Source organism: Clarias gariepinus, chromosome 3, assembly GCF_024256425.1.
Source record: "Clarias gariepinus isolate MV-2021 ecotype Netherlands chromosome 3, CGAR_prim_01v2, whole genome shotgun sequence".
Classification (NCBI taxonomy): Eukaryota; Metazoa; Chordata; class Actinopteri; order Siluriformes; family Clariidae; genus Clarias; species Clarias gariepinus.
Genome location: NC_071102.1, coordinates 3,165,235 through 3,237,323, shown reverse-complemented (window position 1 = coordinate 3,237,323; position 72,089 = coordinate 3,165,235). Strand labels below are relative to the sequence as shown.

The window sequence follows — 72,089 nt, the reverse complement described above, 5'->3', positions numbered from 1 at the left end:
AGTTTGTGTAAATGATATAATATGCCTACGTAAACCAACAACATTAACAGTAATGCAGTATAAATGTGATGTAAATATATAAATTAATAACAATAATCATATAATATTTGTTATATAGTACAGTATAAATGAGGAAATAAGAATGTTCTAGTTCAAAAACTTAAACAAATTAACAAACAAATAAACAACCAGCAGCAACAATAGTCATAAAGTGTAAATACATATGTAAATTTATAGCAACCATTATTACTACTACAGTACTATTATTATTATTATTATTATATTATTATTATGAGAAGAATATAAACACAGATGCATTTCAGTAATGCAATAGTATAAAAGTAAATTTTATAAATTAACTAAATAGCTAATAATATTAGTAGTATTACTAAGTATTAATAAAAAAACCCGAAATACTACTAGTACTAGTATTAGAGTGTAAATGCATAAATAAAGTGATAAACTATAAGGATGTTCTGGTGTAAGCCGGTTGTGGTTTGTGTTGTCAGTACGGCGGTGCTGTGGCTGGGGCGTCTCAATCTCTCGTGTTCGGAGGATCAGCTTCAGGCCTTCGTCTCTCTGCTCAGCAGCAGTCATGGGTTCGGACCCATCAGCTCCTGGGGTCCGGAGGTGTTCCTCGAGATCGGAGCTTTCGCTGGCAAGATCTTTATCTTTAAATAATGCATGTGATAATGCAAAATTCTTAAGATCATCAATTAGAAATGTACATGATCTGGTTGTAGGTTTATTTATATTAGTTAATTTCCTTAGGTTTTTATATTTATGTGGAATTACACACATTAAGTCTGCCACACACACACTTGGCATAAAGAAATAAAATAGTTCTTATAATATATATTTCTTTTTGTTTGACCCACATTCTTGTATGTGTGTTTAAAGTTTGTTCATAATAGATTTTTAATAATAGTTTTTTCTTGTTTTTTAATAAATAGCTGGAATTCCTGACATGGCCATGTCCGCCCTGGTGAAGGAGCAGATAGAGGGAATCACGCCGCTCGCCATCTCTCTTATTACAGACAAAAAGTTTGCAGTGAGTACCTCCAGGCCTTTTAGATTTATACTTTTAAGCATACTTTTAAAATGATAGAGACTAAAGGACTGTGAAGGATTCAGAGCGATGGTGATGCTGACGATGAGCAAATAGAGCGCGTGAGTAAATCTGTTGTTCATACTGCAAGCTCCTACTGTCCAAGTCATGCAACTTTGGAAACACAGGTGCCCTTGAGCAAAGCCCTTAACAGTTAACAGCTCAAGGGGGGTTTAATGAGATACATGAAAGTGATTCTGTATATGTCAATCTCTTATCCTCACATGCAGGTGGTGTTTAATCAGGCTCAGATCAGCGTGTTCTCCTACGAGCAGGCCGTAGCCGTGACTGAAGCCCAGCGTTCAGCGCTCAGTCCCGTCCAGCAGACCGCCCTGTCCATGGTGCTCAACCTGCTCGAGGACAAACCCGTGGATTTCAGAGGTACGTGCTGTTTTAGTCTGTCTTATAACAGGAACGTATTGATGATTCTTACACTCGTGTATGTAAAGATTGAAGTGTTTCTCATGTCTGTGTCCACAGGCAGGTCGTTAGGAGTCACAGCTGAAGTCTGTCTTTCCTGCCATGTCTGCAGTCTGCTGGTGTTCGTCCTGACGCTCCTCCTCAACAGTCAACCATGATAAAAAAAAATAACATAAAAATGTACTTTCTTTTTATTTCTTAATGAAATCTGTGCAATATGCTCCCTATGACTTCATAACAGCACTTTAACTTTATCAGTGTATAATTCATTGTTTTATGTTAAACGTTTGCATCATAGATTGTGTATGTTTGTTCCGTTATTTATTTATGTATTTATTGCTGTGTATGTCCACACATTATTATTTTATTGTTTTGTCTTTATATAATTTATATTCTTCTTTATTAATCTCTTATTTAAATCTCAGATCCAAGTAAAGTCTGTAAAAAAAGACCTTGTTTTAATTGTATTTATTTTTTTATTGAAAAAAATCGTCTTTTGTTACAAATCTAAGCCACGTGATTGGACTCCAGGCCTTACATTGTCCGGGCCAGATGCCTGTGGCATAGAGCTGCGTTCACATTACAGGCCACATTATTCAACTTAATTCCAAGTGACTTTTATCTGCCTATAGCAATAATGTGGACGCGTCTGTCCTCTGAAATGAAACGTATGCGAACATCGATTCGTCTTTGCTCACACTGTTGTAGTTAAAACATGTGGAGTGACAAGGATGGAAAGGATCGAGAATAAGTTCATCAGAGGGACAACCCATGTGAGATGTTTTGGAGATAAAGTCAAAGAGGCCAGATTGAGGTGGTTTGGGCATGTTCAGAGGAGAGATGGTGAATATATCAGTAGAAGGATGCTGAGGTTGGACCTGCCAGGCAGGAGGTCTAGAGGAAGACCAAAGAGGAGATTTATGGATGTAGTGAGAGAGGACATGAAGTTAGTTGGTGTGAGGGAAGAGGATGCAGAGGATAGGGTTAGATGGAGGCAGATGATTCGCTGTGGCGACCCCTGAAAGGGAACGGTTGAAAGACAAAGAAGAAGAAGAAAGTTGTAGTTAAAACGTCATATTTGTGAAAGTGCTCTTTCATTTTAAACAATAAATGTGATTTTAGCAAAAATATACTTGGGGTTTCGCTTTGGACGAAGATCCAGAAGATGGAAGTAACTGGGGCCAAATTTCGAAACCCTTGTTCAATGCAAAAACGCATTCCACGAGTGTGGCGCATACTCAACCTTTGCACTTCTTCTTGTACGTTTTTATTCAATTCAATTCAATTTTATTTGTATAGTGCTTTTAACAATTGACATTGTCGCAAACCAAACAAAAGAATTATTGAAGTTTGTATGAAGTGTGAATGTGTGAATCAAAATGATAAGACTGTCCCTGATGAACAAGCCGAGGACGACTGCGACAGCGGGCCAATATGGTAATAGGAAGAAACCCTGAGAGGAACCAGACTCAACAGGGAACACATCCTCATCTGGGTATAACGGAAAGCAGGGATTGATCTGCAGTCATACTGTGTGACATTGGAAGTTCAGTATAACAGGAAATGTGTTAAAGTTAATATGGAGTTCATTATTGGAGGCTCAGGTGGACTGTAGAAAACGCTAGTTTTAAAAGCCCAAGTGTTCAGTTCACCTCCATCTCTGATGTTGCATTATCTTCTCCCCCAATCATTAAGTGACCTCTCTACTTCTATGCTGGTCTTTAGTGTTATGGTTTCTGGTGTTTAAATTTGCATGATCAAATCTGAGAGTTTGGTTCATCTCCTCGTTTGCGTTGCACTATTTACTGAGACAAAAGTCAACAAGCAACCCCAATTCTTGTCCTCTGGTGGGACAATGGTTAGTGTTACAGTATGTTCTCTGGCACTTGATATTGTGGGTTCAAATCTGGTTGGCAGCTTCGTTTCAGGGCTCAGCTAGCTTTAAGCATCAGTGCACCATTTAACAAGACAAAAGTCCAACGAGCAACATTCCTGCTTGTCCTCTGGTGGTATAGTGGTTATTGTTATAGTCTCTGATGTGTTAACATAGCTTTCAGGGATCAACTCCTCTTGTGTTTTTTATGCACACTTTGTACCATTTAATGTGACAAAAGTCCATAAAGCAAGCTGGCTGTCTGTCCTCTAGTTGTACATTTAGTGTCATGGTCTCTCAAACTTGTAGGTCCACTTCTGTGTGTTTGTTTTAGTTCAGGGATCAGCCCGTCTTTGGTGTTATTGTGTCCACTTTGAACCATTTATTAAGAGAATGGACCAGTGAGAAGCATCCAATTTATCCCCTGGGGGTCCAGAATTTGCTTTAGCTTCAGTTCAGAGTTCATCTCCTCTTCTGCATTGTTGCACCCCTTAGTGATATTTATTAAGACAAAAGTTAAAGGTCCAATCTACCTGTTTATACTGTGGTGGTGCATTGTTTGTCCCGGAGTGGCACAGTGGTTAGTGTTGTGGGTTCTGAAACTTGAATTTACAGGTTCAAATCCAGCCTTTTGCCTTAGCCCAGGGTTAAGTTGAAAAAAAAAAAGTAAAAAGTTGTATAAACCAAGCACCTAGTATGAGATCCTGTGGCTCAATTGGAAGAGCCTGCCCTCTGGGTTGAGAGGTTGCCGGTTCAAATCCTGGTCAGGGCTCAAGGAAATGAGTGTAAGTGGTTCTGGAGTTAATGGCAGGATATGGAAGGTGCATGAAGGCTGGAGGGTGTAACCTGAGGGGGGGTAATTCCGGGCAGCTGCCCCCCCCCAGGGTCCTAAAATGTAAAGTGAAGGGGTTATGCACCTTGAGGAGAGAGGTTTGACTTAGTTTTTGCATATTAAAAACAATGCTGGATTTAAAAAAACACCTATCACCCACACTTTTTGTGAGGTCTTCAAGAACCATTCTCATCCATCTCACACACCCATCACCTCACCAGGAGGAGTGAGACTCGAACCCAGGACCTCTAACTTGCAAGGCAAGGCTTTTACCACTAAGCCATGGAGGCTCACACAAATACCCTTGTGTATAGGACCTTTGTCTTTCAAAATGCCAACCACAAATAATAATAATAATAAATTAATAATAATATTATAAGTAGGCATGATGGGCCGTCTGCAGTCTTCACAAACAGAGCCAACAGTTGCCAGTCATATAAGACACTAAAGAGTCCATAGATCAGGCATCTTCAAGCTTATTGTATATGAGATCACATTAGGGGGGAAATCTAACTTTAACCAAATTTTTTTAAACACAACTATAGAAGCAAGAGTTAAATAAATAAAGATTTAGTTTTAAAATAAGCAAATAAATAAAAAAATCATCGTCGTCATTGTCTATACCACTTTATCCAGAATTCAGGGTCGCGTGGGGCCTGGAGCCTCTATCCCAGGAGACTTAGAGAACGAGGCGAGGCATTTTTTAGATAATTTTGGGTGAGAACATTCAACAGCAAAAACTCATATACTAATCTGGACAAACCATCGGTTTTAGGTAAAACTATACAATTGTTGACAGACAGGGCTCTAATCAATCATAAGTCTTCCTCATGGATATTCACACCAGGCCGATTGTTAAGCCTCTCTGTGACTAAAACACTCCTGATGGAAAGCCGGGCAACTACCATACAGCAAGCGGTCTAACTCATAGCAAGATGATACCTGACTTTTTTGTATTTTTTATTTTAATAATTTATTTCTTTAAAACTGACCAAAACTGAATTTGTGTTATAATGTCACTATAACATTTTGAAATTACCTTGTATTTCAGAAAAGAACCTCAGCTCTGAGCGGAACATTTTAACGAAAGGACTGAAACAAAGGCAACAACAACAACAAAGTGAAACCAAATGAAATGTTTAAAATCCTCTGTGTAATAAATTCAGAGCTGCACCCATGCAGTGAGGAGTTAACATCAAAAGTGCAGGGGAGAATTCCTCAGCCGGACAAAATATAACAGGGTGTGTTTTGGATATCTTATAAGAAAACGTACCGATAAACTCTGGACATAACATCTGGTTTCATATATAATCTCATACTACAGAGCGAATAACAGTAATAACGCCGAAGTCAGATTTAATCATTAGTTGATTTTAACTGGGGCTCTGGTGTGTCCTTGAGGTGGAGGACAGATGGACAGATGTTGTAGTTTCTAACACACCTCAGACTCAGGCCTTTTCTCCCTCCTTCCTCTCTGTCACTCCATCCTGATTCTTCTGAATGAATAAGCAGAGACCAGTGAGAAATACATTCATGTCTATCAAATAAACTGAGGTGTTTCAAGCCAACCAATTATGGAGAAATAAATGATTGCGGGATAAATATTAACACAGTGTTGGAGCAATTTTATTTTTTTGGTTATGCTGTACATATAATACAGAAAATGTGTGTGTTGAAGAAGCTCCTTCTGAAATTTATGTAACCTGTAAAAAAAATTTCATGCTAAATTAAGGATTTTTTTTTTTCAAAAAAAATTATAATAATTAGGCATGGATCAAGAGATAAGAAGCATTAAGTATTATACAAAATTGTGTTATATGATCCGATCTGAAAATAAACTTTTTTATCTACTGTAGATGGGACACTTTTTAGCACCGATACCATGTTCTGTATAAACTCTTGATGACACGCAGAGGCTTTCTGAAGAGTGGTTTTAAAGCATGAGCTGATTCCGCCCTTAACCCTGTTTAATCAGTAAATGGACAAATGGGTGGGATGAATGAAGTCTGGCTGTTGGCTAGAACACGCCTACTAGCTAGCTTTAGCATAGCTGAAATGCTAAGGTGGATAATGTTACTTTATATGATAACTTTACTTTGCATTTGATTGAACTCATCCGCACCTTACACGTTGTCCTGTGTCAAGTACCACGATTCCAGTTAGTTAAAGTGATGGATAGCCGACAGCTAGCGGTTTGACACCTGCACTCCAATGTGGTGGTTTTAAAAATCTACTATAAAATAATCTACTAATGCGCTACTGTCTCAATGTTAACTAACACCTGCACCAATAGATATTAGTAAAAAAAGATAAAGTGAATATTTTTACTGGGATTAGTTCATATTTTTACTTTGGCAGAAATAACAGCACTGAAGTGTACTGTATAAATAAACTTTAACATGCTGAAGTAGTTTTAAGACAAAACGTCACCTTTATCCGATCTGACCTGCTGTGAAAGAACTGTGCAATACGGACCTGCTTTCTAGGTGTCCAGAGAGCAGAGACAGTGTGCTCAGGGAATGTACGAGTGGTGAGGTTGAGACAGAGCTGCACTTTCTACTTCAGTCAAAAATGTAAAGGACACATTCACTGAAATCATCACACACAAAATCCCAGATTCACAGAATTGAATTCTCAAAAATTAAAATAATTTTAAAAGGCCTTACTGCTACGCTCGCTGCAAAATGTGTTAGAATGTAAGAGACTGATAGAGTGAGACACAGCGTGAGACACAGCGTGAGACATACAGTAGTGTGAGACACAGCGTACACACACCATGTTCACAACAGTTACCTGATTGTTTTATTTACCTATATTATTTTTCATATTGAATATGTTTACATATGTTTATAAATGTAAATAGATGTTATTTATAATTAATCAACCAGCTATAATTGCTTTGACAACAATGTGTTTTGGTTTTAACATTCATGCTAATAAGCTCTGAATCACTTTAGAGCCGCCTAGTGGTCGTTGGAGGAACTGCACGTTTTGACCCTCCCGCGTTGTTTAGACCCGAAAGTGGCTCCTTGATTGAAACACTTTAGTACATTAAGATAACATATAAAATGCTGCTTAAACTAATTAACCAACACGTAACTTAAATACACAAATAAACGCCAAACACTGCAAAACAGATGTTTTCGGCTCTTTTTTTTTAGATGCACTCAAATACAGTAATGAACGAGTTCAGTGCAACACCGGCGACGATCAGCAAATATTGTTATTTCAGTGTTGTTTTTGTAACACGTTTGTCTTATAAAGTATTTTCTCTGTGACTTTAGACTATTAGCACTAAACGCCTACTCGTATGCTGGACTTATAAACGCACGTGCGCAGTAGTAGCGTTTTCTTCTTCTCGTGCTCCAGTGTTACGCTTACTCTGAGTGCTGCCCCCTCCCGGCAGGGTGCAATAACAAAGGAGAAGATGGATATTAATTTATAATTACTGCAAATTTTAACAGACTTACCGTGAAAAATGTCGCTAATGTGTCTTCATAAAACGAATCTTTGTGTTAAGTCGTTCTAAACTCAGAACTGAGAAAATAGAGTAAGTAGAGACGAATCTGCCCAAACTGAGTAGAAGCGGTGAAGAAGAAGAAGAAGAAGAAGAAATATATTCGTGGCTCTATGTCGCCCTCAAGTGGAGGCAAAGTGTATAGTAGGCTAAAAAAAGCTTTACAGAACTGCTTTTCATTTCATGTCTTTGATGATAATTACTTCTAGGAAAATAAAGTAAATTTGAGAAAAAGATGGTAAAAAACGAGTAGAATAAAGAAAAACGTGAAGATTAAAAGCGAACAAGCTAAAAGATCAATGATAAGAAAGAAATCAAATAAAGAACAAGTAACTAATAACATTATAATATTTGCACAATCCAGTGTCTTCTTGTGCCAGTCCCAAGTCTGGATAAATGCAGAGGGTTGTGTCAGGAAGGGCATCTGACGTAAAAACAGTAGCCAAATCAATGATGCGAATCAAGAATATAATTCCCATACCGGATCGGTCGTGGCCCGGGTTAACAACGACCGCCACCAGTGCTGTTGACCTACAGGGTGCCGGTGGAAATTGGGCTACTGTTGGTCGAAAAAGGAGAGGAAATGAAGTTAGTTGGTGTGAAAGAAGATGATGCAGTGGATAGGGTTAGATGGGGGCAGATGATTCGCTTTGGCGACCCCTGAAAGCGAACAGCCGAAAGACATAGAAGAAGGAGGAAAGAAAGGAAGACATTAAAAAAGGAAAGAATGAACAAGTAAAAGCAAATAAAGGGAAAGGGAACAAGATATCAGTAAAGTTTGGAAAATAAAAAACACAAGCAATGCTTAAAAAAAAAAGAGCAAAGACAAATAAATAAAGGTAAAAAATGAGGAATGTATAGATATGCTGCAAAAGAAAAATAAATTAAAGAATATAAAAAGGGTAAGGGATAAAGAATGGGGCAGAGATAAATTTGAAAGAAAGAAAGAAAAAAATGTAAAAGGTAAAAGAAGGTAAAAGTGGTGGCACGGTGGTGGAGTGGTTAGCACTGTTGCCTTCCACCTCCAGGGTCCAGGTTTGATTCTTCCCGGCCTTTTCTTCCACATTCCAAAGACAGGTCGGTTAGGCGTTCCCGAATTGCCATAGTGTGTAAATGAGTGTGTGCCCTGCGATGGACTGGCACCCTGTCCAGGGTGTACCCCGCCTGGTGCCCTATGTCTCCTGGAACACACACTCAATCCAGCCCTCCGTGACCCTGAATACAGGATAAAGTGGTATACTGTAGAAGATGAGTGAGTGAGTGAGTGAGAAAGTAAAAGTAAATTTACGGGTTACGTTCTGAAATAATCTGCTGAAAGAAAAACATTTCATGAGGAAGTTTGGGGTGAAGGAAGGAATAAAGTGTGTATAATTGTGTTTTGGTGAATAAAAAAACAACAATAATTATTAAATGATTTTAGAGTTTATATTTCTACATGAACAGACTTATGAGCGCAGAAACGGGTTGTGTGATAGAATAAAAAAAATAATAAATAAACCACTGCAAATACACCACTGTGAGGAAAGTTCATCTATATTTTATGAGGTCAGTCATTTCATGCAGTATGAAGTATAAACTGAGACTAAGAGTAAACAGAGTGTGAACGCTGGGTTATTTCTGTAAGGGGAAATGTATTTGTGTATCCTGTGTGGAGGGAGTCTCCAGTGTCAGCGGATTGTAAAGCTACAGCTCCAACTTAGGAAACCTTAAAAAAGAGATATTTACACTTTCTAACAATATAAAAGATAAACTAAATAATAATAAACAGGAAGAAATGTGTTTCACAATTTTATTAAACTATTAAATATAGTTAAATAAATAATAACCATACTTATACTTTTACTGATAATAAAAAAGTATCAAAAGATATCAGTTTTATTTATGAGTATTTGCTGTAATTTAAAGTGGTGCAAGAAGAATAAATAAGAATAATAAGAATAAATCACTGACAGTCAGTCTCATTGATCACACAGTCACACAGATTCATCAGTCATGTTGATTGTTGAACAGTAAGTAATTATTATTTTTTTATTGTATTTAGGTAACATTCTTATAACATTGCTCCAACATTATTAGTCCTATTATTTTCACGATGCTAAATATCGTCAAGTATACCATTAGAACATGGCACAAACATTTGCTTCATAAAATTACATCCTAAGCTCTTTAGAAATGAAGGATGCTAATGATTAATCAAATAACTGTCGATGTTGTTTTTGCCCAGGATATCTCAGTGTAACTTGCATATACAGATGTGTATTATCTTTTGGTGATTACACTTCAGACAACACGTGATGACGGACGTATTTTAGCTTCTTTAGCATTTAAATGAATACAGAGAGACGAAAGCAGTATTTTAAATTATTACCATAAGTTCTGTTTTGAAAATACTTTTTCTTCAGTTGTTTGTCTCACTTTATTAATTATCATTAACTATAAATTATTATTCATCAATTTTTGATTGGTTGAGAAAAATGTGACAAATGTGCAACCTTAATAGAAATCGTTCTCTGTAGAGGAAGAAAACAAATAAAGAGTTTAAGTGCAGTTTTCCCAGAAATAGACACACACACACGCACATTCATGTCCAGAGGGAATTCTGGGTAATGGGACTACAATTCTGTCTCGCTGGATGGACGATATGTGATACGTGAGGGTGCAGGAGTCAGACTCGGCATCACTGGAGCCGTACGAAGTCACAGCTTTTGCTGAATAAGTGATTTTTGGTGTCACATGATGAAATGGGAGACGTGTGTGTTTTCTCATTCTTTCTCCTGTTCTTCCTTCTGATTTCTTTACTTTCATATTCATCTCAGTTTAAGTGACCTATATTTGGTAAAATGCTAAATTCACTTTACTCATATTTCACCATTATACATTCTACTTTACTGTATTATTAGACATTTTTTGCCTCCTTCCATTTTTTTCCCTCAGTTTTTCCCAATGCAGATCTATGTAGATTTATTACACTGTGTTAAACACGTCCTTCCTCCTGCGTATTTAATCTTCAGAAGCTGTTTTCATTGCACAGGGAAAAGTTTCAGCATTAACTTTAAACAATAACTTTTTAGAAACATTCAGTTAATTTCATACCGGCATCAGAAACTTTGTAGTTAAAAACATGTAATAATGACTGTTGGAGAAATGTTTCTGTACAGAACAAACATCAGTGATCTTGTTGCCGTACAGTTCGAGCTGCTACTGTATAAAAACGCTAGCGTGGCAAATGCCTTTATTACTTTTAGGAAAACAAATTAAAAAAAGGCATAAATATCCAAATCGCAATATGGACCCGTACTATTATTTAATCGCAATTTGTTACAGGGAATGTTTCCATAGTTGCTAATGAATGTAAATGTATGTAAAACATCCTCATAATGTGGAAATTTGTGCCATTATTTGCTGTTAGCCTAAGTAAATAAGTTTAAATACAAAATGGAAACGCAATTACAATTACAGGATGTGTCAAAATGATTGCAATGTGAACAAAATAAAGGTTAAACTAAACGAGAATGAACAGGAAGCAATGTGTTTCATGAATTATTTAAACCATTGTTATTGTTGATCTTTTAGCTGATCCCGGCAAGGGGTCGCCACAGCAGAATACGCAGTCGGCACAGGTTTTCACGCCGGATGCCCTTCCTGACGCAACCCTCCCATTTTATCCGGGCTTGGGACCGACACTGCATCCAGGGGCTTAATATCAATAAATAAATAATAACAATACAGTTTTAGCACCCGGCCTAATTTGGTTGATACTGAATAGCACGACCTTAAGTAACCCCCTTCTACAGTACAACTATGTGCTTTGGGGTGGAAAGTGCCAATGTATAACAGGAAACGTGTTTCAGATGATATTAGTTTCACTTATAAACTGTCCACTGATGGACATTTGGGTACTCTTTTAGTCCTTAAACTTTTCAAGAGATTGTTGTTACAAGCTATTATAGTAAAACTGTGTCAATAAAATCCCATCTTCTGTCGGTGTGATGTAAGTGAGATGATGAGTAGTTTTGAGTAGTTAAATGTGTCGTATTATTGGTGATACTGCTGTACCCTTTCAGTCGTACACTAGTTTGACTGTGCTATTGTCCAAGAGTGACAGGTTAATGCATTTTTTCCTGATTCTTACCTTAATTATGACCATGTATGGTCATTGTTGTGGGCCAGCTCCTGTCCACCAACACCAACTCATTGAGTCACTGGTAGACTCAAGGCACTGAGTTGCTCATCGGAAGCTGGGCGGTTCGAGCCCCAGCTCCACCAGGTTGCCATTGTTGGTCCCCTTGAGTGAGGCCCTTAACCTATCTGCTCCAGGGGTGCTGTATCATGGCTAACCCTGCACTCTGACCCCAGTTACACTGGGATATGTGAAAAAGAACTTCACCTAGCAGTGTGACGTATATGTAATGAAAATTGACACGGCATAACTAACTTAACTTCTCTCTGTGGTCGTCACCACTTCTGTGCTCAGTGAAGTCAGATCATCTATTGTTGTTTTTCCCAGAGCACATCAGTTGCCTGACTTCCACATAGTACACTGGGCTTTTAACTTTCCCCTTTTTTTTTTCGATCATCTTACACAGATTAGAGTTGAGGGTAATACGCCTGTCGTTAGTTGCTTTTGATGGGTCTTAAACTTTAGCCATTAGTAGAATCACCGCCTGTTTCCTCTGCTTGGGAATTTCCCCTGATGTCGTATTAAATAGTTTTAATATGATATTCATCATGGTATTTAAAAACATGTTTAAACATGATGTAGCTGATGCTTTTCACTCTGGAGCAGATTGTTTGCATTCATTTAGTGCTCGTGTTACCCCAGTCATAGAAAAATCAGCATCAACTTCCTTTTTATGTTTTTTTCCCTTTTTCTCTGTAATTTTGCAGCCTTTCTCTATACCTTCTTCTCCTTTCATCTGTTGGATGTCACATTAATGAACTTCTTTAAATGCCTTGCCAATTCATTTGCCTTTTTTTTTTATTTTTTTTTTTTTTAAGTTGCAACTACATTTTTTTTCTTTAGAACAGGGGTGCCTAATCATTTCCAGGAAGATCCTGTGTGTAGAAGATTGGACACCATTGCTTAAGAGGGAAGAGACAATCATTCTTCACCCTCCTCCACTTCTTCTGTGCAATTTAACAGTGGTTGTCATTCTGATATGGCATTACCACCATCTAACATCATTAACCCTTCACTAATTCATTATTTCATATAACACTCATTCATATCTCAGATACTCTATTACCCCAGTCCTCTATTCCCAAATTCTAAAATATGTTTTAAAATAATTTCCGACAGCCCTATTTCTTCAAAATAAGAGATAATTTCTTCCTTTTCTGCTGCATATTTCCTTCATGATATGATAACATGATGTATGGTCTCCTCTTGCTGACCTACATTAACCTTTTGGATATGATTCCTAGTGTGCTATTGAGATTGCTTTCACCGGTCCTTACTCTACTGATCATCATCTGTTCTCCTCCCTCTTTGCCTTAAATGGATGTTGGACCTACTTTACCTTGTAATCTGTTTACAGTGATGTCCATTTGATTCCCTCTTCCATCGCAGGGCACACACACACACACTCACACACTCACACACTCATTCACACACGATGGGCAATTTGGAAGCGCTAATTAGCCTAACCAGCATATCATTGGACTGTGGGAGGAAACCGGAGTACTCTGAGAAAACCCACCAAGCACGGGGAGAACATGCAAACTCCATGCAGAGACGGGAATCGAGCCTGACCGGGAATCGAACCCATCAATGATTAATGATTTGTCAAATAGCACTTGATTTTTTTACTTGATTTATTTTTTTACCCTACAACTGGGCACTATCACTGCTCCCCATTTAGTATCGGACTGAAGGATCTTTTGACCAGTCTGTGTAAATATGCTCTACCTTTCTGTATTTGTGCTTTTTGCAGCTGTGTTATTCGAAGGCCAATATCTTTACTCTGGTTACTTTGCTTACTCTTGTTCAGTTCTAGTTCTACTTCTAAATTAGACCTGCTAATGACCACCCTGGTACCGCAGGAATAGAGATTAGGGCAGAACTGGAGATCACTAGTTGCCAACTTGTCACCAACCCACACAAAGCTGTCCTTCTGAATCCCCTTTCTTTTCCAGGACAACTACAATACTTTTCTTGTTGAGTAATTATCCCCATGACCTTTCATATTTATCAAGAAATAACTGTTTACAGCAATTTCCCAACCCTTAATTTGGGGTGCACACACACTGCTGTGGTTTTACCCTGTCCCTTGTCCCTACAACCGCATCACAGCCGTGCCATATCCAGCAATACAGAACTCCCTCTCATGTGATGTTACTTAAATAGAATTTAAATATCATTGGAATAAATCACTATCACATCTACGTACCGCCACACATACCAACTGTAATATACGCGAAGTGCTACAAAACAGTACTAGCTTTTACCGTTTTTGTCCAGCACACATCAGTTACCCAAAATTTAAAATGTCAAGGTTTACAGAATTAAAAACATCTGGAAATAAACGAGTAAGGAAAAAAGTACCAGTTGATCTTTATGGTCATTAGGTGGACCCGTCCTCAGTTACCACATGCATCTCAGTCAACAAGAACTCCACCAAGAAGTGGGATAGCAGGATTAGTCAGACAGGTCCGAGTGGCAAAAGGGGTTGGATTGTTGACAGAAAAAGAGTGACCTATAGGGCACGAAACAGGTTACACCCTAGATGGGGTTCCAATTCATCACATTTACACATTATGGGCAATTTGGGAATGCCAGTTAGCCTAATCTGCATGTCTTTGGACTGTGGAAAGAAACCGGAGGAAACCCAAAAAGCACGGAGAGAACATGGAGAACAAACTCCACACAAACAAATCCAAGGCAGTAATAGCAAGCAGTACAAACCACTAAGCCAACATGCCTCCATAGGGATGATTATTTTCAAATATATATATTTAAAAACACTAAGACATCCAGTTATTTTGCATAGATTATTTGTTTAAGTCAACAAGTTTCCAAAAAGACATTAAATGACAGAGAAAGAGTCCTAGTTTGTATATATGGCATTAGGTAGTGGGTGATGTGAATCGGAGCGTGACAGTAGGAACATGGGAAACCTGAACAAAACATTTCATAGGTTTCCTTAATTCAGGGGAAAATATTGGTATCAAGTATAATAGATGGTTTGTTTTTTATGTGATAGATAGATCACATAAAAATCACATATGATGGCACACAGTACAGGGTGTACCCTGCCTTGTGCCCAAACTCTCCAGGCCCCAGTGGTATAGAAGATATATGGATATTCTTCTCTAAAGTTGCCAGTAGATGTATTTAACTTTATTCATATCTATATTTATTTTTAAACATTTAAATGTCTATAATTAATAACAGTTCTTCTCATTGCGTAATGCTTGTAATCCTGGGCAAATATGGTCACGCCAATAAGGCTTGTGTTGAATTGAATTGAATAGAATTGAGAGAAAGGAAAGCGGGAGTGCGCGTCCTCTCACACAGATCGGGAGCGCGCGTTGTACAGTTATTCCGTCATCAGCAGTGCACGTTAGAAGTCGTGAACGCGCACCGGAGTAGCTCAGTCGGGCGCACATGCGTTCCTTCAGCTAGAGCTGTGTTAGGAGTGTGGTATAAACTCGCACACATCACAAAATGGCGGATTCAGATTCGTGGGGTAAGATGTGGTGTCTTTTAATATACACAGGTGATGTATTTTTAATTTAAGTTCTGAAGGCGGTTTAACGTTTAAAGCGTGTGTGTGTGATGTAGACGCGGATAACTTCGAGCCGAATGAGCTGCTGAACAAGTCGGCGGTGCTGCAGGACCGTTGGGAGGGAGAAGACGAGGAAGACGATGTCAAGGTAAGAAAAAATACAGCGTATAATCTGACAACTAGGGTGTGTTAACCGTCAAATTATCATTCCAGATGTTTTAGCCGCTCCGGTAGTTGGCTAGCTAGCTAGCTAAATAACTATCAGGTTAGCACAGCGCTAAGGGCTAAGCTGGCTAGCTTTCATACAACTTTAGCTGTTAGCTGGAATAGGGGTATGTTCAGAGCTATTATTATCATCATCATCATCATTATCACGCCTAAATTAGCCTGGCTAGCTAACACAACTAGACAGACTTGTTACACGTACAGTCAACTGTTGTAAAATAGAATAAACATGAAAAAAAAAACATTCGTTTAACAACAGTGCACTAGTTGTGTGTAGCGCTGTCGTTAGCCGGGTCTCTGCTGCTAGCATTAGCAAAAGGTAGCAACAGCTGCTCGCGCGACGTTGCCTTTCATTCTCGCGCGCGCGCGACACCCGGATTTTATCTCCACTAAACTCACGTGCTCGCCCCTTAAGCACGTAGCTCGGGTGTTTCCGCCTTAGATACGATCCGTCAGACACGCAGTTCATTCAGTTCTCATTGTAAACAAACTGCTTTCCAAGCGTCATTCTGTAAACGTGTGACATTTTAGACATTTGACTGCGCCAGCTGGGAAAGTTCGCGTTTTGTGTGACGTCACACTGACGGAAGCTTGTCAACCCGAAGGCTCTGAGTCATGCTGCGGCGTGTAAACTCCCCAGTGTCACCGAGAAGTGTGCTCCTCGAGTCACAGAGAACTGATGGAACTCTCTGGAAGTGTTGTAGATTTACACGGGCCTCGTGGAGCTCTCTAGATTCTAATATGGTTCTGTTATTTTGAGTAGAAGTGTTTTGCATTCAATTAGAACAAATAGAAGTTTCTAGAAATCTAGGCAAAGAGAAAACCTGTTCATAGAACTGTTAGAACCCTGTCAAAGTGTTGTAGATTTACTAAGACTCAGTTAGACATATCTGTAAATCTGTCTAGATACAATTAAGACTGATGAAACTGACTAGAATCGGTGTAGACAAGCCTAAGCTTTCTAGAAGTCCTCTAGATCACTTTGAACTGATAAAACCATCTGAAAGAGTTTGAGTTTGTCAATATCTACAATCTTGCATCAGCTCTACAAGATTCTAGAGGTGTTTTACATCACATGGAATACTTCTAGAGATGTTCAAATTTCTGTATAATTGATGGAACCACATGGAAGTGTTCTAAATTCACTTAAACAAGGTTGGAAATAAGTGTAGATATGTCTAGATCAAATTAAAACGAACAAAACTCTCTGAATTGTTGTAGATTTGCTTAGAATTGAGACTTGTTCTAGTAATCTTTTGGATTTACTCCCAAACATGTAGAACCCTCCTTAGAAGTGTTGTAGATTCACTAAAACTTGATTGCTTTTTCTAGACTTATTCTAGATTAATGGTTATAGGTTCACTAAAGCTGATGTAACCTCGACTAGACGTGTTTAGATAAAACCCCGCCAACAGTGTTCTAGACTTTATTTTTTTAAATTCTAAATTACTACACAGTTAAAATTGCGCTAGAATCCATCAAATTTAATACTGAATTTCATAAAAATTCATATTCCAGAATATCCTGATAGTACGGGTGTAATGGTACACATGTTTGCATTCGGTACAGTGTGTTCAGTTTGGTGCGTGATGAACGATTGGCAGATTTTTTTCCCCCATTAATCTCTTAATATAAAAATGCCCTAACTGTTCTCCAGAATCGAGTAGGAATGATGTTTTGGAAATGATGGGGAAATTTTTAAAGGTGTCGCAACATGATCATAAATTAAGAAGTTATGCACAAACTCTTATCTATGTTCCAGAGTTTAAGCTTTTTGTTTTACACACCTTTCAGTGACGTGTGTGTGTATTTGTTTGACAAGTTTTCTGGAAAGGCCCATCTGTCATTATTCAGCAACTCATTACCAGCACAATGGTACAGTCCACTGGCATATGGGTGAACCTGAGGTTTATAAGTCTTTCACTACATGACCTCTAACCTTAAAAAAAAAAAAAAAAAAAGCTTTTGAAAGATTAGTGTCAGCGATGGTGGGCTGTGATACAAAGTTCTAACTGTTGTGGTCAAAAATTTGGTTCTTTAGGGTTATGTCTTACAAGAATATTACAGCTGTTATATAAGTTTTAATCATCCAGATGTCAATTGATAAAAAAAAAAAGGAAACCTTTTTTTTTTAATCCTTCTGGTTATTTGTAAAGAAATAAAAGAGCAGGGTTCACAGTTGGGGAGAATATAAAGCACAACTTTTCATTAAATGTGTGTCTAAGATAATACCAAACATCATAATGGTACATGTTTGTACATTTTTCTTTATCTTTTTTTTTTATTTGTATTTTAGTCTAAATTAAATTTATTTGGAGTATGATTGTTCTGTATTCTTATGTAGGATAACTGGGATGATGAGGAGGAGGAAGAACAGAAGGTGGAGGAGCAAAAAAAAGGTCAGTTTTCTGGTTTAAAGTCGTGTGCATGTGATACAATTCAGTCCGACTCTTTTGTGTGCCAATATTTTCAAAAGCATTTAACTTTATCTGTGATGAGTTGTGTGTAGTGATCCTGCATGTGTTCAATTCAACAGGGATGAACAGATGTGGACTCCAAATATACTCTTAAAATACAATCATGTACTGATAGTAAAAAGATTCCATTAATGACTGTGTTTTATATGATAAGTAAATAGTAATAATATTAAAGCTTCTAAGCAGTTTCTGTTCGTTCTTACTTAAAATGTTGTTTTTGCAGAACAGACAACCCTAGCTTAAATTCTTTTGGTAAACCTACAAACCTTAAAATCAAGGAGTTCCTAACACCACAGCTTTTGCAGAAAATACACTCCGCTTGCACCTTGTGCAAATACTCATTTTGTGAGAGTATCATGACTTCTTGAATCACTTTGTAAAGGACCTGTCTGTTAGTAAACTGTTTTAAAACCTATGCTTAAGAAAATCAGAAACGTTTTGAACTAAATCTAACGTCGCAGCTAAATGAACTGAACTGACTTCCTACAATACATGGCTCTAACAGTTAGACTATCGTTTCTAGTTTATTTTTTCCTAGTGTCAGTGGAATGTAACAGGATTCCTAACTTCCTAATAAAAATGTCAATGCGCCTTTCTTTCTATGTCTTTCTGCATAAAGAGTTTCTGATTGTAATCCGGGAGTAAATATAAATCATTTATTATTTGAATAGTCTATTGAGTGAGAGAAGCTGACGAAGAACATTATTTCCATCTCTAAAACTGTTAGCCAAATGTTTTGCTTGAATCCATGTTTGTCAGATTGTTTTCTGGTAAAATCAACATTTCCTTAAAGCTTCCTTATTGTCAGTTTATCTAAAGTGTAAACTGTGTATGAAATCAGATCCTAAAACACTTTCTATCTTTCATGTTTAAGGAGAATACCAGAGTGTGTAGTAAATAAGAGGAGTAGTGCAGTCAGGACCTGGGGTGATTCAAGAGATTCTGCACTAATGCACAATAAAACGGTGTTCTCTTGTGTCATGGATGAGCTAATGGAAGTTTATTTATTCCAACCACAGACAGATAATGGATGGGTTATTTTTGGCATGGAGTACATTTCCATTACAAGAATTATCACACTGTTCTTATTTAAATGCTTCCCACAGACTGGTTTAGTCTGGCTAATCAGACTAATTTAGTGCTTTAATGAATGATTCAAACTTCTTTAACCCGCATGAGGATTCAGTGTTGTAGCTGATTGCAATCACTCACTTAAAGAAAGTCAGAAGTCTGTTTGGCCACATCCAGCCTTATTTTGGTCTGTCGAACCTTAAGTTTTTTTTTTTCCTTTTGAAAATTTATTGTGAAGTGCATCATGACTCACAAATGCAGCAAACCCAAGGGCAAGAGGCAAAAGGAGACATAGAGATTTGGAAATGAAGTAAAATCTTCCTCTGTAGTATCCTAGTATAGCTTTCCTAAGGATATAACAAATCATTAGCATAATGTCACTGAATCTGTCCTGAATGTTTATGGCCATGTGTGTGGAGTCGTATATACGGTTGTAAAACATCACATAGTAGTTCATGTTCAACATTTCTTTCCTTGTTTTCTCTTTCTTTTTTAGAGGTCAAAGTTCCAGAGAAGAAAAAAGTGAGCAAAATCAAAGAGAAAGAAATTGAAAAGGAGAAAAAACAGGAGGAGCTGAGGAAAAGGGTAAGGCTGTTATTCTTTTTATTTATTTTTTTAAGGTGATATGGAATACATACGATTTATTGAGCCCTTGAAAGGTTTTTAAATCAGGAGTTGCTGTAAAGAGAGATTTTCTTGCGGCGCTGATTAATGGAGTTAAAAACTAGCCGTAGTTCAGTTTATAAAATTTTCTGATACACAGGTTTTATCCGATCACATGAGCTTACGTAAATGATTTTCGATGTAGGAAGCTAATTAAACCACAAACTAGATGCAAGGCTTGAGCTCTGAAAGAGGTAAGTTTTTAAAGGCCTTCATGGTTTAATATTCTGGTTTACCTTCTCCGGTTTGGTAAGTGAGCCGACATCATGGCTTGTTCATTAGGTCTGAAGCCGACACTCCAAAGCACCAATAGGAACAAAAGCCACTTCAAATACATAAGTCTTTTAGTAGCTACAAAGGAAATGTTAATGTCGCACCACTAATTTCTTATCAGAACAGTAAGAAGTGTTTAGCTTTGTTTTATAACTGCTTAGCTAACAACATTGCGCTTACCATTGATTATTTGAACAGTTACAGGAGACAGAGGCCAGTTCCCAGCTTACAGCTGAAGAGGAGGCAGCTGAGAAACTGCGCTTACAGAAGCTGCAGGAGGAGTCGGACCTGGCGCTCGCACAGGAAGCGTTCGGTAAGTTCTGCGTGGTGTTGACTGTCTACCGTGATTGTTTCTTGTACACTTTGTCTGTGTATGTTTTATCCAAAGAATTTTGGATTTAGAAAACACAAAGATATAAATTTAGCTTTTAATAACATTTATCTAAAACATTCATTATTATATGTATAGAAATGCTCACTATTAAACATAGCTCAAATTTTTACTACAATATAATATTAAAATATCAAAAGTTCTGTTTGTACTAGTAAACAATAATTCAATGCAAGTTAATATAAATTTTTATGGCAGGTATTAAATTTGTACTAGTGTAAATAAAATTTCACAAGTGGAACTAGAAGTCTTGACAACAAGCAAGCTGTGACTAAAATCTGAAACGCTATTGTAGCTATCTGATTATATATATTTTAATATACTTGTAACTATTAAGAATTTGGGTAACTGTGCATGACTATTCCCCCAAGTTGCTTCCATAAAAGGAAGCACATTAAGGACCTTTTGAAAAATGAACTTATTTAAAAGATAACACTTAAACTTTTCTAATTTGCAGGTATAGATGCATCTACCACAAATAGTGCCTCGGGAATTGAAGCCATGTGTCCCTCGACTAAGGAAGACTTCGTAGTTTTTGAGAAATTACTGAAAGACAAGATTACACCGTTTGAGAAGTCAGTGCATTATTCCAGCTTTTTGGAGTCGCTGTTTCGGGAGCTTTGTATTTCACGTGAGTAGGACACGTTCTAAGACTTTGTGTGTCTGTATTCAGCATTGTAGTTTATTTATTATTATTATTATTATAATTATTTTAAATAAAATAAATGCACACATTTGCTAAAACTTTATGCAGAAGTACTTACGGTTTGCTTATTATCGATTGTCCTAGTGGAACTAGACGACTTAAAGAAAATCAACAATTCCCTGACAGTTCTTTTGAGTGAAAAGCAAAAGCAGGAAAAGGTAAGTTGTGAAGATTTACTCTTCTCCGTAAAAGTTTGCACACCCTTCCCCCTTAGGCATAAATGCCATCTGGTCATCGAAGGTAAACTGTAATGTAATATTGGATTTCAAATCTTTGTTTAATTTTTTCTATTGCAGATTTTGTACAAAATTTTTCCCCGGTTTTTCCTTTTTTCCCTATGAATATGAATCCATATTAAATTTTTTATGCCATTTGTATTAATTTAGGAAGATTGCATACTCTCCTTCAATTATTAGTTGACGCATCACTGAATTTAGGATTTTTTATTGTCTTGATGCAGAATAGCAACATTTAAATTTGTCACGGTAATATGTATTTTTGATTGTGTAAAATTTTTTATTTTTTTTTTAACCCTGGGAACCATGAGTGGTGGAAATTTTTGCGCTCAGCTGTGTCCGTGATATTTCTGCCATGTTCCCCAGACTGGCCCTGGAGCGAGTCTTGTTTGAGTAAAGAGCTTACTTAGAGGCCTGAATGTCAATCCTCATCTGTGCACTAGAGGGAGCTGCTTGCCTAATTTTGAATTATTTTCTTAATCCACTTAATATTCCAAATAAGATGATTGGTTTCAGTGAGCGAAAACACATCCATCCTTACTTATCTGTTTGTCGTGTGATATTCTTCCTGTAGGAAAAAGCCAAAGGCACCAAGAAGAAAAAGAAAATCGTCCTCGCCGGAGGTGGATTAAAAGCTAAAATGAAAGACGACTTTGATGATTACGGCAACGTGGAGGGCGGCTACAATGATTACGAGGACTTCATGTGACGAAGGCTGAATCACACCCCACCCTCTCCTAAACAAGACATGCAGCATCCTCCCGTCTCTCATTTTCTCTCATCAGTGCCATCCTGGAGTAAACTGAACACTGTGTAAACCTTTGACTTTTTTGCTTCAGTGGTCAATACAACTCTTAGTGAAGCTGCTATCACCAATATCGCTGTTTGGTGACAAAAGGAAGATCTATCAAATTGCCTTGTATTTACAACTCTGCCTCTGACAAAGACTTTAGGATGCGAGACATCTTTGCACAAGTGTCTTCTCTCAATTTGCCCACATAAGAAAATAATAATAATAATAATCATATTGCCTTATATGAAATACAACAGAAAACATGTTTATTTTGGTTAAAATAGCTGATAACCTCTGTGCAACTTTATTTACATAAAAACAAATGTGATATTCTATGCAAAGTAATTGTATACAGAATGTCTAGGTTTAAAGGAAAAAATATGGATATTTTCCTCTGGTGGAAAGTTTCCACAGATGTATATCTATATGTGGTTGCCAGGTGTCAGCAACATCAGATGCACATAACTTTTTTTTTCTTTTCCTGGGATAACGTCAGTGCATTTACTCATTTACACTACATGAGGAGCACTGGTGGTAGGTACACTTCTCATTTTTTTTTTTTTTTTTAAAGAATGGAAAAGCAAAAAAAGTAAGTACATTTTAAAAGCAGTGTTACCTATAATGTGCTATGGAATTGTTTTGAAAGTGATCTGCCTTTTTTTTCCCTTTCCATTTAAATGTTTACTTTGCTCGAATGCTGGTAGAGTTCAATTACTAGTGCAGAAGTGTGGGGCTCTGTCTTTTGATGTAGCTTCTGCAGGCTTGTATGAGGAAGGAGGAAGGTTATGGGCTGTACAGAGGTAAAAAAAAAAAATCTTCACTCCCAATCAATATTTGAGGTTTTCCTTTTGTTTTTTTGGGGAAAAAAACATGCTTCACACAAAAAAGTAAAAAAAAAAAAAAGAGTAGTCAATGATGAGACTCCAGTCATGTTTTTTAAGGATCTAATTTAATAAAAAGGATTGGTCAAAGGGAAATTTATTATTTATCTTTTCATTTTTTTCCAAAAAACTTTTGTAGTCAAATAGACAAACAAGTATTTATTTTAAGTTCGGGCCATTGTGTACAAAATAAATATCCCATTATTTACAATTTCAAGTAGTAACTATCACAGTACAGGTACATGTTAAGTATATGACTTAATAATAACCATGTGTGTAGACAAAAAAAAAAAATTGTCTAGCAACTACCTAAATGACCAAAGCTGTTAATTTTTTTTTTTTTTTTTCAGGGGAGCAAATTTTAATGTTTTTTAACCTTAATCGAGGTTACTATGAACCTGACTTGTAACTAGTCATGATAAGACATTTTATTTCAGTTCGTAGTACTATGGAGATTACTTGTTCATAGGCTCTTGTCCATTACCTTACACCAGGACCAGGGCTAGGAACCCATGAATGTAGTTTCTCATTACACCTTATAAAATGTAGGCGTTATGCGTTAGCTTAAAAATATAATATGCGCAAAAGTTGTTCGTGGCAATTAGGTGGTGTGGAGTACTTTTCTGGAAGTTGATCTCTCTCTAGCCTATTCCCATTATTATTACATTATACAGGTTTCAGAGTGTGGTCTAGGAACATCTGTTGTGATTGCAGGTACGTCTTCTCCGGCTATTACGCAATAACGCAGCGGAGTCTCCTCTTTGCTTTCGGTTGGCTTTTCCTGGACGGGTAATTCCCGCTATGGCTCGACCTGGAGCATTCTGAACCTGCTGGAATACGCTCTGTCTGGCTACCTCTTTGTCTCCACAAGTGAAGGTTAATGCCACACCTTCATTGCTCTTCATGACTCGCGACGTCCCATCTGATGTACCCTCAAAACAGCGTCCAAGTGCTATCTCCTTAGCTGTGCGAGGATCTTGGTCAGTAACTGTGTAGATGCCATAGTTGTGGCCCAGAGGGTCGAGTGGTGCAAGCATGGTGAACTCATTGGTGTCATTGTTGACAGCCAGTGGAAGATGATTGACCAGGTACTCTTGAAGCATGCTGTTGACGCTGTCTCTCTTGCAGCTACCCTGCGGGATCACCTTCACCAGGGTGCGATCCACTCGGTCTTGGTCATAGAGCATGCCACTGCATTTGAACTCCAGACAGACTGCTGAGACACCGGACTGGTCCCTGTCTCGTATACTACGGGTGTCACGGAGGCCATAAAGTTGGCCAGCTGTTCTCGGGTGGGTGCCTCCCGTGTTGCGAGAACGGACATTGATTTCGTGCGGGCTGTTGACTTTTACCTTAATATAGCAAGCTCTGTATTCTGTCGGCTTTGGCCACCAGCTCAAGTAGTCTTCTGTCCAACTCATTGGATTATCCTCGTTGAAAGGAACAGTGTTGTAGTCATAGCGATCTCCTTCTACTCTTGAAAAGCGGAAGTGAGGGGAATTAAATGGAGCTTCTTCACACTCCTTCAGTTTTTCAAAGGGATAAATTGGACTATTTGCATCTTCGGGTCTGTTCGGGCTGGGTTTTGCTATGTTGATGCTGAATGCAGTCTTCTTGAGTCTTGAATCATCGTGATCAGTTCTTCTGTAGTTCAGCTTACTTAAGTAGGGTTCAGGGACACCAATAGTGTTGGGATTTAATTTTGGTGCTGAAGCTACAGCTTCCAGTTCTTCCCCTCCAAGATTTGCCATAACATAACCAGAATAAGCATCTGCTTTTTGGTCATCACAGAAGGCAGGTAGACATGCTCCATTGGGACCGGTTATGACACTGTCAAATCTACCCCATGCCCGAGGATTGCTGGAATATCCAGCTGTAGGTTCCATATTAATCAGAGATACAACAACACCTTCAACCTGCTCACTTGGCATATATCGCTCACTACGGAAAGCACGGACTTTAACGTAGCATCTTCTGTTTTCTGGCACGTCCAAGTTAAACAACCTTCTTTCTCGGATTTCCATATTTCCTACGAGAAAAGTTCTTTCTTCTCGTTTCCGTCGTTGTTTTTTCTCCATTTGAAGCTGTCCTTCTTCTTCCCAAAGACCAGTCTCAGGGTTGAGGGACCACAATTTCATTGACTGCAGATGTTCCGCCATCTTTACTTGGGCAGCATCAAGTCGAACTTTTACTTTTCCAGCATTTAATGACTCGCCATCTGCCTCATCTCTGAAATCGACTGAGAACATGCCATAGGTTCTCAAGGGGAGCACATCGCCTTCTGTTCCAACAAAGTTGAGATCGCTTTGAGCAGCCTCTGCTGTGGATGCAACTCTGGGGTCCATGAAAGTAACGCTGGTTTTTACATTACCAACAAATACTTCTCCATTCTGCTTATAGAAGGAGTTTGGTGGAATTTCAATCTCAGCCATGGGTTCCTCTCCTTGTACTTCTCCAAGCTGTAGTTTGTTGGTGTCAGTTGAGCTTAAGGTAACCGGTGGCTTTTTCCTGAGCAATTTGATCTCATGGTACACAGCTCCACCTTTTTTGTTGAACAAAAGTACTTTGGTAGTGTTCACAAACTTTTGCATGTGGTCTACAAAAGTAAGAACAAGCCTTTCAGTATCTGTGGGAACCTGGATTGAGAATGTGCCCTGGTATCCTGTTCGGCTTATCCTGTCACCATCCTTGTAGATGTGCCCAAACCTTAAAGGCTCTCCTGTATCTGCTGCAATAGCACGCCCACGAACTATTGCCTTTGTTTCCACACATTTTTTGCAGCCACACTGGGTGACCACCATCGTAGGCAACTGGTAGTCCTTGCAAGTTATCTGTCTCTCTTCCAATTTGGACACCCCACAGCAAAAGGTTATGGAGTCTTTGCATCGAATACCTTTGTCTAGTTGCCCGGTGCATGTTCTTATGGGGCATCTTCCTACATCATAATAAAATGAGTTTGTCTCATTCTGGAAGCAGTCATGAGGCAGACGGATCATGTGGGGTTCTGGATTAGGGTTGCATGAAGGCTCGACTTGACCTTTTAAGATAGAAAGAGATCCCAAAGTGACTTAGAGCAAGTGACACTTTTTTTCTTTTCTTTATGTATTCCATAAAAGGCTCACCTATTACTGAAAGTATGGCTGGCTTGGATTTGATGGCACCATTCTCATTGCTGGCTCTGCAGTAGTATTCTCCAGCCTGATCCATTCTTAGGTTCCTCAAAACCAAAGTCTCGTCATAAGGATGCACACTCTTTTCGAGCAGAGTTCCATTGTGAAACCTGAAATTGGTCAGCATTTAGATAGTAAATGGTAAAATTAACTTGTTCACAGTAAAGCAAAGGTGTGGAGTATTACTCATATATCTCTAAATGATATAGGAATTGAAAGATGTCATGCCTCAAAGGTAAGTTTTTGCCTTTTTATAGATATCTTTCCTGAAACATTTTGCTGATATACGGTACATTTTTGAGGTTAAAGATTCACACATGATGTGTGCGTGTCCCTGGAAAAAACCCTTAAGGATCCTTTGTAGGTAGGTCACTTCTTTAAACTGTTTTGTCATCATACCCTTGAGGAAACCATTTTTCATTTGGAGTAGCTGGATGCCTATTATTTTTGCAGGGAAAATGTTTTACAATTGCTAGTAGATCTACTTTTGGAGAAAAGTTTCCTTTCTGAACCTTAAAGGGTTTCCCCTGAGAGATAAAAAGAAAAACCTAAATAAAGACTTTCCTTTTGCCGCTTTAAAGAACCAAAGGAATCGTTGGCAGATAAAGATGGAGTTCAGGTTGGAAAGAAAAACATCAAATCATCACTCTTTAGCAACCTTCATACATTTGACCACATTACTGCAATATAAATCTGGTTTGCATCTTACCACTGATACTCATCAGGTTCAGGTGTACCAGTAACCTTGCAACAGAAGGCAGCTGTCTGACCCGTTCTCCTCGCTTTTGACTCTGGGTGTGTTTGCACATAAAGCTTTTCTAAAGAGAAAGACAAGTATAGGGTGGGACTTTTATTTTTCTTTATATCAAATGTTTTTAATAAACCTTAGGTTTAATTCTTACTCGCTCTTTCCAGTTTCACATGAAGTACAGTTGTAGAATCCGAGCTCAGGGGCATGACAATTTCCTGAGGCGTGTGGCCCTGCAGCCTGATCAGCAGCGTAGTGTTGCCGTCTGGGCAAATCCCTGGTACGCGGAAGTGTCCGTTGTGGTCAGAGAGCGTAAGAAGTTTGGGGCTCGTGCCCGAAAGGAGAATGGCGACGGCAGGAGCTGGGAGACTGCCTGCTCTACGAACTGACCCAAGCACAGTGTGATCCTTACATAGGCAGGCATTGCAGTCTGTGTTCGCCTTCCCCATCACACACTGCAGAGTACACCCTGAGTCAACAAAAGAAAAAGACGACTATTAGACACCACGTATATAAATAAATGGTGGTGATTGTGATTAAGGCAGTAGCAGAAAGGGTAACTAAAATTGCAGCTTCCTTAATTTCCTCTGGAAATTGATTTATTTTCTTAGCGTTGCTTTCAGCTAAATAATTTATATAAATGTATGTGAAGATGCAGTGTTGATAAACTAGTTTTATAACGTATGATTAGTTACTAGGTCCAAATCCAGACTATGCACGTTGCATGCAAGAGGTTCTATTAAACCTATAATGGTACAACACTTGAAGGTTGACATGAAAGACAGAAATGTGATTGCATCCATCCATTAATTTATTTAGGTACTGAATGTATATCTACTGGTTACATGTATCCATTCCCAAAAAAAAACAGGATCACACCACCTGGACATCTGGGTCCTTTACACTGTCTGCTCTCCACCTTTACACCGTTACACTGCGTGGATTGGGTCGTGCACGTCCTGGAGCGGATCTGAGATGCAACCTGGCCACATTGTGCAGGACACAGGCTCCAGTCTGACCACTGACTCCACACTCCATGAGTTTCTGGCGCCATTTCTAAAAGTCATGGGGGTCTAATTAGGTTTTTATGATGTTCATACATATCCAGAAATCGTCAGGTTTTGTCATAATGATTTTCTCATTAGCTTTTTCATGTCCTTATCAACATTTTAAAAAGGATTCAAATGTGTTCTTAACCTAGGATCTGTTGGAAAGAATAGGAAATGATAAAGAAAAAAAAACAACAGTCCCTAAATTATACAGACATTTCTCATCTGTGTTTGCACAGAGACGTGCCACAAATAACATGGTAACTGTGAGATGTGACATTTCTTTTTACTGGTCAGGTTTACAGGTAAATTTGGTCATGCTTCATACTACGACAACTCTTAGGTCTTTATCTGTCCCAAGAGAACACGTTACCTACGGACCAGTGAAAAAGCACTTAAATGTACTAGTTATCGATTATTGCTATTATGTAGCCGTATTATACGTCCCTGGTTTTTACATCTTGCACCTATGAATAGATTGATGTTTCAATTTCAAGCTTTTATATTGGAATGTTTTTAATGAAAATTCAGCATTTCACCGACGTGCTGCAGTCTTTTTATTCTGTCTTTAAAAATATTATCACTCAGCAAAAATCTACCATCTAAAATCTTACCTCTTGGGCAAAGGAAGCGGACTGCATAATTAGAGCAGCTCTTCCCATCAGGTTGTTCTGAATTGATGCACCAGAAGCCCACGGTGGGTTCAGCATGCACTCTCTCGCCGGTGCTGTGAGCCGGTATCCAGTCTGTAGTACGAGCTTCCAGCGCCCGTGGGGAATCGCACACCCGAGCTCGGTAATAGAAACGAATCGCATCCAGCTGCTCATAATCTCCCTTCCCTCCAGGGTGATCCACGTTAAACCAAGTCGTCCACTCGTAGTCGTCTGAACAGATGGAGAAGGCAGGCTTAGAGCCGAATCGCACATTCATTACGGGATCGTTTTACAACAGTCTCAATGCTTGGGTTATTTCTATTCCAGCTAATCAATAATGACAAAAATTAAAATCTTGTCTAAACAAAAGAGTTCAGTTGGAACAGTTATGTTGATTACACCCTGTGTGAGTAGCGAGATTGTTAGCTCTCTGAAATATTTTGTGTAATGATTATTAATACCTTCAGTGTGGAACACAGCTGGATTGTGTTTCATAGAGCTTCCTGATCCTGTAGAGAATGAAGGTCAGCACCTTAGTGACATTTACGGCTCAGTAATGACAAGAAAATAAACATATGATTATATACCGGCTTGGACATGATGCCAGGTGCGGTCAAGAACTAGTCTAGATCTCGAAGTTCCTTCCCTTGAATGCACAAGTTTAGCCTTTCATTAAACTTTACATCTCTGCTTTGTAAAGTTCATAATTAAAAGATTCTTCTCCGTAACAGAGAGATGTAAATTTTACATGAAAACTACAGACTATGCTATTTAAAACTAAACCTTTGTTTTGTCTCGATACTTAATTGTAAAACAATTTTGATTAATGTAAACAAATTTTTTAAATGTAACCATTAATCACAAAAGTGGCACTTGCAGCCTGTTGCCTCCAAACTTTCAGCATTCATCTTTTGGTTCCCAGATTTTCTTAAGGAAGGTAGAATAATTCATTCCATCCATCCATCAAATCCATCTCAATTTATTCACATTAATCAAACATAATTTTTCGAAAGAAAAATAAACACCCAATCTTATCTCACCATTATATCACGTACAAACAAACTCTCACTGTTTTTAAATGCACGAAAATGGTTTAGACTTGAACCAAACAAATGATGTAAATGTTTATTCAACTCCTGTGTAATTCTCATTCATCTGTTAGCGATCAGTCTCCTTCCTGAGCAAAGTTCTTACCGCTCGAGCTTGGCCAAGTTTCATTTTTACATGTTTTGATAATCATAAAACAACATTATATAGGCGTAATTCATGCAGTCGAACAGAATTTGACCTCTTATTATTCAGGCTTGCATGTGTTCCGCGTTCATCACGCTGGCATGACTGGACCTAAGCGCTCGCAGGAGAGTGTGGACAATCGCCGACAGGTGGCTCGCAGCCTCTGGCTTACACGCATGACTTCTAATCAAGCTCAGTTGCTGAGAGCAAATCCAACAAGGAGGCTATTTATCATCTTTACAGAAGGGTGAAATTCATGAGATTATGCAACCGAAAAACAGCAGCTGGTAAAGACTTATCACTTTCACCGTGGATAATTTCACATTAGAGCTATAAACTGGTGGCATTTAGCTTTTATCAAGTAGATCGAGTTTCCCTTCTGAGTGCCGTTCAGTCAGGGAATAAATATTATAATTGGGTTAATTATAAAAAAGAAATTGTCTGACTCACAAAATTATTCAGCTTGATTTTTGGTTGCTGGTTATAATGTAGCCATTATAAATGCAATGTAAAGTACAAATAAGCTAGAGAAACAAACCTTGAGTGAAGGTGAAGGAAATTCCAAAGAGGACGAGAAGAAGAAGAAAGACCCGTGTCAGCTTGTACGCCATCTCGAGCCGGCCTTTCACCACAGGTGACGACCTTTCCCTCTTTTCACCCTAAATATTATCCTGACGCAGAACTTCTACAAGTCACACGAAAAAAAAATAAAGCAGTTAATCAGTGTACAAGGAGAGAAGTTTTACTTGCGTCCCTAGAATAAACTTTTGACCCAAATTAGAGTCTGCAAGAAGAAACGGTGCAATTGGTGGGAAAAGGCTTGTAGTTTAGGTTTGGGGTGGGTTGGGGGTTGGGGAGGTCTTGGAGTAGGTAAACAGATCTAAAAGACATTTTTATGTTCCCATATCTCCGTATCTGTAAGAACAATCAGTGTATATCAGGGGAACGTAAAAATGTAACGGTGCAACACAAATACTTCGCCAGGCAACAGAGAAAGTTTAAGCTCTGCAGTTTTCCAGACATTTTTAATTCAACGATGAAACAAATTAAACAAAAGATCCAACATGTTTTTAATTTTCTGCACGACTTTAAAGTGCAATTTTTTTTGTATCTCTTTATTTTAAAGTGTGTCTTGTTTTTTCACACTGTTGCAATAATCAGCTCCATGTGATATTAACAGAGTTACAGTAGTATCAGCTAAAACACAAATATCCACCTATTTACCTAAATTATGGGTAGACTGTCGATTTAATTCAACTCCATTTAGGGGCATTTCAGTTTTTTTATTCAATAGCACTAATGCATTTTGTCTGATTTAGACAGCCATGTTTATTACACATTTTAACATATTAAAAGCTCCTCAATGTATCTACTGTAATATGTATTGAATTGCTGCATAACTTTGTTAGGTTTGTAATTAATTGTGTAATCAATATTACACAAAAGACTTTTTCACTGCCCCAGACTCCAGTCCAGCAGGGGGCATTATTGCAACAATTGCTATAATAATAATAATAATAATAATAATAATAATAATAATTATTATTATTATTTTAGCATTTGTGAAACCGAAAGCGGTTTGTGTCTAGAGACGCTAGCATATTTTTAAGGAATTTGTCAATTTTAAATAATTTAACCTGAAAGTTTACTAAATAGTTTTTTTATTATTATTATTATTATTAAATCGCACATCTCAAGTCATGCAGTGTTTAAGTTCTTAACATACACTAGAGTAAAGAAGTAAAATCTCTGGCCTTGATCGTGACGTGTGGTTGGTGACAGATGGGTTGGTTTTGAATATTTTAGAAATTGTTAAACTACTGAGATGTTCACACAGAGTTTGTGTGTGTGTGTGTGTGTGTGTGTGTGTGTGTAATGGTGCAGACAACAAAAAACATCAGGACAAACAAGCGGACTGCCTTTAGCTCATGTAACCATGATCGTCATGATGCTACTCTCTGAGGACTGGATCACTAAACCCTAGTCTAGATTCCCCCCCTCACACACACACAAAAAAAACATGGGGTCAGTGTACCAAAAAAAAAAAAAAAAGACCCACAGATATAAAAAATACAATTTCTATTTTCTACATTTTTTTTTTTTACTTAAAACCTTAAATTCTTCAGATTTAAAAAGGTTAATTGGTTATTTAGTTAAATAATTTATGATATAAAAAAAATATCTCTGAAAGTTTTTTTCAGTTGGGGAAGTTAACATGACTCTTAAAATACTGCATTAAGAAAATGTACAAGTAAAGGTGTACACTGAGGTGTATGATGAAAATAAAAACCAAAAATGATATAATATAAATATAAGAATGGAAATATAACGACAGCTCTCTTACCCAGCTCTTAGTTGAATGCCGAAATGAAGACTTCTTCACCCGATTCGATATGTGAGAACAGCAGCTGAAACGGTGTGTGTGTGTGTGTGTGTGTGTGTTCTTGGCTTTCTGGTGTTTCTTATATACTGTGAGTATGACTTGTGGGCTCGGCTACATGCCACAGTCAGGAAACCAGATGACCGCATGAGGAAACCACAAAATCAAGTCCACCTCTCTCTCTCTCTCTCTCTCTCTCTCTCACACACACACACACACACAGTGTTCTGCTGGTAGTAATTTACGGTGTAAAACATGAATATGTTAATCAGTTAATCATGCTAACGATTCATCATTGTTAAAACACTCTGGAAAGATGATGAAGTGTTGATTGGGATTCTATCCCGTGATGTTATGCAACATAAACAAAAAGGCAAAAGAAAATCATTTTTCTGAAGCTGCACCAGAAAAATATTTAGATTCCCAGTCAGGAAAATGATGACTAAATAGAATATATATATAAAAAAATAAATACACTCCGAAATGTGGATCTGATTAGGGTCTTGTTTCAATAATGTGTGTGAAAAGAAATTCTGGTATAAGTTCAAGTTAATAAGGTTTGATTTGATAAATATACGCCGTGACTTAAGGTCTCCCTTTACTCGAGACGTAACACCAGACGCTGGAATTTCACCGTTTTCTCCAAATGACGAGCTACAGCTTGAAAACCACTATACGAATGATTGTGTTATCACTTTTAATCTCAGTACTTCTGTGGATATTCGCCATCTCATCATGTGTCACATTTGGAAGAAAAAGACATATGCTATGCTAACTAGGCTAAATCTTTAACTTCTCCAATATCAGATTAAAGACGAAGCAGCTTTGCAAGAAGATGACCAAATATAACGAAAAGGAAAAAAAACGAGGCGAGTTCGTTCTCTCTGGACGTTATGACGCCCACATGAGCATCTTCTTCCACAGAAACAGAACCACCTCGCGGGGGATTCCTCAACATGTGCAAGTTCATGAATTCAAGCAGCTTTACACAATCAAAAGAAAATTATGGAAATTTGTATGAATTGTGAAAAATACCACTTATTCAGCCGACTGCCACTAATATGAGGCCCGTCACTCGCTTATTTTTGGCTGACAGTATCTATCAACTATGGAATAGAACATGGATGACATAAGGAAAAGAACCAGACGAACATCCGTCAACCTAGCAACAACCGAAAAAAGGGCAAATTGTTGTTAGTCATGTTGACTGTGTGCTTCGAAACAGCTGATGACAGACTCGACAAGTAACGTCAGTCAATTGAACTGTAGCAATGAAAGACGTCTGTTGGCAGTTTATCTTCCGATTCCAGACGACTCCTCGGGTTTTAACTGTCAGATGTTGTTTTGACGCAAGTGTTGCTTTTGCTACACTGCCTGGACCAAAAAAAAATATATATATAATTCGATCCTTCTGAAAGGGCAAACGTGTTTTTCTCCAGACAGTGTATAATTAATAACTAGATTTTTTTGTTTATAGAATTTTTGACATTTGTTTAAAAAGACTTTAAGAAAGTTTTAAAGCCAATTTAAAAAAGTTTTAAAGTTCAAATACATGACAAAAAGAACAATGTCATCTAGAAAACCTGTGAGATTTCAGATCATTTTAAACACTTTGAACCACCATCACCAAACTAAGCAGTACAAATTAAATACACAGAGTAATGAGTCACAAATTTGAGACTACACTGTAAAAACTGATCAGTGCTGAGAGTGAAATAAAAAATATACACCTGATGTAAAATAGCGTCTGATCTGTGGATCATCCAGGGGATTTGCATCCTCCGGTCCTTTTGTCATCACTTCATACACTTTGTACAAGGAGTAAAACACTTAAGACGTGCTTTTGTAGGAAAATAATCAACTTCATGGTGGCACAGTGTCTCTGCTTCATCACACCAGTCTTTTGTTGATTTTCATTGTCGATTTCTGGAAATCAAAAATCTGTAAACACTTTCCCAAATACACTTAAGTTCCTAGATGTCCACATCTCTAAGGATCTTTCCAGGCATCATAAAACTTTACTCCTACAGTAGTTAGAAAAATGCAACAGAGTCTTTATACTTCCTGAGGAGACTCGGGAAGCTCATCTGTCCCTCCAGATACTAGAAAGCATTTATTCTTGCACCAACTCTATCACCGTCTGGTATGGAGGCTCTATGGGGTCAGAAAGCAAAGCCCTAGAAAGGGTAGTAAAAACCTGCCCAGCACGTCATTGGCACCCAACCACCTGCCATTGAACACCTTTGCCCTAGTAGATCTATTCACAGAACACACAGAATCATCTGGGACTCCTTCCACCCATGTCACCAGAGCCAGAAGGTCCAGGTCCAGCTTCCTTTCCACTACCAGCACACTGCTGAACTCTACACTATACCATTAAACCAATGTAAACCAATATTATAAACCAATATTATATCCATCCTGCTCAATATTATAGACAGCATGTTCCTATAACAGCAATGTTCAGCATTTTCCATTTGTTGATGAAGCTTAAACTACAGTTTAGCAGGAATCGAAACATTAAAAAACTTAATCAATCTTTCTCAGAAAGAACAAATTATACAAATACAATTTAGTTTGAACAATCGTGCAAAAACATGTTCGACATTAGCACTGAGAGTTCAAAGTGAACCTGCATTCTGTTTATCTGTGTTTTTGCATTCTGTTTATGTGTTTATGTGTGTTTGTCACTGGTAATCACTCTGCAAATGTGTTCTATAAAAACTAGATTACAAACACTTTCGCAAGCGTCAGTCGCTCGTTGCATCAGTAGCTTTAAAGATCACCCTTGGCGCCTTGTTGGGTTGGTTTATTAGGAATACGGATATAAAAACCCCACCAGATGGTGACCAGAGGTGGCCATAGGCTCTTCTTAAAAATGTTCTTCATGGTGTTAAAGTGTCCGAGACCAACCTAAGCATCTGACAGGCCTCCAAGCCACCTGCCTTAACTTCAGCTCATCATGAGAATTAGAAGGCAGAGTTGCACAGCAGGATAAATGACAAACATCACACGCCATCAGCTACATCAGACCAGACCAAGATGTCTATCTGGGGGTTTTTGTACGTTTTTGCTCGAATTGTCAGTTGGGTAAATGCACAAAGATTTTGTGCTAGTGTTGTTTAATCTAGACATGATAGTTGTCAGACAATGCAAAAAATTAACAGAGAATACTAAAAACAAGAATAACCTTTATAACAATCTTTCTGAAAAAAAAATGCTCACAGTAATATTTTGTTTAATTTCCTTTAGCTTTGATTACAGCACACAGTTGTGGTGTCCAGTTCATGCATGATGGTGAATGCTTATAGAACCACTCTTTTACAATCTCAGTCCTGGAATATGGCTGTTCCATGAGGAAAGAGAAACTCCAGATGTGATAACCTGGTCATTCAGTACAGTACATTCAGGTGGTCAGCTGACTTTATTTTATTTCCGCATAACGTTACTGAGTCTCAACCTGAGTAACTGATCAACCCCAGATCATAACACTGTCTCCAGAGGCTTGTACAGTGGACACTATGCATGATGGGGGCATCACTTCATGTGCTTCCCTTCTTACCCTGACACGCCCATCACTCTGGAATAGGATCAGTCTGGACTCATCAGGTCACATGACTTTTTCCATCGCTCCAAAGTCCAATCTTTATGCTCTCTAGCGGACTGAAGACACACAGCTGTTTAAACCCAGTCCTGTGAGTTCTCATCACATTGTGTGTGTATGGAAATGATCTTATTTTAACTATTAAACATAGCTCTGATTTCTGCTCTTAGTGTTCAACAATGCAACTTCACCAAGCGTTTAAGTGATCTGTGATCATTAAACCACATTTCTTTTGTAAAGAAGTTCAGCACTAATATGTTTTGGACAGTTCTTAACCCAATTCGAGCAATCTCCTTGGTTTTGATACAGGACAATAATTTAAAACCCTTTTGAAACTGTGACTTTCTTGTGCTGTAGAGAGATATGTCCTGATTAAGGGCAAATCTGAGATTATTAAAATATTAGGAATATCTTAATGAATGTATAAATCTCTCTAGATGTCATTTGTCAACATTATTCTTTTCAAAACAAATACAGCCATCCTTTCAGAGCCAAGAGTGTGTATTTCGGTTCATTAATTTCTGTAACATATCTGACTAGACCTACATATTTGTATCAAAACAGAGACGTAAAACACTTTTTGAGTCGCATAAACACCAATTATTTGGTAATAATCACCTTCCACACACACACATTACACTAAATAAGCAAACACTGATCGATTCGATATGGCATAAGGTGAAAATAGTGTAAATTTGTGCTGCATGTTCTTTGCAGCATTGTGAGTCAGATTGGAAAATACAACAAGTTTATGGTGTGTACCAGACAGCGATTATTGCATTTCCTGCAGTCGTCATGTGGGGACGTCTGAGGTCATTAATTTTATAAAAGGATCAGGAAGTAGTTTGTGGTTGGAACTCGGAGTTCAGGAAAGGTGTTACACACCGAGAGAGAGAGAGACTTTACAGGTAAGTTTTAATACGAGAGAATCGCTTGAGGAACGGAGCTTTACTGCAGCAAACACAAGGCAGACAAATACTCTAGCTTATATGATCACCAAACGATGTTTTAGACTGTGTCTTTGTCTCCGTTATAATGGTCCTGGACTTGTATAGTAGTGCGGCGCTTTTACCACAAGCTTTACTCTAGGGCTCATGTTTCTGAATACATTCAGAATAATAATAATATCACAATTTTACCATTCTGTAGACCAGGGATCTTCAACGGTAGTCCTGGAGGTCCAGTGTCCAGTAAGGTTTATAATTACCGACCACAGATTAATTAAATCATCTGTGTTTGACACTAGCCCTCCAGGACTGGAGTTGAACATCCTTGATGTAGACGTTTAGAATCCATGGCTAGGCAACGCTGTCTACACCTGCTTACAAAGCGCCACCTCTAGCCAAACAAAAAATAAAGCATGGTTACTAAGCAACAAGCCATTTACACCAACACAAATAATAGCATTCATACCCGTTACACTGTGTGCAAACACCAGCATGGCAGCAAAAAAAGCAAAGCCAGTCACGTGACTCCGTCGTTTGATGTGCTTTTTTTCCTCCTTTCAGCAAATTCATCCAAACAGTTCTTTCATTTCTTATAAAAATAACTCCGAGCTCGATGCAGAGATTAACCAGTCAGTTAAAGCTCTCACGAGACATGTTGTCTAAATAGCTTTATAAACGAACACTCTGCAGAAGCGCTGAATTTTATTAAAAGCAAAGCTCTGGAATTAGCATCAGGGCCGAGGGTTATGAATAACATTTTTCTCTCCTAAACATGTTTCTGTCCAATTCACACCAGCTTCCATCTGTGGAGAGTGAAGGTCAATTCGTGCTTCCTTAGAGACGTGTGAAGAGGGACAACTGCGTCTTTACAACCTACTACACTCTTAGAAAAAAGTGTCCACTTCTGCACGCGCGTGAACACTCGGTGTTCGGTTCCGTTCTCCGGTACACTTGCCTATATTCACTCTTCAATACAACAGGTGGGAGCATACGCCTATTTAAACACACGAGAAAAAGAAAATCAGGATATAACCTTTGCGCTAGGCCTAATGTTATTGATATTCCGGAAAAAATGTCAAGACGGACAACCTCCTGTGAATTCCTACTTTATTGGCTATGGCTGTGTAGGTCAAAGGATGAGATTGATGGAGATTTAGGAGAAGATAAACGGCACTTATGCCGCGTCTAAACAGTGATCAACTTTCATGTCCAACCATGAAAACCCCTTTTCCAGTAGACTCTGGCACGGTTCTCCCAAGTGGAACGATTGTGTTCACACTGATCAGAATGAATCCAGGACCCTGGAAACGCCCCAAGACTCCCAGCTGCGGATGGTTGTGACATCACTGGGACTCAAACTTGTCATTAAAATATGACACTGAAAATAGAACATTTTGAAAAAAATTCATTCGGGCTAAACTTTTAGAATTTGAACTAAGACAGCCATAAGTTTGTGCACCCCTGACCATCACACCTATTTGTGGTTCTTCTACAGGATGTCATCAAGAAGCTGTTTAAAAACACACACTTTTATAAAACATCTTTCTAAACTGTAGCATTACATTTCTTTCTTTACTGGAGCTAAGCAGTTCAAACCGATTCCAGTGCCTGTGTGGTGCGCCGAGGCTGGAGCTCTGACCTCAACCATTGAGGATGAACGGGCGTCTCCTCAACATCCCAACATCAGTGCCTGAGCTCACTAAAGCTCTCGTAGCTGAGCGAACATAAATCTCCACAGCCATGTTCCAACAGCTATTGGAAAGCCTTCCCAGGAAAAATAGAAATTACTGTATGATTTTTCTTTAAACCTTACTTTTTTATTTTTGATAAGTGCACTGCATAATCAGTATACTCTTATCAAATGACAACTGTGGCATAAAATTACACAGCTAAATTACATTTTAAACTTCCATAAATATTACACCCTTAACACACACACACACACACACTTAATGCCTCATTGTCATTGCCTGTGCTGATGTGCACAACATCCCGGAAGCCAAACCACACTGTACTCCTCAGTCAAGATGTTTCTAAACTGTACATGTCGATGAGTTCATTTCCCAGGTGCCAGGTTGTTGCAAAACACTTTTAGTGGCACTTTTTAGAGACATTGTAAACACATACACACAGTCAAAAGAGGAAAAAAACATTGCAAATGAAGTTTACACACATCGATTCAAACTTTTAATGCTTGTTAGAGATTTTTTTTTTTATGCCAATTATTATATTTCATCATATGGCTTTTAAAGCATAAGATTAAAATAGGATGTCTACTCATCAGGTCACATGACCTTTTTCCATCGCTCCTGACGTTCGATGTCCAATCTTTATGCTCCCTAGCAAACTGAAGGTTTTTTTCTAATGACTCTCACTATTAAGGGGTCTTCTTTTAGACACACAGCTGTTTAGTCCCAATCCCTCACATTGTATATGTAAAAATGTCACTATTACTTTTTTTTTTACTGCCACTATTACTTTTTTTTTTTTTTTTTTACAATTTTTACTTTTTTTTTTTTTTTTTACAATTTTTACTTTTAAGTGTTTAAGTGATCTCTATTTTTGATTTTTTTTTTTAAGTTAACAGTTCAGCACTATCCTTCCAGGGTGTAATAATGAGTTAAAGGGTTTATAACCCAGGTCCAGTAATTTTAAATCTCCCTAGATGTTTTCTTTGCTTGATGCAGTTGTGGTTTGTTGTAAGCTATTACAAAATCAGCTGGAACAGTTGGAGGAATTTGACTGGGAAAGCAGAGAAAGATCAGGTTTCATATTTGCAAACTACTTTTGGATTTCTTAGGAATAGTAAAATGTATTTAAATAAAGTGAGTATTTATAATAGCAAGCTGTTTCAAACTACAAAATACAGCACCTAAGATGCTTAGAGGAGCCGTAAACATGGAACAACAGGCTATAAGATGCGTTCTCTGTGGATTTTGCATTGTTTCTTGTTACTGAGTGCAAACCCAAGCACTGTTCGATGTTTGCTGTTTTATGGGTGTGTATGGAGTTTTAGTGCATGTTCTTCTCTGTGGACAGCAGATTGTCAAGTTCTCTACAACATACACAAACAACATGGTGCGAGGTGAAATGGTGACTATAAATTACCCCCATGATCACACCCAGTGCTCCCAGATGGACTCTGGATCCCACACACTCACCAGGATAAAGCAGTTACTGTGGATGGATGAAAGAATGAAAGAACCCTCTTAGATGTGAACATACATTCACTCAATAATAAAAGCATAAACTTTGGAGTCATTTAGAAATAGATTTTTGTTTATACACCATCAGAGTTTTCATGTTCTAGCAGATGTAGGGATTACACACAGGGTTCACACAGTATACTGATCAGGAGGCTGTGGTCATGAGTGGGCTCCACGGGGAACCTCAGCTTAACGACTCCAGCAGAGAAACTATGCAGAAACAACTTCTGTTACTATCATTAGGGGGCCTGCAACCCACGGAAGAGGACCGGGAGACGTTCCGGTTTTTCTTTTACATCTAGTGAATCATACGTGTTTCTGGAACCAAAGAAAGGTTTCTCTCTTTTCAAGTATAATTCCACTGACGTTATGGCGTTAGCATATGATACCAAGTAGATTAGTGTTTAAAAAATCAGGCTGTGAATCTTATCATGCCTTTGGTAAGGCTCTATTGGTAGTCCTGATGAGTCCTGTTGAACACAGCACACTGAAACCTCAATATCTTTCTGATATCTATATTAGTTGCAAGTTAATACTGTGCTGATCCTGGACCTGGGCCTCTCTTACCACTGGGATCTCTAAGGGTTTAGTGGGGTGGGAGAAGTTCACAAATCCTGTACTTAAAGAAAAGTAGAGATAAAATATTACTCCAGAAAAAAGGACAAGTCCTGCATTTACAGTTTTTACCCAAGTACAGGTACCTTGAAATTTATATATGAATCAATAGAACTGAGCTTTTATTAGCTCACTGTAGCTCTTAAGACCAGGTTATAGAGTCTCAGATCGCAGGTGGTAGTCCCACTTACCACTTACAACCCCACTACACAAAACCGTGGTTATGTAATGCCATGGAGACATGTAGTGAAGTAGAAAGTACAGAAATTTGTTGTAAAATGTAGTGGAGTAAAAGTAAAAAGTATCCACTGATAGAACTACTCAAAGTACAGACGTGAAAGTAAATGTGCTTACTTTCTCTCCACCTTTGTTAGTGTATCTCTGTAGTATCATTTCTGTCATATTACAGCATAAAAGGGAATAATCCTGTGATGTGTGTTTGTCCCTCGACCTGGCTGATCTTAAGTTAAAAATAATATTAAAATGTAAAAAAAAAAAACATGCAAAAATAAAATTCTATTAGGCTTTATGATGTTATCGTTATGATGCCTTCACAATCTTAAAAGAAAAAGTTGAATCCAAGCCTGAAGCTTCACAGTTCACTCTAGTAACGTTGGTTGCTGTTTAAAAACAAATACGTTACGGCTGTCAATATTAACACGTTAGATTAATAAAATAATTGTAACGCATCATTTTTTTTTTTAGGGCTGCAACTAATGATTATTTTAATAATCGATTAATCTGTCTATAAACCCCCCCCCCAATTAATCGATTAATCGGATAAAAGCCAAAAACCCAGGAACAGCATTTATTTCCAACCCTTTATTCAAAAACAAAACTAAAATTTTTAGAAAGTGCACAAACATGTTGCTCTTTGACCTGTTATAATAATAATAATAAAATATATTTTTTAAAATTTGTTTTATTTTTACTTTACAGCAGTGTTTAACGGAATCACTGCTGTAAAGTAAAAATAAAACAAATTAACCTGCACTTTACCTTTAAAAAGAATCTCAACAAAGCAGTGTTTCTGTGTAGAGCAGAGAGAGAGAGAGAGAGTGTGTGTGTGTGTGTGTGTGTGTCTGGGAAGGCAAAAGTAGACAGGGTCTGCAGCAGGCAAAGAGCAGCCTGAGCCTTGAGCAGAGAGAGAACATGGATTTTTAATGTCTCTAATGAGACTTGCTTTTGCTTTCCACACGCGCATCAAGACACAAAATAAAATATGTTTTAGGCGCGCACACACGGTCACAGTGTTATAGTAAACAGTACATGCATGCACGGATGTTGATTATACCAGTAAGAGACGCGCACTGAGACCCAGCAGCCTCCGCTATGTATCTTTCCTCTACCTCTGCTCGTATATCTTTTTTTCTTTGCTCCGCCCTGTCTATGAGACATCGAACTCTGCTAGCATCAGTGCGCGAGACCGAGTGTGTTTACTCCGCTCGGCGCTCAACTGAAGTTTTTATTTTTTATAATCAAATGTCTCCTCGTCGAGCGACACAACAAATCAATTATGAAATTCGTTGCCAACGATTTTATTAATCAATTTTTATCGATTTTATCGATTAGTTGTTGCAGCCATAATTTTTTTTTAATGTAAATGAAACATATAACCAAGCTAGACCTTAATGGCTTCCTGTAATTGCAGCATGGTTACCGGCTGGGTGTGATAACGGCATGTGACCGAGCTACATTTAACAGGAAAGATTTAAAGGTAAGATGTGGGAGTGGTGGCTCAGTCAGCTAAGGTTCTACATTATTGATTTGAGGATATGAGGATTTGAGTTTGACCCCACTGTTGGTGGGTCTTTACACCCCACTACACCCCACTACCCAGCCACTGCATGCAGTGCCAGTCAAGAGATGTTAATTTAACATTTGTTAAATGTAAATATTTGAGATGTTATAAAACTGCATAATCTGTTATTTCTTTATTCCAACATTGCACGTTTATAATCTAAGTCAATCTGAGTATTTTAATGACTGTGACTGTGATTAACTAGATTAAAACTTTAAATCGATTAATAGCACTAAAATATATCAAACTAATAACACAAGCCATAGAATGCCATAGGTTTAGCCTAGCGCAGTGGTTTAGCCAGGGGGGTGGATTTCAGGTTTATCATAGTGGGGTAGGTCATTGGGGCTTTTGTTTGATTGGGCTAATAGCTAAGCTACATCATATAAAGTATGGAAGGAGCAAGAAAACACAAACAAGTTCTGTCTTTTCTGGTCTGCTGGAAATGAAAAACTCAATTGGTGTGAGTTAAATGGCGAGACCAGACTGCAGTCACAGATTGTTAGGTTTAAATTGAGGCACGAATCACTTGAAGTGTCTGTTGTATGCTCTCCGGCAGGCTTTAACACACAGACCGAGAGAAAGACACCCACGCATGATGTGTCTGAATGCTGTCTCTGATGTATTAACAGCCCTGACAGAGTATTTAAGTTTTCAGCCAAATGCCTTGTGTCACATACATCTGTTACATCAAGGAACAAAAAAGTCTTTGACGTGTTCCAAGGAAAGAAATTGTGGGAAAAAAAATTGCATAGATATAGGCGCGGACTATTGGAAATACGGCCAAATAAGGAATAAGGAGCTTGAAAGGATTTAACACTGTCTAGGGGAAATGTAAAGTACACTAACACTAAGAGATGTCTGGGAAATGTAACACCGTCTAGAAGAAGTGTCAAAAAACCCTTTATAACATCAACAGCAATTTGTCTCAGGTACTGAACAAAGCATTGAATAAAGATGTCTAACAGGTGCTTTAGCTCACAACCAATCGCTCATGCTAATGCTAGCTGTACGCCAACGCAGAGAGCAATATAATGGACTGGATACTGGATATTCTTTTCCTGCTAACAAATCGAGGTTGTGCTTTGTGTCTTATGAGGTATCCAGCTTTTTATTATTATCCATTATAGAGGTTTTGCTATAGGGTAAACCTAGTGTTATGTCTTTCCTAGAGTTACTGAAGGAAGAGTCAAGTGGGGTTTGTTAAGAGTTGTGCTAAGGTTTGAGTAGGTCTAGGGTAAGGGTTGAGTTTGGTTAGGGTTACAGCTTCACAAAAAAAAAAAGGAAATCACAATAACAATGTCAAAATAGACCCATTATGACTTAAACTGTGGCAACATTAACACCACCAAGTGAATTGAATGCCATTGATTATAAATTATATACCAGTTAAACTGGTGACATTAAATTGGTACCAGCGGTGACCAAAGACCAGCCCGCTTGATCCAATCCAACAGAGAATCCAATGATGCAAAAACGTCAGCCTGGCTATAATGATGCAGCATCAGACATTACAGGACACCCCAGAGGTCTGGTGGCGTCATGGGCCAGGGGACAGAGCTCTTCCGGTAGGGGATCTACACAATATTGGGCTTAATGTTTCGGCCAATCAGTGTGTATACCAGGGATAAGAAAACAATTGATTAGGGCATTCTCTTTAATCTCTTTCTAGATTTAGATTCTTACAAACTATTTAATGGTAACGCTGATTTCCAATAATACAGCCTGGCTTTGCACAAACATTACACATTTCAGTATTAAGAAAAGTCATGACTGTTTGCTCTCTCTCTTACACTCCTCGCACAAAGCCGCTGTGTCCTTTGTCAATTCTCCAAGAGGTGAGTCAAATTTTCAGCATGCAGATTTTCAGTGAATTTAGCTGTGTGTACACGAGCCATGTTACACAAACATTGAGCCATGTCACTCAACACTGAGCATTTTAACGCTGCACCAATACAACAAATTTTTTTAAATAAATAAAAGGCGATGAAAGAAAAACCCAACGCAACAGGGCGGAGAGGCGTCTAACAGGCAAATGTATTATTAACAAAATATCTTATATAATGTTTTGTAATTATTAATTCAGTAAAAAAAATGGAATAAAATGTGTATTGTGTCACTTTTTTAGTCTTGTGTTTCCAGTATGACGTGTTAGGACATAGACTGGCCATAAAATGCTATGAATGCTTAGTTGTACACACAAGACCAACCCATATAAAAAAGATTTATAATGAGTACTGGTGTGAGTTAGTGTGTTGTGCTTGTGTCGTCATTTAAGTTGTAGAAAAAAACATAATATTGAGAAATTTTGCCTACTGTCTCATGATTGTGTAAGGTAAAGAGCACCAAAACATCATAAAAAACATCTAATTGCTCAGACTCACTCTTGCTTAGTGTCGATTCCATTTTTCACTAGCTTTATGATTTGGACCACTTTAGACCAAAAATGCATATGATACCAGAAAAAAGGGGTCATTGAGGACAAGACAATAATTATACCTTATAATCTCTGTCTCTGTGGTTGTGTGTGATCCTAACCCTTCTGCTCTCTGCACCTCCCTGATGCTCTACTTCTGGTTGGAGGAGTTTACATCACCTGAAAACACTCGGTTAGTCTGAGTGGTTCCACTTAGAAACTATACAGACGACTTAGGACTGCAAATTGCTGTAAAAAGTTCTGCACTCAAGTCTCCATCACTGAACAGCTGACAATGTTCCTTCAAGGTTTCTTCATGTCTCAAGTGGTTTTCCATGCCATTGAGATCAATTGATTTAATATACATTGTAAAAAAAAAAAAGTTTTAACAGCTTCCACTCTTCTCGGAAGGCTGTGCATAAGACTATGGAGTGTTTCTGTGTTCATTCTGTAGAGCATTTATGAGGTCAGGCACTGATGTCGTACAAGAAGGACTGGCTCACAATCTGTTGCAGTTCATCCCAAAGGTGCTCGATGGGGTTAAGGTCAAGGCTCTATGTTCAGGTTGGTCGAGCTCTTCCACACCGAACTCATCAACCCATGTCTTTATAGCCCTTGCCCTTTATAGCATCACACAAGATGTCTTGAAGATGACCTTCACTGGAGATAAGGGGCATAATTGATTGAAATACCTGAATTCAATAATTAAGAGGTTTGTCCCAATACTTTTGTCTATATAGTGTAAATAAATCTCTAAATAAACTCCTCCAGAGTAAATTTTTGGTCTCTCTTTCCTAGGAAGGTCTTCATGAGAGCCAGTTTCATCATGGTGCTTGATGGGTTTTGCAAATGCACTCGACACGATACTGTTCTTGCAAGAACTGTTCCAGAAAGGCTGACCTTCACGTCTTAAAATAACAACTGACTGTTGTTCCTTCATTAGATTATGCCAAGAAGGCCAAGTAGAGTAATTATAAGTAACTTCTACTACATACTAAATTGTACTAATTTGTTTCAAAATAAAACTACTTCCAATGCCATGAAAAAGTATTTGCCCCCTCCTGATCCCCCCCCCATATTTGTTCCACTTAAATGATTCAGATCATCAAAAAAAATTTAATATTACACAAAGATAACTAGAGTAAATATAAAATAAATTTTTTAAATGATGATTTTAATTATTAATTGAGAAAAAGCTGTCCAAACCTGCCTGGTCTCCTGAACCTAATGACTGGTTGTGCCACGCCTGAAGACAAAAACAGCAATCAAGTCTTTATGATGAGTCTTTCACATCACTGTGGAGGATTTTTGGCCCGCTCTTCTTCGCAAAACTGTTTTAATTTAGCCACATAGGAGGGTTTTTGAGCATGAACGACCTGTTTAAGGATCTAAATCAGATTTTAATCCATACTAAGCCACTTCAAAACCTTAATTTTTTAAAAATCCATTCAAAGGTGAACTTGGTGTGTTTTAGATCATTGTCCTGCTGCAGGCTTGAGCTTGTGGTTACCATCTGATTGCCGGACATTCTTCCTCTAGGATTTTCTAGTCGAGCGCAGAATTCATTGTTTAAGTCATCTAGATCCTGAAACTGTAAAGCAGCCCCAAACTATCACACTATCACACTATTACCACCACCACCATGTTTGATTGTTGGTATGATGTTCTTTTTATGAAACACTGTGTCAGTTTTACGCCAGATGTAACAGGACGTACACTTTTTAAAAAGTTACTAATTTTGTCTCATCAGTCAAATGACTTTTTCACATAGGGCCAGGTAGGTTTGGACGGATTTTTGGACAAATTATTTTTGAAATAAATAAAATCATCATTTAGAAAAATGCGTTTTATATTTATTAGGTTTGTCTTTGTATAATATTAAAATTTGACAAATGTGCGGAAAAAAAACAGTAAGGGGGCAAATTCTCTTCTACAACACTGTATTAAAGACATTTAAAAATAAATTTATGCACTGATTAAGATCAGTGATTAGCTTTGTTTCTGGTGCGGCTGAAATTAGGCCTGGTGTTGTATTATAAAATATTGAATTTAACATAAGATTAACATAAACGATGTGAAAACTTTAAGGTTTAAACAAATACGGTGAAATCAAATAAAAATCCAAAATAAAAAAACAACATAAACAACAATAATCAAATGCCTAAAATATCCTAAATAAATCCCAAATTAGCCGGGCTTGTTCCGCATGTCCACACATCGCGCATACGCTCGGTGTGGGAACGCTTTTCTAACAGTGACGCTTTAAAGTTACACAAGCTTGCTGAATGACCCATGAGATTGAAAACATGTGGCCTGGAAGATGGATGAGACGTGCACTGGCCAGTCTGTGAGACGAGGCCTTCCATTCTCTCTCTCTCTCTCTTTTTCTTGTGCTCCCTTTGAGAGGGTCAGAATAGGGTGAATGAGAACGTTAAGGAGGCTTTTTATTCTAAAAATGCTGTTCATGTATTGAAGTGTAGTGCATTAGAAACTGCACACTAATTAGAGATTCAGAGGGTGGGACGCAGCTCTGTCTCTCTCTCTCTCTGACCATTTGTCCCCTCTTTACATTCACTCCAAGCCAGTTACAAGCGAGTGGATGTGGATCAAAGAAACAGTTGTGAATCTGATTCAAACGATGACATCTATAAGTTACAGCAACAGTAAAGACGGAACCGGTTCTTGTGTCAGCGTTTCATGGGTCAGTGGTGAGTAACCCGGACGGCGCACTGACACTATGCATGGATAATCCTTTTATTCTCCATCTTCATTCTAACACGCTGAGAAGATGGCCGCGGATGGACGAGCTGCCGGCTCCCCGGTGAGGCAGGACCACGGAGAGCTTTCATTCCTGCGTGAAAAGGAGGAGAGAAAGAGTATAAGAGGCAAAAGATGTCTCTCTGGTCTAATCTATCTTTCCTCATCAATAAAACAATCCAGCAAGCGCTTCACAAAGATCTTCCCCAGGTTCCCAGGAGGAAAACTCGTCTGATTAGAGGAGCTTTTTTCCCAGATAAAGGCAAAGAATCTGTCCCAGATGTTGAGCTACTAGTATCCGCAAATGTTTAGTAATTATTAAATGCACTGTTTTATATCATTTATTTGTTTTTTTTTAAAGCAGTTAAAATGTTCCCAGTATGATCTCACACACTCATACAAATTCTCAGAAACCATTACTCTGTTTAAAGTTACAAGTGTTACAAGACAGATGTAAAGTTGGTATTTTCATTCTCAAAAATGCGTCTTGTTTTCAGACCAGTTTTCATTTATTTATAATCGTTAACGTTTTTTATTTTGAAACTTTAAAAAAAATGTCTGTAAAAAGAAATTTAGCACTTATTATGCGCAACAATGTATCAATTACTTTGACATTACTTTGATACTTTACACAATAATTTTTACCTAGTTAAGAAAAAAATAAGTGCAAGATTTTGCAAGACTTTTGATTGTGGAAAATAATAGAACAGCTCTGAGAGTTAAAACTCTATTTCTCTCTATAATCCCTGATACACTAATGCACTTATCCCAGTGTCTCACTAGTGCTTGGACACCATCAAGGTAGAAAGTTTTCTTAGTACACACATTGACACTGGCCTCCCAGGAACTCTTTAAACAACTTAAAAATGTGGAAATGGCTTGAAGCGAGAGTACTGACTGTTTACTGATGGAGACTTGAATTTCAATCAGAATAACTGCAGTTCTTTGAGCATTACATGGAAGGAGTCTTTAGCGGCAAAATTTTGTAAAAGTCAAAGGTAAAAGCTTTACGTTGAGAACAATGGAAAATCTTCCATTTACATTTTGCAGTTTCCTTTCAATTCGATTTTCCGATACTGTATATTTCTTACAGGTTTTAAAAACAAGTTCTCATACAAAAGCCATAATCTTTTTTTTTTACTGCCAAACTTCTGTGCCAGTAGGTAGATATTCAACCACCAATAAACTTAAAAGGCAGAATAAAGAAACTTGCAAAACATGGAAATTTCATCAATCATCAATACAGAATTACAGTGTTTAACATTTGAAAGTTTATTTAAATAATTTAAATAGTGTGAATGACTTCAAGATCAAGAACTGACGCATGGTGGGTTCAATTAATTGTATCGATCAAGAAAATATAAATTCCATTGCATAATACATTCAATAATACATAATACAATCATCAGCTGTGTTTTTTTTCTTTATGATTGCCTTTAGAAGAAGAATTAAGAGAGGATTGCGAGGGAAATGAATGTTTAACGCTGCTATAACGTATGCAAAAACAGAAACAAAAGACTAATTATTCTTAACTTTAACAGTAGTTCAGGTTCAGCACACCACCTTGCTGTTTATTTCATTAGAACTGCACAACACAAAGTGTTACATCATGCACCTTAGAGCAAACAACTGTTTCACATCTGCAACCATTTTATTCTTATTAGTATGTGTGTGTGTTTGTGTGTGTGTGTGTGTGCACCAGGATGGACCAGTCTGTACGAGTGCTCCTTCACACATTTGCATCCCAGACATTCAATCTGCTCTACATCTGGCTTGTACGATAGTCTAATCCTCTTCTACTCTCCTCTCTCCCCTGACAAACAACTCAAACATATGACTCAAACATATGAGAACATGTGTCTCAACCTCAGCTCTCCATAGATTCTGAATCAGCAGGCCTGGTTGTTTGTGTGTGTGTGTGTGTGTGTGTGTGTCCTGCTTAAAAACAACAAAATAACTCCAACAGGATCACACTTAAAGCAATGCTACAATCACTTTAAAACATTACATCACTGTCTAAAACTCAGGCTGGCCCGACGTCTAGTTCCTTTCCTCAACTGCCGTCTACCAGCTCACCAGCTTATCAAAATGCAGTGGGAAAAACTGGAAAACTGCACATGGGGAACGCTGTGGTCGTGTCTCTCTCTCACAAAGCAAAAGTGCACAATCCTGCGGTCTCAACAGGTAAAGACGAATGTAAGAGCAGGTTTATAAAAAAAAACATCCGCAGGGAAAAATCTGTTCTTTGTTTTGACTGATGATGATGATGTACAGTACCAAAGATTGACTAGTTGGGATCTTTCCAAACAGCTTCATACTGTATGAAGAGCCAAATCGAGCTGTTGCAAAAGATAAGTGCAAATTCTGCACCACTGAAACTTAGGTCTTTTATTTAAAACATCTTCTTAAATGTAGGATCACATCTGAACTCCTGAATATCAACCACCTTTAGGCGAACAACCAAATACTAATACGCTCTAGACTTTTGCTTGATCTCTGTTACATTTACATTAAATAATGATTATTCTGAGAGTAAGACTTCAGTTTTTGAGAATTCTATGCAGATAAAAAGCTTTAGCTTAACCCTATACTTAAAAGAGGTTTTAGATTAACCTTTAAACCCCTATGAATTAGTTTTAAATTGATTTCGAAGTTGTTACTGCAACATAGAACCAAGTAATAGCGATGGAGACAAAAGTAAAATAATTGGGAGAAGGGAGCGAGGTGAAAAGGTGGTAGACATCTCTCATAGAGTCAATGAATTGTTCAACCATTGGCATGATTATAAAGAACAAGAACAAGATCATGGAAAATGCTAGTTTTATACTGTGTATAGTTAGTTGTGTTGGTATTCTAGTACTTAAACAATGTTTGTTGGACTTATGAACAAATTGGACTTACGAACGAGCTTTTAAAATAAAACTTGGTTTGCATGTATGTAGGTGTCTTACTGTATAACCCTCTTAACTTCTATATCACTAGAGAAAATTCTATATTTTACTTTCTTTTAAATTTCATATTTAACTTAATTTAAATTTTTAAGGAGACTTTTAAGCATTCCTAGAAGGAGTCTCCAGTGTCTGACTTTTGTAAAAGTCAAAGGTTAAAGCGATACGTTTAGGGCATTGGAAATTCTTTGCAGCTTCTTTTCAGTTGGATTAGATTTTGGGGCATTGTGATTTTCAGTACAATTCGATTCTATAGCTATAACATGACCGCCCGCACAACAGACAAACCTGTGACTAAGATGACTACGCAGATTTATAGGCAGGCAGGTTGCTAGACAATCCCTCCATGTTGGCAATCAAAGCTAATGTGCTACACCTGGCCAGTAGGTTACTTAAATCCCAGAAACCTACGCACCATGTCCAAACATTTAGACAGCAACAGGTCTGGGAGCATTGCTCTGGTATAGAAAAAGATAAAGAAAAGAGAAAACTGGAAAGAAAAGTGAAAAGATAAACAAAAGAGAAAAATAAAATATATATATATATAGATAACTATTTCCATTTCACAAAAAAAGGTGAAGATTCATAAAGAGATATATATTTAGGAATTATATTTAATTTAAAATAAAGGAATTTATTTTATATAGAATTATATTTATATATTTCCTAAAATAAAGTTTTAGGAGTTCCTTAGTTGGGTAAGAAAATAAGAAGCGAGGCGGCGCGTACTGCTAGAAGCCTCCGTGCCGCTTCTTTAGTTGTACGAGTTACAAACTGCCATTACCTTAGTGCTGTAACGTGCTCGCCCTAACTGATTAATCCATGACAAAGTACACAATCACCCAACGTCCCAACGTTCCCATCGAACTCTTGCATTGGGGCTCCTACACTAACAACATATTCAGTGACGCCATATTGGAAGTGGCGCCCCATCGCAACAATAGCGCTAACGGTTATTGTCTGATTTGTCTGTATATTTCTAACAGGTTTTAACTATTAAAAGATTTTGTAATCGACACATATGCAATTTCGTTACAACCTCTGAAGTGCTCAGTAGAGGCTTCTTACAGACACTTTTGTGATCTGGGTGAATTCTGTTCATTACCGTCTTTAATGTTGGAGAAAAATAAAAAATTCGAGCAGGTTAAATTTTCATGTTTCACTCGAAGCATGTTAAAAAATTCATCTCTGCATCTCATCATGCATCTCCTGACATTATCGACCTTTAAGCATCGTTATTAAGTTATCAGTTTCATCTATCCTTTAATGGAATGATATGAGGTTGTTATTATATTGTTAACACCTCGGTAACAGTTCGTAATAATCTGTAGCGTTGTTTTAATCTTGCTTCATGTAAGTGCGACGGTATGGATTTGTTATCAAACCTTAACGGCTCGCTTTTGAAACGTTATCATGTCACTAACACTTTGTTATTGCTCCGTGTCAAAATGTGCTGCGCTTGAAAAATTAACAAATTGGTACCGACCCCAACGACTTCAGAGACATCGGGAGAAATAATAAGACGTCAGGAGGTCAGTAGCAAATTCACCTGAATGGAAAGGCGGTATTACATGCAAGCATTTTATCCTTGGAGAGAGTTGAAGAATTATCCAAACCTTGACCTCAACCTTCATCTTAGAAACTTGAAGCACTCGAGCATGATGACTTTATTCTAAGAAATGGTCCTAGATGTAGACAGTACACAGCGATCACCAATTTGTATACATTTCATCTATGAGTTTTCAGGCTGGATGACGCTATTATAACTTCTGGAAAGGAAACTCTCTGTTTCAGGCTTCTACATCTAAGTTTTTTTTTTCAGATGTTAGATTTATAAAGCTTTTTTTTCCTTCTCCTGGAGCTTTAAACAGCACAGTAAGCTCGGTTTCCGTTCCCTGACATTTAATCACAGACAGACAATACCGTTAATGTTCTTTTATCATATGATATTTTCACATTCAATCAAAAAAAAAAAAAAAAAGTATAGAATCGTTCTTTTCTTTGACAATTACGATCATTTCACCGTGCAAAGCCTGCAGGAACCGGGTCTTTGTAACATTCCTCACATAATCACACACACACTCACACATGGTCTGGTAAAACCATTAATGCCTCAGAGACATCTCTACTTCCTTTGGTCTGAACATGTACACACACACACACACACACACACACACACATTTCATGCATCTCAGCTCCTACAGAACAGCACGACACAAAACCCTCGAGCAAAAATCACGAGCCAGAACCCGACCAGGAACAAAGCATTTTACCGAGAACCGTATCTGTTTTTGGACTCCTTTATTTATTGTGTGATTTTATGAGAAAGTAGAGGACAGACCTTACTCTGAGTGCCAGTTACAGGATAGAGGAAGTTATAAAAGCAAAACTGCATGATATATATATTAAATGTGAAAATTCATATTCCAGTCGCACTGTAAAATCAACCAGCAGTTAAACACACTTTAAACAGCCACTTTTCAGCCTGTTTTATTTTTAAGTTGTTTTCATCTTTAAACTAACCTCTCTCTCTTTCTTGCTCCAGCTTAGTGGTTAAGGCATTAAAGTATGGTTCAGAAGGTCCCAGGTTAAAACCCCACAACCACAAAGTTACCACTGTTGGGCCCTTAAGCAAGACACACACACACACACACACACAATGGACATTTTAGGAACACTAATTACACTACTCTGAACATCTTTGGACATGTACCAGAACATCCAAACGCCACACACAGACCGGAGGTGGGAATCGAACCCTTGCAAGGCCACAGTGCTAATTACTACAACATTACGCAAAAGATAGGCAGTTCATACCAAATTGGTACGATGTTTGATACCCGTCTCCACTTGTGTGTGTATATACACCCTCTGAAACAGTAGGTGGCAGTATCCAGCTAGTTGGTTTATGAGCCACCAATGAATAGAAAAAGTACAGAAATCCTCACGCTATTCCTAATATGGATAATTCGGGGGTGGGGAATATGTCAGAGAGAACCTCTTGAATTGCATTGCCTTTTCTTTTTCATCAGCTACAGATATGGAGGTCAGAGGATGAGATTGGTGTATGTTGCATAATGAACACAGTTTTTAAAAGAGACAGATGGTTTTAAATAGTGGGCCACTTCCTTGTTCCTTGTATTCCTGTCCTGTGATGGAACCCGAGTCTAAAAACATCCCTGTGCTGGATCTTACAAACAGCAGCTACTGTACAGTATATTCTCATTTGGCCTCAAACACTGGAATTTATCTTATGTGTTATGTTTATTTTCTGTTTCAAGCCAATTCTTGCAAATTAAGTCCTGAATCTAATTTGCTAATTTGAGCCTGAGGTTAATGAAGTGATGATATAAAACATGCACACAAAAACACCCACACACACCTACACACACACACAGGCATTGTGCTCCCCTTACACTATTGACTGCTAGAGGTCACTGTTGTCCTGCATTGACTGAAGCCACCACATGCAGCACTGTTGTTGTTCTAATACATTACAGATGTCACATGCAGCTTCATGAAAAGTGAAACAGCACTGTATTTAAACTTCATAAATCGTAATCGCCGAGAGACTTCCGATGTAAAGGTCACAAAAGCCCAACAGGAAGAAATTAAGTAATGGCACCCTCCACAATCAGGTCATAATCACATCACTTCTGGTTCCAGTTCCTCTGATTCACAAGTCTACAGTAGCCCCTACAAGGTGTCTATAAGAACATCATTACTTTCAGACTTCCTACCTTAATTTTAATCAGAGAGAGCTACAAGTCGTGCTTCATGACTCCTTCAGCGCCTCGAGAGAGAGAAAGAGTCTCCAGAGCACTGAATAATTAATAAGTCGTCTCCTCACACTAAACAGGCACTAAAATAAATAATTCACTTTCCATTTAGTGTTCTAAATGCATCAGTCCCAGCCTGAATAATTACAGATCATTAAAGCTACATTCGTGACAAATCCGTTTTTATTTTTCCATCAAACTGGGAGGAAACCAAACTGACTGATCTCGTACTATTTTTAAACCTCTCACTGCCACATCTGTGTCTAGAACATCAGGAATTAACACTTAAGAGCCAGATGTTTAGTTTATACCCAATAAATGCCCAATAGTACTGATGACAGTACTGCTGATGAGAGTGCTGTGAAAAAGTATTTGCCTCTTTCTAATGAAATTTTTTTGTATATATTTGTCACACTTAAATGATTCAGATCATTGTGGTGGTGTATTGGTTAGGACTGTGGCCTCGCACCCCCAGGGTCAAAGGTTCAGGTGTCCAGGGTCAGAGGTCCAGCCTCGGGGTCCCAGCAGCCTCGGGGTCTGTGTGCATGGAGTTTACATGTTCTCTCCCCATGATTGGTGGGTTTCCTCCGGGTGCTCCGGTTTCCTCCCACAGTCCAAAGACATGCAGGTTAGGTTAATTGGCGTTTCCAAATTGTTTGTGTGTGTGTGTGTGTGTGTGGCTGGCTATGGACTGCCATCTAGTCCAGTGTGCTATGATCCCTTAGTCTTCTGGGATAGGTTTCAGGCCTCCCACAACCTTGTATACACGATAAGTGCTATAAAATACTTAATTACTTGACCTAACTGGCCCTATGTGGAAAAAGTAATTGCCCCCTCCCCCACTGCTAAATCATGAATGAACCGTGATTAACCACTTTTTTTTTTTTAGGAAAAGCCCAGTTAAATTTCACTTGCCACACCCAGGTGTGATTACTGCCAGACCTGCTGAATCAAGAAAGCGCTTAAATATACCCTGTCTGACAAAGTTAAGCATGCTAAAATCTCCCAAAGCAACACATCATGCCAGGAAAAGTACTTTTTCACAGCACTGTATAATGATGTATTGTGAACACCGGGAAGACAAAAGCTTTATGTTGATTTTAGAAACCATGTCAAATAAAAAAAAAACTGTTCATTCTGAATCCATTCAACAGTCACACTGATGGCGAACAAGGAAAGATAATAAATTACTGTAGCTCGTTGCTGAAGCTGTGCAACTCATGCCGTTGATTGTTTAAATGCCATGTCATGTACAAAGCAATTTAGTTATTTTTTCCTGCTCTGCACTCCATTAGACTGGTTGGCATTAGGCCAAGTAACTCAAAAAAAGAAGTAATACTATTGTAAAATGCGAGTATTTGCAGAAAATAAAAGTGATTTCTATTTTCTGATAAAGCTGTGCAATGTTTTAAGGAGCTCCTTTTATTTTAGACAAGTTAAGCTTTTAAAGTTTACCTAAATAACTTTGAACGAACGTGTGAAGAATTCTGAATTGAAAACAGAAGTAACTGACAATCAGGCAATAAAAAGATTAAATAAATTGCATAATCGATTAAATCGCAGAGCTCTATTATTAAATCCTACTGCTTAGCTAATGATAAACCACCAAGTCTCCAAGTCTCATCTAAAAACCATCTTTTAATCATCACTTACTGAATCTACAGATTAAGATAAGAGCACCTTTTAAAATGATGGATGCTCCAGTCGCAGATGCAAAAGAAATCCTGAGCCGATATTTTTAGTATTAGTTGTGTCCATCATCAGATCGCGTCACATCAATCATGAGGTTTCTGCAGAACATCAGAAGAATAAAAGCTTTCCTAACACCATGATGTGTGTATATTTTTATACAAAATCTAGACACCTCCAGATTTGGTGGCACAAAAATTTCAACACAATGAATTTACCGTTGTAAAATATTTACAGAACATTTTACAGTGTGGTAGACAATACTGTACTGTAAAGTCCTACATGGTATTAAACTTACAAACCCTCCTGTACATTTGCTCATTTAACTGCCCCGATCACAGTGGCTTGTTAGTGCTGGGCTGTGAACACATGACCTTATGAACTACTTAAGATTACTACAAAAGGTTGCATTGAACTAAACCCTTTTACTGTCAAGCTGTCTTAAATAAAAACAATAAAACCTTTTAAATCATTCGAAGCTCATAAAATATTCCATACACCACCACTCATCTTTGTGCGGTCCTCTGAGCAGCAGCTTTAATACATCCTTTTTTTTTCAGAAAAATAAAACACACAAGGAATGCTATTAAGAATGTCATTGTCAGCGAGTCATTTATTTCATTATGTAACCGCAGACATCCAGACTGTAGTTTTACAAAATCTGTCTGCAAATGCAACAAATTCAGCGGCTCTGAGATGCCGAGAAGGACCGAACGGAACTATTCGCGAAGCCCCTGGGTGAAAATGACACAAGGCTGAAGCATGATGTGTGGGTTGAGTTGGTGCACTCTGACACTTAACAGCGATGTAAGAGGCCGTCTGTAGCGTGTGCCGCGTGTATGCCGTCGCTCAGAACAGCGTGAGATTTCCACTAAGCGTGTTGTTATTAATAAACAGTGATTGTGTGCAAAGACGTATGTGGGTGTTGAAGCGACAAGAGGCATGTAGGAGGCCATGCTGAGTGGTGTTATGAGGAAATCGAGATACCTGCTGTCCTCCTTATCACACCCACACATCATCGTCATCATCTTCATCAGAAATGCCAGAATATTCTTCAGACTTGAATGAGGTTAAAAGGTGGCCGATTGTTTTTTTCTCCCCTCTCTTGCAACCTCAGAGATTATGGAAAAAAAAAAATACCAGGGTTGAGAAGAACTGTATAAGGGGTTATTTATGATGTTTGTATAAGTGACAGCAATAGACGAAATATGGTGTCTTCTGTTTTGTCTTATTTTAAATGCTGTGCTTTATTTATATATATATTAGTGCTGTCAATCGATTAAAAAAAATTAACTAATTAATCGCACAATTTTTTGCAATTAATCGCGATTAATCACAATTAAAAGACTGAAACTTTTTGGATATGTAAATGTAAATAATTAATGTAATTGTATGTCAATAATGTATGTCAAGACAATGAAACTATTTAAATTCAAATATGATTGTTTATTGGAATTTTTGTTTAACTTGTAACACAGATTTTCTCATGTAAACAATATACCTGCAATAAACCATCAATATTCTCCAAATTAACTGTTGGCTTGAAAGCCATATTTATTACAGAAATAAAAACACAGGTATGTGCCATTTGTGTCATTTAAATTTCAAAACAATCAATGCAATTTACATTGGCGAGGCCCTGTAGAGATTGTTTCGGTGGGGTGTTTTGCTTTTAAGTGATATGTCAAAGACGAATTACTTCTGTGGTATTTAAATTAGGCTTTGCAAAATGTACAGATTACTTTTGTTTTATCCACAGAACCATCCGGCAGAGTTTTATACTGAAACTTTCCGTCTAAAAGTCCTTCCTTGGTCTTATCCATACTTCTTTGCACGTTAAACACACGTCGGCCACAACAGGAAATTAAAAAAACTGCAACCGCGTTAATTGCGTAAAATTTTTTTAATGCGTTAAATATTTCAAATTAATCGCATGCGTTAACGCACTAATTTTGACAGCACTAATATATATATATATATATATATATATATATATATATATTTATTATTATTATTTTTTTTATAATTGCTTGAATTTCCACTGCACGGCACTTTGGACAGAACTTTAAATGATTTATTAAATGACTGCTTGGTTAAAAAAACAAAAGGGTCAAATTATTGGAGCTCGTCAAGCAAAGAAAACAACTTTATTCACTTATTATCTTTATCCTGTGTTTAGGGTCACGGGGAGCCTGAAGTCTATGCCAAGACACTTGCAGCACAAGGCGGGGTACACTCTGGACAGGGTGCCAAGGCGGGAATTGAACCCGGACCCTGTAGGTGCAGGCGACCGTGCTAACCGCTTAACCACAGTGCTGCAAGTTTGGTAAAATACAAAATCACCTAATTTAGGATTAACCGTCTGTCTAACACATTATCAAAGACCTGAAAGGATAGTGCTGAACGTGTTTCCTGGATGTTAAACCCAACGAGTGCAAGAAGCATGGTACTGTGCAGTTAATCCGACTATTAATTTATTAGAGTTATATAATAAGTCTATTATTATTACGTAATTTATTATACAGTATATTATTATTATTATGAATTAATTAATACTGGACTGGTTACTGGTTCTCGTCACTACCTTTAATGTTGCAAAACATTTCCAAAATGATAAAGTTGTTCTTATTCACATTACAGCAGCTATAAACTATCATAACTATCATCCCTAATCAGCCTTTTTTCCTCTCCATCGAAATGAATAAACCATGCCATGGTATTGAGGCATTACAAAAGCACAGCCCTGAAGTCAATTCATACAGAAAACATTATGTACAGCTACAGTATAACAGACTGTTCCAAAGACTTCTTTCATAAAAGTTATGCAACTCCTCATGAAAGCACTAAAGTAACCGATTTAGATCTACTGGACTCCGCTCGTGTATGTACTTTCCACGAATGCATACTAACCCTAGATCTAAATTAGGAAGTGTGTGAGGTGCAGTTACTGTATGGTTAACACCATAACCCCTCCGCTGTGCTATGAGCAGTGACGATAATGAACACTTTCCCCATGAGATGCCTAAAAGGAAGAGTATGAACCTGCACAGTAGTGTAGTGTAGGGTACACATCACTTTTTCATCTGGTCAGGTTAAACCGGCGTTGATCCCCGCCAGCAGGTAGGCAGTTATCTGGAAAATAAGTTTTCCCTCCCCTCCGTTTGGACCGCGGGCTCCTGGAGTCACCCACTTACCCACTTCTGATTGAATTTGTCCTTTGAATTCACTCTTGTTGACCAATTGCTGCCCAGGGCGTCCATGCTGTCATCACACACACACGAACACACACACACGAACACACACACACACACACACTCCTATAAGCTATATAGAAGCCTATATACTGTAGCTATATATTTCTTTTCATTCTGCTCTCAGTAAAGTCCAACTGTCTGTGTCTCTACTGTTATCTGCTTATCTAATAAGGAAAGATCAACAGCTTACCTTTACTGTACTGTATACCCGACATAAATCTTTTTTCATCATATTCCAACTAAATGTTTTACGCGTTTATCACTACTAATGCATTTATGTATTTATGGAGATTAAATATGTTGTATTCACACAACAAATAATAAGAGTTCCCATTGCATAGACTGCAACAAATATTTTATTGTATGAGTCTTGAGAATGTTTTTTTTTTCAAAAATGCTAATAAAAATTTTAGACCATAATACTCTACTATTTGTAATGACAAATGATTTTTAATATTCTGCGTTCATATTGCAGGATTATGAAATGAGAAAACTGCAGTTTCAGTAAGATGTTAATGCATGCGCAGTTAAAGCTATCAAAATGTACAAGTAAGAAAGCACGCGTCTCTATCACACACACATCATGCGATGGTGCAGTGGTGTAAAAATGCCATAATAATCATATGATCATGATGTCGATTCACAAAGCTCACTTTTTATATCGAACCATTCCCTATGTTTAAAATGCTATAACTGTACACATTAAATAAATAATACACTAAACTAACTGGACCTAATGCTCAATAATGCACATGCTTTTACGCAGTGACACAAAATGTTAGGATTTTATGTTTTTTATGTTTTGTGTGTGTGTGTTTTAATATTTGTAAATATGTTGATACTTTTACCACAAAGGGACATCTCCACCATTCGGAAGAGCCCCAAACTGGAGTCTGTATAATGATACACAACTGCTGAGAAGTCACAGGCCTTCACTTTGAGGATCTGCTATAATTTACACTTTCAAATAATTTTTTTTCACTGATGCAATCGATCTTCTGGACCGCGCTGTATACATCACCTGTGATGATGAGCACAGAGGCCAAGTTCAACAAGAGGCCACTTTGGATCTATTTTAAAGATTATAGTCCCTATTCTGTTAGGTTTAATTTTCTCTCTCTATCGGGAGTTTCTGTAAGACATGGCCTGTAAAACTTCAATCATTTCTCAATTCTTAATTTCTTACTATCACTAATTACTAAAGCATGTAATTAATTCCTGCTCCTTTCCGGCATTTAGTTTGGACCGTATTTGTTCTCATTTTTCGAATCGATCTTCTTACTGATTTAGCAACTCAGCAGATCCAGGAATCAGAAATGGGTCAATTCCATGGGGTGGTGGATTGATTTCCCAGACAGGCCCATGTTCCCTGGTCCATGATCAATCAGGCAGCAGGGATCGACTAATCATGATGGATAATCACTGGAGATGGAGGCAGCTCTCGATCGGACGCGTGGATGTTAATGATTCGCTCTCTGCTTTCTCGGCGTTCGGTGCCAAAGACAACCAGAAAGGGGAAAGAACAAATAAAGAAACAATTTGGACAAACACAACAACATCCACCGTTCAATTATTTACTTCTGGAAGGTTGATGGACGGGTGCAGGTTTGCACTTTGGATCTTTTAGATCTTGGTTAGGTGTAAATAATTTTTTTATTATTTTAAGCAATTTTATTACTCCTCCTTAGATGATAACAAATAGCTTGATTTGCACATAATCTGTAACTGTATGAAAACGTCAAAATACATGCAAAAGGATTGAGTATTTATGTGTGTGTGTGTGTGTGTGTGTGAGAGAGAGAGAGAGAGCTTTTCTTTCTGGCTTCCATGTGCGTCTGAATTATTGGAACGGAGGGCAGAAGGTGAATTGATTGGCACATTGTCTTGTCCTCACATAGATGTTTGATGAGGGATATATAGGAGAGACAGGAGATGGAAGTGTGTGTGTGTGTGTAAGAGAGAAAGAGAGAGAGAGAGAGAGAGAAAGAGTTAGACATTGATCCATCATCAAGAGAGAATAAAGATGGAGTATATCTTCAGGTTAAGTCCTCTCATATTCCAGTATTTCTCATCCTCTCATCCTCCCATATTTGACATGACGCCATTTCATTTCCATCATAATAACATTTATATTCAAAAATGAATCAATAAAGTGTAATAAAGTGTACATAACATAGGCTACATTTTCCTCCACATGTAAAGTGAATACTATTAGAAAGAAATGACCCTAAGTGGAGGACCTGTATCTCATTATATTGTTAGCATTTCATTAAAACAAGTAAAGAACTTATTATTACAAGAAAAACATTAAATTAGTGTCAGGAATCTCATTCATTTATCTTCCACAGCACTTATCCTCTACAGTACATGGTTTTGGGGGTTTGGGGTACACCCTGGACAAGGTGGCAATTCAATGAAATTTCAGTAAAATTTTATTTGTATAGCGTATTGTATTATATTTTTTTAATTGTATTTGTATTTTTCCATCTATTCATTATACATCCCTACATACTTTATACACATACAGTACTTCTATTCATTTATCAATGCATAAGTTCATACATACATTGATCCATTAATCTATACACGTACCCATCCATCTTCTCATCCGGCTGTATATCCAGCCATCAATCCATATATTATCCATCTAAATATCCGTCCATCATTTCATCTATACATCCACTCATTTATCCATACATCCACCCATTCATTTTATTTATTTAATACATCTACTATATCCATCCATAAATTTAGTAATTCATCCAGTCATCCATCCATCAATTCATCCATCCATCAATTCATCCATCCATCCATTCCACCAGCAATGAATAATTATTCAACTGATTAACAGCACAGCTCTTAATGTTTGTACCTCAAGAAATGTGTCAGTTTCAGACGCTCAGAAGAAGAACTTCAGAAGCTCAGGTTCACGCTTCTGCATGAAGGACACTCTATATTATTATTGTTCCTGGCTACAAAACAGAAAAGAATAAAGACATAGCACAAAAAAAAACAATGTTCTGAAAGCTGTTTGAGAGATGAAGTGAACACATTCCTGGCTCTCAATGATCATCAATCACTGAAAGCACAAAGAGAACGTGTGGCACCTGAGGCCGTAGACCTGTTCCACAATCGCACAGCGTGATTGGACTCACCGGCAGGATTGAAGCGGCAGGTGATGGATGGGTTTATTCGATTTTCTAGGACGTCAACAGCTTCAGTCGAAATCTGAGCTTTGTTTTGTGGCCAGGAGATGTGTTTATCTGGAAATGCACAGAATTCAGTTTCATTGTATTTGGCATCTGAATTGAGGACGGATAAATTATGTCTAACAAGAAATTCAGGATTCAGAAGTGTGTATTATTTGCTGGACCAAATGTTGAGTTTTAATAATGATGTAATGACACTTACTCAATTTTACTTTTACTTTTAGGTTCTTTAAAATGTTCTTTAGATTAAACTGTCCCTATAATATATATATATATTATATAGTGTATTGTCATAAGACTGTATGAAGCACTGAGTGTGTAGCCCAGTCGTCCAGCAGATGGTGATACAGTCTTTTTGGCTGGTGTTTGTTTTTTCGGGACCTCTGGGCACTCCACATGAGTCAGACGTGACTCTCGGTTTAAGCCAAGTGCACCTCCATCACCAGCTCACCGGGCGCCGAAGGTTAAAAACACGACAGAAGGTTAAAGCCATGAACTGGCTTGCTGGCATTCATAAAGTGCAGAATGTGATGCTGAGGAATAATCTGTTCAGGTAATGTACACTGTCTGACCCCTGCTGATGGAAAATACACTACAGCCTTTCTGATTCCACACACACACACACACACACACACACACACACACACACACACACACACACAAACAAACACACACACAGTCTTGGTGGTGTGAATAACTTTTTAAAGGTTCTTTATCGATCCAGGGATAAATAAAATGTTTAAAGCAAAACTGATGCTTTAAACTCTGGCATGACCTTCACATAGACCTTTTTAAAAAATAGATGATGGTTTTGAACCTCTTCGCTGATTTAAAATCATCTAACACAATCAATCCTGCTTGTCTTTTTTGCGGCATCCACACTGTCACAGAAGTTTTATAGTGGATTCTTTTGTAAAGTTTTGTACAAGAAACACTCAGACTCTTAGGAAGATGAAAGATGAGAAGCTTGGAAGGATTTCTTTTCGCCCGTGCTGTAGATTCACACAGCGAATCAGTGACAACTGTGTCAGGTGATCATACAGAAAGACACGACCCTAGCTTCGGCCTTTAGTTGAGTGCATGATTTCCATAAAAAGAGCTGTAAGATATTATATCTTTTCAATAGAAAAAAAAATTAAATAAATAAAATATATATATATATATATATATATATATATATATTTTTTTTTTTTTTTTTTTTTTTTCTATGTTTGGTATCTGGGGGAAACACAACATGGAGCCTTGAAGCCAGTACTTGAAAAGCTCGATGAAAAGAATTTGTTGAATGCAGCTGTCTGTCTGCATTTATGTGCATATAAAACTGTGAATAATATTGCACTTCACCCCACATTCTTCCTTCGTGACACTTTGTGAATACATTAACTACAGTTGCGCTGTAAAGAATTTAATACATATCACCTTTTAGGCTCACCTGGTCTTTCGGGTGGTCAGGTAAATTCATTTTATTGCCCCATAACGTTACTGAGTCTAGACCTGAGTAACTGATCAACCCCAGATCATAACACTGTCTCCAGAGGCTTGTACAGTGGACACTATGCATGATGGGAGCATCGCTTCATGCGCTTCCCTTTTTACCCTGACACGCCCATCATTTTGGAATAGACTCAATCTGGACTCATCAGGTCACATGACCTTTTCCCATCGCTCCAAAGTCCGATCTTTATCCTCCCTAGAAAACTGAAGGCTTTTTTCTAACAAGTGGTTTTCTTATGGACAATCCTGTGCACTGTTTAGTCCCAATCCTTTTTATGCAACTTCACCAAGGGTTTAAGGGATCTCCCATCACGCTCATTTATAATTTTCTTCAACCACATTTCTTCTGTGAAGTTGACATTTCAGCACTATTCCTTCAGGTTTTAATGTGTAAGAAATCAATTTATTTGTATAATTTGGTGCATGCCCATAATTTGACCCAATTAAAATGGGTGATGTTTTTTGCCGAAGCAGTGTATTATTATACTAGTGATGGATACACGACACAATGTGTATCAAAGTACAGTATATAAGGTTGCTTATAAACTACCAGACAAACACAAATTTTAAATATGACGATAAAACTTAAAAAACACAGGCCCTTTCTAAAATTCATTATTTTTACAATGATCAAATTTATAATTGTAGAACTGTTAGATTTTGCTTTAAAGAAAAACTCATCAGAATTAACTGAAAAAAAAAATCTGATTAATTCTACCGTTAATAAATAAGTTTAATAATAATAATTGTAATAATAATAATAATAAGAAGAAGAACAAGAAGAACAAGAATGTCCAGAACAAAACATTTACCACTAAAAAAAAGAATCCCCTAATCAGATAATATAATTGCGGTAACTAATATAATTACCCCTCCACAAAGGTATAATAGGACGCAGTATGATAACTCATATACCTGTACTGTAATAAAATTCATCATGATCTTGTATTACATCATTCACGTGAGGTCCTGCATATTTATACCTTGACACATCTTAAATGACTAGCTACGGTATCTTATTCTGAATATTTATTCCAAAACAAGGCATGTGTAGAAAAACAAATTTCTTATATTCCACATCACACACACGCAGGATCACATGGGGATGATGAAACAATGTGCAATCATCTTTCATTTCTTTTTTTGTTTGCCTCAGCTCTTCTCTCTCTCTCTCGGATTCTTTATTCTCATTTCTCCTAAAGACAAAAATCCAGCACCGTGTGTATAAAGATGCTTTCTAAGCTTGTCCTTTAGCCGCACGTGCTCCCTGCGGATTTATTTCAGAAGGAAGAAATGCATGAATACGTTTCAATAAATTTAAAGGTTAAAGGATAATTCAGGTTTGAGATTCTAAGGATTTTTTTTACCCGTAAGCGTAACACAGCGGAGGGGAAGCCCTTCACCTTGATGGAGGTTATTTATGTGTTCTGGTAAAAAGGGATGAATTCATAATTTTATTTTTATCACTTCATGATGGGCGCCAATATTATTAGTTTAATATCAGTGATAAAACCAGACATTAAACGTGCACGCACACATGCACACACTTATTAGTAATATCAGTATCTTTGTTTTATCTGTTCTTTCCGAGGTCAAGTCTCTCACCTTAATTTACTAAAATTTTACCAAATAACCAACAAAAATAACTCCTCTTTTTCTATTTATTTATTTATTTATTTCATTTTTATTTTTTATTCCTAATGCCTTTATTTCTTTCTCTCAGACTCCTGCATCTGAAATCTTAAAGTTCTCATCTGAAATCTGACTCCTTCCATAAACGCTTAAACAAATATCTCCATAAAGGAAACTTCACTGTATCCTAGACTATTACTCTGTGTAAATAAAAACAAAAACACATTTTAGGTTTTTCCACATTTGTATTAGTGTAATCAGTTTATGTTAATCACAAGTATCTTCTGTACACATCTCTTTGATGTATGAGCGGTTACTATAGAAACAATAAAAAAAATTATTAATGCAACGCCATGCTGATGTTATAGAAAAAGTAAAAAAATCAACAATCAAAAATAAACCATCGTTAAAAGCTGCGTTAAGATTTTTAAAAGGTTTCTGACAATAGGGACACCTAAAGAAGACACCTTCATCTAGGGTTCTAGATTGAACCTTTTTTCACCAGATGTAAATTTACTCTATGGTATGGAATAACAGTTATACAGCTGTGGTCAGAATTATACACACACTCATCGTTAACATTAGTCAGGGCAGTATTGGGCTTCTGATAAGTTATTTCAACTGGTATCTTAAGAAAGGGGGAAAACGAAACATACAGCACTCCTAAAATTTGGTTTAATGTCCCTTAGCAAGTTTCAACCTGCCTTAGCTATTTAATGTGTATTTGGAGTCATTTTCCTGTTAGAACATTCCATTTTGTCCAATTCTCTCCTATCTAGCTCACGATTTGAGATTCCATCCACTTTGCCCAATACTGTACACACAATCCAGTTCCACTGGCAGTGAAACAGCTCTAAAGTCACCACCATAATTAACACCTGCTACAGTGATCTTGGAATTAAACACCTCACCTTTACTCCTCTAAACATACCTCTGGTCAAAACTTTCCTCCAGAATGCTTTATCTTCAGCGGTTTGCTCAGCTGAGAACTTTAATTAAGCTTAAAGGTGTGGATTTAGGAGAAAGCGTTTCTTTCTAGTTCATGGCTTTGGTGGTTCCTGGGTTGTTTCTGCCTTGTGTAAACTTCAAACCTGCACTGAGCTCCTCGGACATCTCATCTTACTGTGTGTTGGCGATCCAGTGACTGCTGTCACACACACTTTGATGTTGCACAGAGAAGCTACGAGCTGAACTCCATGATCACTAACAGAAAGTTGAGAGAATATGAGCTCCCCAAATTAAAAGACATTATTGGACAATAAGCAGCGCTGAATTCATAATCAAATGTCCATCCTCCTGCGTTAGAAAATAGTGAGAGCAAAATAGTGACGATATTCATGTTTATCATGTGGGTGTGTAAACTTCTAGAAAAGTGAAAAAAAAAGTGATTGATATTCAGTAAACTGAACTGTTAAATAGTTCTAAGAATTATGTTATGAAATACACACACACACACACACACACACACACACACACACACACACACACACACACACACAGTAACTACAGTCTTCACCTTGCTCAGCACTCCTTAAAGCATTCTTCTGGTTATTGACTAAAATGCACAGAACTCGCCTTTACACACAGACAGACAAAAAGGGAAAATCTATCATTTCTGCGTTCAGTAAGAGATTCAGCCGATGTGTAAATTACTCCCGGGCCTTTGGTGTTACAGCGATCAGCAGCGCAACACAATGACGTCAATGCAATTCTATTTAAATTAAAGGTAAATTACAGCGCAGAGACTCATAAAGTGTGCTGTTATACGAGTTTGATCAGATAAAAGATTGGGGACAGTTCCACAGATCCAATCAGAGGTGTCCAGTCTGATCCCCAGAATGACATGTCGGTCTTCTCAAACCACCACCTTCCTCACTAAATGCTCGAATGTTTTATTTATTTATTTATTATTATTTCTATTTCACTACATGTTTGGATATATTATATCTGAAATTCATTTTGAACAAATAATCTAATATTCCTCAGGTTAAACATGGTGCAATAACGTTTAAATCACTGGAGTCATTGGACTGTCATTGGTGTCATAAGAACAGGCCATGACGCTCAGGACAAATTTTCATTAAAGATGTGTTTCTCAAGACGCTATTTCATTATTTACACCAAAACCCCAAAATGTTGCTGTTGTTGTTGTTGTTTTTTTTTTCAGAATAATTAAAAGCTGTAACTCCAATGACATCTAAAAACAAACTAAAACTGAGCTCACAAGCAAGTTAACCATTTATAGAGCGTGAAAGGGAGGCTCACCTGGCGCTGGTTAAAGACCTCTCAGCCACTCAGCCTTCTGAACTCTGACCTTGGAAGAACTTCATCATAACTTTTTATGATTACAAAATAAAAGCTGTTTTATTTTGTTGCTTTTTTTCTAACACCAATAACAAGAAAAACACAGAGACCAATATTTATTTTTTTAGTTCCTGAAATGATTAAAAGCGTAATTTCATTTTCTATTCTGCAGTTTAATCTGATCTAGACTTCATACTTTTGTTTAGCTTCTGATATTATCGTTAGAAATATATATTTTTAGTATAACATTAGCAAAAGGCTTTAAAACCGTTCACAAAATATGGAAAATAACAAAATAAAATAAAAAATTGGATTGTTTAGGAGCATTGAGACACTGATTGTTACAGTACGCCCGGCTGGAAACTTTTTAAATGTGCTTATAACTCATTCTTCTAAAAATTCCAAGACTTGCAAACCAAATGAATTCATTTATCCCTTATTTTTTAACTTAATTGTTTATTTAATTTCTTGGATATCAGTTTATATGCAACAGGCTCAGCTGTCCATACCCAGCTCATCATCATCATCATCATCATCATCATCATCATCATCATCATCATCATCTTCGGTACCTTACGATGTGATGACGTTCAAATTAACATCTGCAGAAATTCATCTGACTATTTATCTTTTACCTTGTAAGAGAGAAAGAAAGAGAGGGACAGACAGACATAGAAACAGATAAAAAGACAGTATGGGGTAGATAGACAGACAATGAGACAAAGACAAACAGAAACAGAAAAAAATGAGAGGGGAACAGATGGGGATGGAGAGAGAGAGACAGGAAGAAAAAATGCAGAGATAGATAGATAGATAGATAGATAGATAGATAAGGAAAAATTAAGAGACAGACAAAAAGAGAATGAGATGGATAGTTAGTTAGAAGGGACAGATGGACAGATAGAGAAAATAGAGAGAGAAAAAAAGAGAGAAGTAAGTGAGAGAGAGAAATTGACAGACAGGAAAAGACAGAATCAGATAGAGGGAGACAGGCAGGGGAAGGGAGAGGGGAGAGAAGGGAGAGACTGTGTGTGTGTGTGTGAGAGAGAGAGAGAGCGCCAGAGTCCTGAGGTGTAATTAAAGCAGCACGCTGTGCACCCATATGTCCTTATTTGATTACACGCTAAATCGTGAAACATGATCAGAGCCAAACCTGAGACTTCTCTCCTCTCTGCTCCAGTTCTTTTCTTTCTCTTTTTATTCCATTTTTTACATCAGCACAAAATAAATAACTGTCCATTTTTTCAAGGTTTTCCTGTCGAACCCGATGAGATCTCATGGTGTGTCGGGACAGTGTCGGGGAATTCTGCATCCTGATTGATCAGAGGACTCTGATTACTTTTCTTCTTACAGCGTGGTTGAGTTCTTCCATCAGAAGGTGTAGAGTAATATCTGCGTCTCTGACAGTCATTTCTTCTGGAGCATAAATCACAGGTGTGCTCTCGTTCTAATAGCATGTGGTTTCTATAGTAACAGCTTGGTCACGACAGCAAACTCTCCATGTAATCTCAGGTATAGTCTTCAGGAGAAATGAAAAAAAAAGTCTTGGAGGTGAAGGTGACCGGGAAGTTCTCAGTGTAAGTGAGATGTTTGTGTGAAAACAAAATACAAATTACAGCTTCTGAACGTGAAGGACAAGCCTGAGTGCATGGAGAACATCTCAAATCCCCAAAGCGAATGTGGAGATGGATCAGTGATGATTTCCAGCTAGAGGGTCAGACGTTCTGATGAAGACTGATGGCATGTTTTAGATATTTTAGCCTTTAGGTCAATCTCTGTCAGCAGGATAGTTAATTGATCTGTCTAGTTAAAACATGCATGAGATCTGAGATCTTCTCCAACCTTCTGGAGACCATCAGTAACTCCTCAGTGATTGTCTTTTTAAAAGCGCACGTGGGTTATTGTTGGGTAGAAACGTTTCACTACTTATCCACGTACTGTAGCTTCATCAGTCTGAGGAAAGTTGGTTGTTCCACATATTTGTATTTTGTAGGATGGAGAGTCTGTTTAGGGAGAGATTAGGGAGATATGTTAAGGTGTAACGACCAGAGACAGGTGGGCGAGACTTAAGTGTGGCTGTCCTGGTGGACCTGTGAAGCGGTCCTGATCTTCCTCGGGATGGATGAAAGGGCAGCATGAAAAATATGGCACAGGTTATGCCTAAGACCTTCACCTCTGCTGAGAGAAGGATTTTCCACTTGCACACAGATGGGTCCTTCTACCTGTCTCTCAGTCAGGACAGTCTTTCCTCTCAGTCCAAAATTAATACATCATCATCCTCAAAAGTGTGTCCTACGTCCTTCAGGGGAAGGTATACTGCTGATTCAGGTCCTGAGCTGTTGGTACAGTCTCATGTGAAGGCTGTTTCATCTCTTCACTGTAGAGCTCTGAAGGATACAAATATCACTCAATGCAAGTCTGATCATTTTCATTTATTATGCTGGCGACTGTATCTTTAACTTGTAATACAAAATAAGACCAAACAAACAAACAAACAAACAAACAAACAAACAAACAAACAAACAGGTGTGGACTGATGACTTACTGAAGTTACTCTAAACTAAACTAAAATTAACATAGGAACAAAAGGTCTCTCTCTCCCTCCTTTTCTCTCTTTTACTTCATCCTTCCCTCCCTCCTTTTCTCTCTTTTACTTCATCCTTCCCTCCTCTCTTTCCCTGCTATCCTTTCCCTTTTTTCTCTCCCTCTCTCCTACTTTCTCTCCATCTTACTCTTTCTTTTTCTCTCTTAGATTATTTTTTCTATCTTTTTTACTCTATTTCTGTCTCTTTCTCTTCTTCTCTCTCTCCCTCTCATTCCCTCTCTTTTCTCCCTTCCTTGTCTCTCTCTAGGATGATTAGATTGACAGAAATCAATACCATGAAAATCCCAACAATCCTGAAATCCTGTGCAGATAGACTTCATCTTCCACCCAGAAGCTAAAAAAAGCAGTTTTAGTGACAGTGTGTGTGAAGGATTTAAAATAAACATAAAATAAAACTATCGAGTTGATCTCATCATTTATTCTTGATGTAAATAATTAAAACTTCTTAACTAAGAAATTTTTGTCATGCTGTTATAGGAAAATGATTAAAGACAGGGTGATAAAGCAACATTACTGTCCACACACACACACACACAAACACACACACACACACACAAAGCAAAGCAATGATGTCCATTTTGGACTTTGATTAAGGAAGTGCACAAGTGTGTTCAGGTCTCACTACACACACCATGTGCTCTTTTATCATTTTCTTCTTTCTTTTCTATGTGTGTGTGTGTGTGTGTGTGTGTGTGTGTGTGTGTGTGTGTGAAATGCACACTGCATTGATGTTCTAGTATGTTGGACTATTTAGATCTCAAATTTAATCATGTAGCATAGTAACGCTGTGTGTGTGTGTGTGTGTGTGTGTGTGATTAGGGTGTTCCCTCTCTGCTGGCAGCGCTAAAGGTCACAGGCTTCATCAAATACGAATTTCTAAAGCAGTCACTTGGCAAAAATTGCACTCACACTCCTCCAACCACACACACACACACACACACACAACACAAAACACACACGTATGAATTCACCCTGCCGATGTGAACCAGCAGGAGCTGACAAGATGGTTTTGATTATCTCTGGTGTGCGTGTGTGTGTGTGTGTGTGTGTGTATGTGAGGAGGAAAACCTCATTGTTTTTCTCTCATCTCAGAGTCACCTTGAAGGAGCTGATGGAGTTACGGTTTGCAAATCTGGAAGCTATAAAGAAAAACGTGATGGAGAGAAAAAAAGCGTCTGAGAGTCGGAGGTCAGAGAGAAGGAGGCCTCTGACCTGCTCGAGTCTCAGAGCCGCCGCGCTCACACTCTCCCTCAGGGCCCGGAATTACCCAGGGGCCACTGGGGCAAAGAAAAAGCCAACAAATTTGGCTCGAGTTGTGATTAGGTTTCAGTGTGTGTGTGTGTGTGTGTGTGTGTGTGTGTGAGTGTGTGTGTTGTGGAGAATACAGCTCCCTGTTTTATTTG

The 72,089-nt window shown here is 37.8% G+C and overlaps 3 protein-coding genes and 1 long non-coding RNA gene across 6 annotated transcripts in view; 3 read left to right on the top strand and 1 right to left on the bottom strand.

The window, feature by feature from the left end:
- The window catches only part of LOC128518887 (uncharacterized), a 3,000-nt gene extending 2,351 nt beyond the window's left edge, over positions 1-649 (top strand). Inside the window, exon 3 of the long non-coding RNA XR_008357784.1 lies at positions 510-649. This is a non-coding gene — a long non-coding RNA (uncharacterized LOC128518887). The remainder of the gene's footprint in view (positions 1-509) is intronic.
- Positions 650-966: 317 nt separating this feature from the next.
- Positions 967-1,774, top strand: strc1 (stereocilin 1). Of its 2 annotated transcripts, none has more exons than XM_053492244.1 (3): positions 967-1,051; positions 1,339-1,489; positions 1,589-1,774. In XM_053492244.1, the coding sequence occupies exons 1-3, from the start codon at positions 968-970 to the stop codon at positions 1,684-1,686; spliced, it is 333 nt and encodes a 110-aa protein (XP_053348219.1). In that variant the 5' UTR covers position 967; the 3' UTR covers positions 1,687-1,774. The 2 variants fall into 2 exon arrangements, with proteins under 2 accessions (XP_053348219.1, XP_053348220.1); XM_053492245.1 differs by having other exon boundaries at positions 1,593-1,618.
- A 13,525-nt stretch (positions 1,775-15,299) lies between these two features.
- On the top strand, positions 15,300-23,289 carry eif3jb (eukaryotic translation initiation factor 3, subunit Jb). The gene is made up of 8 exons (XM_053492242.1): positions 15,300-15,438; positions 15,534-15,625; positions 18,047-18,101; positions 19,747-19,835; positions 20,385-20,499; positions 21,035-21,208; positions 21,368-21,441; positions 22,094-23,289. Exons 1-8 carry the CDS (start codon positions 15,417-15,419, stop codon positions 22,226-22,228), a joined length of 756 nt encoding a protein of 251 aa, XP_053348217.1. The 5' UTR covers positions 15,300-15,416; the 3' UTR covers positions 22,229-23,289.
- A 234-nt stretch (positions 23,290-23,523) lies between these two features.
- cilp (cartilage intermediate layer protein, nucleotide pyrophosphohydrolase) lies at positions 23,524-32,483 on the bottom strand. 2 transcript variants are annotated; one of them, XM_053492234.1, is made up of 9 exons: positions 32,391-32,483; positions 30,585-30,731; positions 29,275-29,322; positions 28,775-29,044; positions 27,994-28,167; positions 27,266-27,580; positions 27,073-27,181; positions 26,316-26,473; positions 23,524-26,230 (listed from the first exon to the last, which is right to left on the bottom strand). In XM_053492234.1, the coding sequence occupies exons 2-9, from the start codon at positions 30,655-30,657 to the stop codon at positions 23,883-23,885; spliced, it is 3,495 nt and encodes a 1,164-aa protein (XP_053348209.1). In that variant the 5' UTR covers positions 30,658-30,731; positions 32,391-32,483; the 3' UTR covers positions 23,524-23,882. The 2 variants fall into 2 exon arrangements, with proteins under 2 accessions (XP_053348209.1, XP_053348210.1); XM_053492235.1 differs by lacking the exon at positions 29,275-29,322.
- Positions 32,484-72,089: the final 39,606 nt, after the last annotated feature.

Excerpts from the sequence above, each read along its gene's own strand:
- strc1 (XM_053492244.1), top strand. The coding sequence starts at position 968 with ATGGCCATGTCCGCCCTGGTGAAGGAGCAGATAGAGGGAATCACGCCG. Across the intron at positions 1,052-1,338 it reads TTACAGACAAAAAGTTTGCA|GTGGTGTTTAATCAGGCTCA; the intron begins GTGAGTACCTCC and ends CCTCACATGCAG. Across the intron at positions 1,490-1,588 it reads CAAACCCGTGGATTTCAGAG|GCAGGTCGTTAGGAGTCACA; the intron begins GTACGTGCTGTT and ends CTGTGTCCACAG.
- cilp (XM_053492234.1), bottom strand. The coding sequence starts at position 30,657 with ATGGCGTACAAGCTGACACGGGTCTTTCTTCTTCTTCTCGTCCTCTTT. Across the intron at positions 29,323-30,584 it reads TTCCTTCACCTTCACTCAAG|GATCAGGAAGCTCTATGAAA; the intron begins GTTTGTTTCTCT and ends CATTCTCTACAG. Across the intron at positions 27,182-27,265 it reads TGTGAAACTGGAAAGAGCGA|AAAAGCTTTATGTGCAAACA; the intron begins GTAAGAATTAAA and ends CTTTCTCTTTAG.
- eif3jb (XM_053492242.1), top strand. The coding sequence starts at position 15,417 with ATGGCGGATTCAGATTCGTGGG. Across the intron at positions 18,102-19,746 it reads GGTGGAGGAGCAAAAAAAAG|AGGTCAAAGTTCCAGAGAAG; the intron begins GTCAGTTTTCTG and ends TTTCTTTTTTAG. Across the intron at positions 20,500-21,034 it reads GCTCGCACAGGAAGCGTTCG|GTATAGATGCATCTACCACA; the intron begins GTAAGTTCTGCG and ends TCTAATTTGCAG.